At 56.8% G+C, this 70,177-nt stretch overlaps 1 protein-coding gene across 2 annotated transcripts; it reads left to right on the top strand.

Moving 5' to 3' along the window:
* The first annotated feature begins 44,674 nt into the window (after window positions 1-44,674).
* TTC34 (tetratricopeptide repeat domain 34) lies at window positions 44,675-69,948 on the top strand. 2 transcript variants are annotated; one of them, XM_033113393.1, is made up of 9 exons: window positions 44,675-44,768; window positions 48,904-49,729; window positions 55,941-56,775; window positions 57,972-58,197; window positions 59,415-59,619; window positions 60,878-61,044; window positions 64,921-65,191; window positions 66,014-66,228; window positions 68,699-69,948. In XM_033113393.1, the coding sequence occupies exons 2-9, from the start codon at window positions 48,949-48,951 to the stop codon at window positions 69,224-69,226; spliced, it is 3,228 nt and encodes a 1,075-aa protein (XP_032969284.1). In that variant the 5' UTR covers window positions 44,675-44,768; window positions 48,904-48,948; the 3' UTR covers window positions 69,227-69,948. The 2 variants fall into 2 exon arrangements, with proteins under 2 accessions (XP_032969284.1, XP_032969283.1); XM_033113392.1 differs by lacking the exon at window positions 44,675-44,768 and adding an exon at window positions 47,979-48,119.
* Window positions 69,949-70,177: the final 229 nt, after the last annotated feature.

Genomic DNA, 70,177 nt, shown 5'->3' with positions numbered 1-70,177 from the left:
TCTGAGTGACTCAAGCACACTCATTGGTGGGCCCCAACTTTGTTTTCACTTTCTGTGCATTTTGCGGGGGTCCCCTCTGCCCCACAGCCATCCCTGTGGACTGTGGCATCTGCATCCCGGATGACTCTCCAGAGTCAGGGGGTGCAGAGAAAGGCTCACCTTTGGTGCCAAGCGGCCAGACCCGAACAAAGGCTCCCTCCTCCCTCCTTGGACCTTCCGGGCCTTGGTCGGCAGCACGGCCTCCCATCACAGGCCCTTGGGGATTAACGGGCAGGAAGCACGCACTCACGGCTAACTGCCATCTGCACGGCTGGTGGCGGTGGCAGTGACAGCCCGTGGATATCACAAGCTTCCATCCCCCCACGAGCCCCCACACAAGTACCCAAGTCCCCACTCTGTCCTCTGGGCGGGCGAGGACAGCCTGGGAGGGACGTGGAGCGGGCTGACCCTCACACAGGGGCTCAGAGAGGAGGGGCTGGTCCATCCGGGGGGCACCTGGAAACACCAAGGGGCAGCCCCTGGCGCCTGGGAGGGCACAGAAACCCTCCCAAAGCAAATGCAACCAGGGTGGGGCTTGACCTTGACCTCTCCCCACTGTCCAGGTTGCTCTTCCTCAGCCCCACTGTGACCCTCCCCACCAGGAGGCATGTGCTTCAACTGGGAAATGGGAAGCAGTGGCTGCCAACAGGCCTGGGCTGCCCAGAGGCCCCTCCCCAGAGGAGCAGGGCCTGGGGCGAGGCTCACCTGTGCCCCAGTGCCAGGAGCAGGCTGGGTAGTGGGAGATGGCAGTGCCGTGTAAGCGTCACTCCCCTCCCAGCGTGGCCTCCCTGGAAGAACCCACCAGGGAGGGCTTGCCATCACCCCACCTCTGCTTGTCTGCCCCTCCCCAGACAGGCCCTGTGACATGCAAAGGAGAAAGAGAGGGCTCCCGCCCTGCGGCCGTGGCAAGCCCCCCGACTCCGCCCAGCCTCTTGTAAGAGCCCCAGGTAGTGACCAGACCACCGGTGTCTCCCAGAAAAGCATGTCCAGGATTGGGGAATTGTCAGAGGGGAAGGCATGTCCTCGAGGTGCTGCAGGACTAAGTCGGCCTTGCAGAATCAGAAACGGCTTCCTGGAGGAAGAGGCAGAAGAGCAGGCTGCGTGCGCAGGGCTCAGGGGACGTCAGGAGAGGACACTCAGCATGCAGAGGACCCAGGAGGCAGTTGGTCGGGTGGGGCAGGAGGGGTCCCCACCAGGCCCACTGCCTTCCAGCACGAGGGGGCCAGAGCCTCACTTCCTCCGTAAAGGGGCCGTAAGGACACCCCAAGTTGGGGCGGAGCCAGAGCCCAGCACCTAGTGGACAGCAGAGCCCCTCTGGGGTGAGAGCTCGAAACTTGGCACACGCAGAGGCACTGGGCCCCCACCCACTGGCCTTGCTCCCGAGGCCCTTTGTGCCCCACGTCCCCCGCCCCCCGCCCCGGGGGTGCACTCGCTCCTGAAGGCAGAGGCCAGCCCTGAATGGTGCCGGTGAGAAGGGACTGCGAGAGTTCCCTCAGTTTCTGAGGGTGGAGCCCCCCCAGCTGCCCTTGTAGCCCAGGCCTTGGACACAGTTCTCTGCAGCCAGGAGAGGACCCATCCCCTCAGAGCCGCCAGCCTGAGGCCCCTCTGGCCTTTCCCTCCCCAGGAGAGGGTTGCGCCTGAGGGCTGATGTGGCCTTTTGGGGAGGGTCTTGACCACCGCTCTGGGGAGGGCAAGGGGGCCAGCTTCCTGCCCATAACCCTCTGAGCCAGGAGACAGGCCCTGCGTCCACTGGGCCTGTGGGAGCCCCAGGAGCCTGGGATCCAGGGTGGGCAGGTTTGGGGCCAGAGCAGGGACTATGGGCTCCAGGGGCCACGGAAACCCAGCAGGACTCTCGCCACCTACCACGGCCAGGCCTGGTTCTGGGTGCAGAAGAAAAGCAATGTCTGGGCAAGGAGAGGACTTGGGGGTTTGGGGGTCCTTCACGTGCCCCAGCTCAGGCCTCGTGGCCTCGCCTGAACCATCCCAACCACTGTTCTTCCAGTGCCTCGTCCTGGCTCGTCCATCAGCTCTCCTCCACAACCTCCAACGGCCCCTTTGGGCCCAGGCTAGAGCCGAGACCCGCCTGCATCCAGGTCGCCCCACGCCCCCTCACCCCCAGGTTCCCCCGAGCCCCCTGATTCTTGACTCCGAGCCTTTGCACATGCTTGCCTCCAGCCTGGGATACCCTCCCTTTCTCAGTCACCGGGGAGAAGCATTCTCCTCCAGGCAGGAGGCCCCCACCAAGCCTCCACTCCTGGCCCATAGAAGGGGAGCAGGCCAGGACCACCAGTCAGGGGGTGGCAGCACCAGCTCCCCCCACATCCACGCAAAGACCAACACAACAGCGTCCACCATGGGCACGACTGCATTCCCCCGACTTCTCCCAGGGAATGGCCACTACCAGCTCCAACCCACCGAGCAATGCCTCTCCCTGGGGCTACCCCAGGTCTGCGCCTCCCCCACCACGCCCCAGTGCTGGCCGCTGGCTGGGGTCTGGGCTTTGTTGATGAGCCACCCTGCAAACTCGGCAAGCTCTGTCAAAATATTTTTAGCATTTGTTCTGTTTTAAAAACCCTGAGGTATTAGAGTGCACTAATCTTTAAAAAGGTTAATTTATTCATAGAGATTTTGACAGAGATGTATGGCACCGTGCAGCCGTGGCCCCTTCCCGGGGGGAGTGAGCTCTCGCACAGAGGGGGGGCAGTCACACAGGCCGGACGCAGGCCACCCAGGGGCCAGGCCCCTGCCCACCCCACCCAGCCCTCCCCTCCAGCTGGCCCCCAACACTGGCTGGACCTCCCCCCATTCACTCGTTGACCTCTGCCCACCGGGCTGGGGAGGGGCTCCATCAAGAGCTCTCAGTATAAAAGGCAGGGCCCAGCTGAACCCCAGACCGGGGGGGGGGGGAGGGGGGACGGACACGTATGTGCCACGATGGCCCTGTGGCCACAGGAAGAGCCATTGAGGAGCCCCCTTCTCCAAAGCAGCCCCTACTAGCCCCCCGGGGCCTGGATTTGTATGCCTAGGTCCTGCCTGGGTGAGCATTGCCTCCTGGGCTCTATTAGGATGGCACATGGGACGGAGGGTGGCTGGCTTCCTCCCTGACCAGACCTCCAGGTCGCAGGGCACTAGGGGCCCAAAGGAGGCCACAGGGATCCCAAGGGTGAGCTGTGCCCCATCACTCAGTGGTGACAAACCCAGGCAGAGCACCCACCCTGTCAGGACCACACATTCAGGGACAGAGGGAGCAGGCAGCTCTGGGGTTTGTGTTTTTAATACTTCGGGGGGAAAAAACTCTGTTCCCCAACACCAAGATCGGTCTCACCCCAGGGCCTTTGCACCAACCAGCTCCTCTCTGTGCCCTGACTCCTGCCTAGACCTTCCCATGGTGGCATAAAGGCCTCCTCCTCCAAGAAGCTCTCCCTGACTACCTGTGGATCACCTCCAACCCTTGACCCCCTTCCACTACCCTCTGAAAGGTGTGTGTCCATCTACCATTTGCATGTTTGTTGTTTGCCTGGTCCTGGCAACGCCCCCCCACCTGAGAGTGAACACAGGCAGGGGGTCTCATTGGCTGCTGCATCCCAATCCAGAGCCTATTCTCAGAGGCATTTGTTGAAGCCACAAACAGGCGTCCGCATTGCTGCCCCTCTAGTGACTGCCTGGGCCGGGGTCTGGCTGCCCCAAGGGTGGTGACAAACCCAGGCAGAGCACTGCCCCTTAGTAACCACTGCCCCTTAGATGCACATGCCGTTGTTTCCTCTTCTTTGCTATGGAAGTAACAGCAAAAAACCTCTGTGCAGGCCACCTCTGCACCTGTGGTGCCCTGAATTGGAGCTCCCAGGCCTGAGGGCACGGCCTTCTCCCCCTGGGTTGTTGCTGCACCTGCTGTTACTGCCTCCAGCAGCTCCTAGCCCATCCCTGGGGAGATCTCGCCAGCCCGTGCGCCTCATGCCCTGAACCTGGGTGGTGTGTCTCCGTGAGCCAACCAGCCTGGGCCGCAACCCAACCCTGACACTGGCTTGTGCGTGACTCTCAGGAAGCGTCTTTCCTTTCTGCAAAATGGGCTAACAGGCATGTGCCAGCTAATGCACCTGAAGCCGGAAAGTTCAGCCCAGGGAGGAGCTCAGTAAATGACAGTGACACTCCTGGGGGCGGCTGTCAGCCCCCTTACTGGACCCCCTCCCCCCCCCCCCGTGAGGCCAGACCAGCAGGCAGGTGAAAAGACCCATCCCCCCGCTCATGGGGCACCCTGAGGCCTGGCTGCACCCCGAATCCCAGAGGCACACAGCACTTCCCTGCTGCCATGGGGGCCGAGATTGCCCCCACCCCCCGCCACCCCCGCCCCAGCCCTGTGTGGAAGCCTCTGTGCGTCCTTGAAAGGAAGGGCCCTGCAGAGCGATGTGGGAGACAGATGCGCTCCGGCCGGGTAAACAAGGGAGGCGAGGGCGGGGATTGGGTTACGCCGGTGAAACATTGTAAAATAAATACAAGGACGGTTGGTATACTTCAGGTAAATTAGCCTGATTCGAGCTGTCAGCTTTAGGAAAAGTCTAAATAAACAGAGCTTGCCGTCTTCCCGGCGTAGGAAGGGGCGAGGACGCAGAGCCGGGCCAGGCAGCCCAGCTAATCCGTCAACCTGCGGGCGGCCGGACGGCCTTGGGCCCAGAGGGTGGTGGGCGCCCGCCACTGAGGCGTCTGCCCATGGGAAGCAGCCTGGGGTGCATGGCTGCAGCCCAAGCACCGCTCAGTATCTGTCCTGAGCCTCTGCCTTCCCCTCTAGAGGGTGGGGGCCATGGGGCCACCTGCCGCCCCCTCAGGGTGCTGGAATACGGGTGGCACTGCGGTGTGGCCGTGCTGGCCCAGGAGTAGGTCCGGCCAGCGCGCATGTCACCTTGGGTGGGTGGGGTCTGGTACACCTGGTCCAGCTGGCCTACGGGGGTGGGTCTCACTCCCCAGCCTCCCCCAGCCTCAGATTCTGGGATTTGCCTTCCAGCAGCAGCCATCACTCTAGGAGGCCTGTTCAGCGGCCCCGCCCCAGACCGAGAAGGGTCAGGAGAGCCCAGGGGCTGGGTCCACCGTGAGGGAGGGTCCGAGAACCACCTCCGTGGGCAGCATCCCTCCCTTCCTTTTGTCTCTGTCTCCCGCCCCCACCACACCCCCCTCACTCTCATCCTCAAACCACAGCCGTGCCTCCATTTCTCCAGCTCCATCGGGGTGGGCACACCGGGGTTGAAGCCAGCCTGGCACCCCCACCCACGTGGTGTTGGGACAGTCGCCTGTTTCGCATGGAGAACGTGTGAGCCGGGAGAAAGACCCCTGGGAACTCTGTGTGGTCATGGCGTCCTCCCAGGTCCGGTCAGAGAGGGACCCACGGTGCCCCCGCTCCGAGGTGCGCAGTCAGTGACCGCGCGCCCCTCCTCACCGCAGCCTGTCCAGGGCCCCTCAGGTGGGAGATGAGAGGCCTCCCCCTGAGGACACACCTTTGCACCCTGCCCAGAACCCAAACCCCCGAAGGGGTCGGGCCTCACGATGCCCCTGCCGTCCTGGAGCTCCACCTGCAGAGAGCAGACCCATATTTGCCAAACCCAACACGGCCCAGGAGGAGCCCCGCCGAGGGTGTGGGCAGGGACACGGACCAAGGAGACCTGTGTCTGGGCCCGGGCCACTCTCGTGGTCATCGTGGCCATCACTCAGGAGTCTTCCCGGGAGGTGTGCCCAGGCGCTGGGCCCCTCTTCAGGTGACCTTTGCCAGGGGGAGGGTGTGAGACTGGGTGGCGAGGCTCAAGCCAGCAAAGTTGCAGCACCCCAATATTTCTGGATCACCCCCAACCCAACTTGAGTGGGAGAGGCCCTGAGCCCTGCACAGGGGCCCTTAACTCCTGGGAAGTGGGTGTTAAGGCTCGCAGGTGGAAGCCCTTCCACACTCGCTGGCTCTCTAAACAAGCCAAGACGGGAGATGCTAAATGTTCTGCCCCCAAAGGAGAGATGCCACATCACCCTATGGAGCAGGGGTGAATACACTAAGACACCCATAGGGACCGCACTGCCACGTCTCGGAAGACAACGTCACAGCGTCAGTGCCAACCTGTCGTGCGGGGTGTCAGGCGGGGTCTCTGGTCCCACTCCCCACATAAGAACGCAGGACATGGCTAGGCCAAAAAGGAACACCCACGGAGCCATAGGTAGGGGAGTCACACCACCATATTCTCACTGGCGGCTGGATCCACACTGTCCGCAACCCACCATCCTAACTGCAATCCGCGTTTGCCAGCTCAGCCACCATCTTCTTTCTAGCCCCCACTTTCCTGCTAGCGTAGCCACGGCAGTTATATTCATGGCTAATGGCTCACTGGTTACAGCTGACGGCCAACTAGCCACAGCTGATGGCCATTTGATCACAGTCGATGGCCATTTACTACCTGAGCCAGCACCTTTCTATGTGAGGCCGAGAGTCTGGAAACTGCTTTTTGGGGCTCTGTCCTCACACTCCACCCCTACAGGCTCTCGCCTCACAATCTACGCGACAAGCGTCTTCCGCGAGGGGCCCTGTGCGAGGAGCCTGGAGGTGAATGCTATTTCCTGGACACAGCCAAGCTCTCTGGTCACAGCCAGGGTTTCTCAGGGCACCACCTGTACTTCTGGGCACAGCCAGACTTCCTGGACTTCTTAGGGTACCACTAGTCTCCCCGGGCACGGCCAGGGTTTCTCAGGACACCACCAGTACTTCTGGCCACAGCCAGACTTCCTGGACTCAGCCAGGGCTCTCAGGGCACTGCCAGTCTCTCTGGCCTCTCAGGGTACCGTGCTGGAACAACAGCGGCTCACAGTCAAGGTGCTTACGTATTCTCGATGGCGGCCGGTCAAGACACAAAAGCAAACATCCACCAGTTCCACTACATGGTGGTATGTTCCCAAACAGTCAAGTGGTCCATTAAATTAGGGATGGAAGGCAATTCCCCATAGTCCATAGTCATTCGCCAGGGCTGTCCTGGGGGTGAGGGATGACCTTGACCTCACCCTCAGCTCCCACGGAGGACTCAGCAAGCCATTCCTCCTGGGACTACAAGTCCTGCATCCGGGCTGTCTCAGCAAGCACTTCCCAGCCCACCGGGCTGCAAGGACCTTCTCTTTCTCCGGCTTTGCTGGTTGGGGAACCGTCCATGTCTTCCCACCCCTCCACGGGGTTCCAGCTCTCCGGCAGCCACTCCTCCTGGTCTTCCTGAGACTGAGTGTTCGTACGCACAAACTGCTCCACCACCCTTCGGAGGGCTTTGGCCGGCACCATACCTTGCTCGCTGCGCCATTTGTCATGCAGGAGACCCTGCTTGCTGCGCCATTTGTCGTGCAGGGTGTCAGGCGGGGTCTCTGGTCCCACTCCCCACATAAGAACGCAGGACACGGCTAGGCCAAAAAGGAACACCCACGGAGCCATAGGTAGGGGAGTCACACCACCATACTCTCATTGGCGGCACTATACTCTCACTGGAGGCTGGATCCACACTGTCCGCAACCCACCATCCTAACTGCAATCCGCGCTTGCCAGCTCAGCCACCATCTTCTTTCTAGCCCCCACTTTCCTGCTAGCTTAGCCACGGCAGTTATATTCATGGCTAATGGCTCACTGGTTACAGCTGATGGCCAACTAGCCACAGCTGCTGGCCATTTGATCACAGTCGATGGCCATTTACTACCTGAGCCAGCACCTTTCTATGTGAGGCCAAGAGCCTGGAAACTGCTTTTTGGGGCTCTGTCCCCACACAACCCCACAAGGCCATCTGGTCCCGAAGACAGGAAGGTGGAATTTCAGCCCCGCTTGGCCAGGCGTTTCCTGTGGCAGGGTGTTCAGAGTCCCTGGATGGACATGGCCCTGACTTCAGTGTGCCGTGACCTCTCAGGGTCTCCTCACCCAGACCCCACAGACTCTGACTGTATTTGAAATTTAGGGCAGAACTGTCGGCAGCCCCCCTCCTGTGCCAGCTCCCCACACCACACCGACCACGCTCCTGCCGCCTGAGCTCCACAGGCAGGCCTGGGAGGTCAGCGGGATGTGGGCTGGGGGCAGGGCGCTGGGTCCTTGGGGCAGGAGGGAGGAAGCGGTTTGATCTTCAGATGGAAGTTTGTTGATATCCATTTCCCTTCCTGAAGAAACTGTGTGTGTAGGGAAACAGGCTGGAGTCAGCAGCCCAGTGCCCAGAGCCCCCGCCCCACCACGTGGTTCAAAGCCAAGTCGGTGGTGGGGCATCGGGAGAGGAGCAGGAGGGCCCCGCCGCGAGACCCCGGGCTTTGGCCACCTGAATAAAGCCCAGGGAAGCCTCAGCCAGGCCCCACCCTGGCACCAGGCCTGGCTCCACCTGTGCTCGGCTGAGCGCAGCACCTTGGGGAGCCCAGTCCCCGGGAATGGGGTTCGTCCACCAACACTGTTGCCCTTTAGAGTCAGCATTTTATTTTCAAACCCGTCAGGGCCAAGGGCCTCCTGGTGCCCCCAAGACGCAGATCCTGCTGTGTTCCAGTCCCATCGGCCTGAGGGGGACCGGCTTCCTCACATGCCCTCCCTGCAGGCTGCACGCCTGAAAAAAGTGGGGTCCTGGTGCAGGAGCTCCCACAGTGGACCCTTGCAGGATGTGGGACTCGGGATTCGGGACCAGGCAGGGTGGCCTGGCTGAGGGACAGAGCTCTTCCCAGGGCCAAACCCCATCCGCAGTGTGCTGTCCTGTTTCCAGGGCGTTACCCCTCCCAGTTGCAGACGCCCTCGGGCTTCCTGCTCTTCTTGTTTGCCACCTCTTCCTTGCTTTTGAGGGTTCATTTCTCAGTGACACCTCGGGCCACAGGAGAGAAGGGGAGGGCACAGCTGCCCACTTGCAGCACATCTGGGCTGGCCTCTCTGCCCTGGCCTCCCCGCTTCACTCCCTCCTGCCATCTGTGCAAGTCACAAACCATCAAAACTTCGGGGAGCTGGGGGACGCAATGGGGACAGTGGGTAAGTGGAGACCCTGCTGGCTTTGCGGTCAGCACTGGGCACCAGAGGGAAGGACACGCCTGGGACCAGAGCCCCAAGCATGTCCTCATGGGGCCACCAGGTGGCCTGTGTCACAGACGGGAGGCCTGCCTGCTGACCCCTTCCTGGGACCCCCGCCAAACACTCACTCCACAGAAAGAAGGTTTAAGAGGGGCGCCATCTGTCTGAGCTGCCCTCCTGCAAAGGGTCTGGACCTCAGCCTGACCGGAAACCGCCTTCCCAAAGCCCCCACAGCCGCGTCTTCCTGGGCTCTGAGAAGTGTTTTGTGGGGCCACGGTGCAGTCCCCAGCTCAATCACTCACCCTAAGTTCTCGAGAGGCAGGAGGCCCTGGGCCCAGGGAGCCAGGACTGCCGGCCACACCCCCCAGGGCCATGGTTCCTTCACCAGCCCGGGGCCTTCTCGCTAGAGGGAGAATCGGGACAGACAAATTGATCATCACTGCCTTTACTTTTAAGAATTTTCAACTCAAACCTGTCACACTGTTGTTTCAGCACCAAATGAGCAGAACCTTTCATATAAGATCCCTGGTCTTTCGGGCCTGAAAGTTCACACTAAATTTAACAAATGAACTCTGCTCAAGGTCTAATGCACTGAATGCAGGGGCCGCAGCCCCGATACCAGATGCCGGTCGGGTGCTGGGGATGGGCCCAGAGCTGGGCCTGGGTCAGCGGACTGTGAATTGCGATGGCAGGGGACACTGGCACCGCATTCCTTCCTGGTAAAGAAAGTCAGTGTCTCTCCCTGGGAGACGCAGCCCGGCCCCAGCCTCTCATGGGCACACGCCACTTCACGGAGAGGAAAGGACGTGTGGTTTTGCCCCAGAAAGCATCTGTCCCACGGGCTGGTCCGCCCACAGTCCCTGACCCTGTGCACAGACCCGGGTCTCCCTGCGCGGCCGAGCTCCACGTAGGTGGGGGGCCGGGGGCCCTGTCCTCTGAGCTCCCTGGGTGAGAGCGTTAGCGCATTTTCATCTGGGGTCACCCCTCCTCCAGCACCCCAGATCCAACAAGAGGGACCCTAGATGGCCCTGGAATGGGGGCGCGGTGAGTGAAGGGTGACCAAGTGGGTCAGGGGTCAGGCCTGCCTGCTGGGCAGTGACGAGACAGGGGAGCCAGGTGGCCTCTGTGGGCAGGACCACCGAGACCCTCCTCTCGAAAGCGCCTCTGTCCCCAAGGGGTTCCTTCCGATAGCCCCCTGGCAGGCTGGGGAGCTTCGGACACCACTGGTCTCTGGCAGCACCGACTCTAAGAAGCAGAGGATGTCCTTGGCCCAAGGAGGCCTCTTGGGAGCCAGAGGCCCTGAGCGACGCTGCCTGGACTAGTGTGTGACCCCAGAAGAAAGGGCCACTGTCACTAAACGCCCAGGCTCCGGACCAAGCAGTGCCTGTCTCCGGAAGCCTCTAAGCTCCCTCCAGGGAGACCTTGGCCAGGACCGGGGACCTCACCTCGGGACCCCTTGTCGCCCCAGCTGGCCCCTCACTCAGCCCCACCTGCCAGAGCATGAGCTTCCTCCCTGGGCTCCTGGGCCCACTGTCCATCCCCCGAGCCAACCCCAAAAGGCCCCGCTGGACAGCGACACTGGACACCGAGCCTCTAAATTAGGCCACTTCTGACTCTTCTGGGGAAAAGCCCCTGAGCCAGAATGCCTCCCGGGAGTGGGGAGGCGGCGGGGAGACACATACATGGAGAGGAACAGTGTTTTCTGACACCCAGCACGGTGGGACGGCAGCTGCCATCTGTGTCCCCAACACAGGGAAGATCTCTGAGGAGGAAGCAAAGCTCTGGGAAAACACTTCACTTCTGGGACAGGGGAGATGCTTTCCCGTGGACGTCCCCAGGGTCGTGGGTCACCGGCACAGGGTCGTATGTCCGGGGTTTGCACAGACCGGAGCCCAGCGCCGGGACCTCAACGCCACGCGAGAGGCACACTGGGACATGGATGGGAAAGCGCCCCCACCTCCTCCTCCTCCAGACTGTCCTGGCCTCGTCGGCCCAGAGGAGCAGCCCTGAGACAGCCGAGACGTCCTTGCTGGGTTGGGGCAGAAGACGTGGTTCTGGTGATTTCCTGAACCCACGAGGAAGCCTGCGAAGCTCCCTCCAGTCCTGACTAACACTGGGGGAGGGGCCGCTCACGGTGGGGGTGCCAGCGTGAGGCACTGATGCCCCACCCCACCTGTGTGGCTGCCTCTCCCAGGGCTGGACCACGGGGATGGCGGGAACCGGCCTCGTGGGGGCCCTGTCACAGCGCCCACCCTCTCCTCCCTCCTCAGACACACAAAGGTGGGAAACACCTTCACTCCCATTGCAAAACAGCCGTTGGTTTGGTCATGATACAACATGTGTACTATCACCCGCTTTTCAATGGCAAGTTACCCCAGGTTTTGCTGGAGAAACAGCCAGAGTCCTGTGGCCAGTGGCAGGACAGGGGCAGGGGAACAGCCAGACTTCCTGCTGTGTGGCCTCAGGGCTCCGCAGTCATCCCATCTCTGACTCAGTAGCAGTGACAACACCTGTCACACGAGCTGGTCCTGGTGGGAGCCAGCACTGAGGCAGCGGCAGGCAGGGTGAAGGGCAGAGGCCGAGCTGCTCCTGAGGGGCCAGCCGCCAGCAGAAGTGGAGGCTGCTAGCCCCTGAGCCTGTGCCAGACCCAGGGACGGGGCTCTGGGCTGCTGGAGGCAGGTAACACCAGTGCAGAAAGAGAACGCACAGCCAAGCCAAGCTAGGGCTGTGTCCTGGATCCTAGTGGCCGGTCGCTGGTGACCAGGCCCCCGCCTGTGGGCTGCATGTGATGCCTGCACCTCTGTCGGAGGCCTGGTTCTTCCTCCTCTCCTCCTGTAAGGCAGGTGAGGAGCGGACAGCCTCCGCCCGGGCCAGGGGCAGCCTCGCATGGGACGTGCTTAGGAGGACACAGGACACAGGACCCTCCAAGAGCCCTGTGTGCTCACCCTCCCCGCCCCCCAAGCCCACCTGCTCTAGTTCACCTCCTAGACAGGTGCACTCACTGACCCCCAATGAATAGCTAGGTGTGTGCACACATGGGTGAGTGTGCCACGTGTGGAATGTGAATTAGTGCACACATAGGTACACAGTTCCTGCATGCATGTAGACATGGGTTAGTGGACACACGTGTACATATGGATCACTACACACATGCCAAGTTCATGAAAAACAAGGGAACACAGAGGCTGTCTGTGGGGACAGAGCCCCAAAAAGCAGTTTCCAGGCTCTCGGCCTCACATCGAAAGGTGCTGGCTCAGGTAGTAAATGGCCATCGACCCATCGACTGTGATCAAATGGCCATCAGCTGTGGCTAGTTGGCCGTCAGCTGTAACCAGTGAGCCATTGGCCACGAATATAACTGCCGTGGCTACGCTAGCAGCAAATGGGGGGCTAGCAAGGAGATGGTGGCTGAGCCTGCAAGTGGCACCGTGAGGGTTGAGAATTGTGTGGCTCCTGTTTCCTGTGTCTCCAACCCAGCCGCCAGTGAGAGTATAGAGATGTGACTCCCCTACCTATGGCTCCGTGGGTGTTCCTTTTTGGCCTCACTATGTCCTGCGTTCTTATGTGGGGAGCGGGACCAGAGACCCCGCCTGACACCCTGCAGGCCGCCCCGCACGACACTGTCACAGCCCAGAAGAGACCAAGAGATGTCACACCTGAATGCCATCTGGTCCCTGGCTGGGATCTGAGGACAGAGGGATGCTAACAGCTGCATCTGAACAGTCTGGCGCGTGGTCCCTGAGGTGTGCCCGCCCAGTGTCCATGTGCATGTTCCGAGCGATGTTAACGAAGGGGCATCTGGACACGGGTGTGAGGACAGTCTCAGGAGGCCTGGCCAGAGGCCTGGAGAAGGTCCCCAGTCGGGTTGGCCTGATGCTTCTCCCGAGGTTACACTGAGTTCCGAGACTTTGGAAAGAATCCTGGGAAGAAGAATGTATGGGAATTTTCTATACTCTTTGCAACTTTCCTGTTCATCAAAAATTATTCCAAAATAAAGAGTGTATTTTAAAACTTCAACCCAGCCTGGTGCCCAAATGGAGCCAATGCTCAAAATCTAGAAACTGCCGATGGCCTGACTGTTGCTGACCATTAAGTTTCTGAGCACCTACTGTGTGTGGGATGACCGGCTCCCTGGGGGACAGACGGCAGAGTCCGTCAGGACTGTGAGGCAGGGACCACAAGGATCCACGATGGCCCTGGACTCAGGGGGCACCAAGGCTTCCGCCACACATCTGGTGAGTGGACCAGTGGACATGAGGACAGTGAAGGCCTTGGCTCTGCTGATGGCCTGTCCCCTTCCAGCTGACCAAACCGGCCCACTGCACCCCTGGCTCCTGAGAGAAAGGCAGCCCTCCAGTGTGGGTGGGGCCCTGAAAGCCAGAGGCCTCCACCCAAGCAAAGGGTGGGGGACACAGAGAGCTCAGCCCTCGGACCCAAGTGTCACGGAGCGATGAATGATCAGCCCCATTTCAAACGAACCCCACTAATGACTATTCAGCACGTCCGTAACGTCACCAACAAAATGCAGCCTGCGAATGAATCCCGGTGAGGCTGGATCCTTGATTAATGCTGATGGCTTTTCTCACCAGCTGTGAAAATGCATTTTCCATAATTTGGCTGTCATTACAATGGGAAGTATTTATAAAACACACGTGCACACGACGTGCTTGACGGGGCTGGGGGGAGCAGCCCAAAGAAGTGCCAGGAAGCAGCTGGCCCTGCCCCCACGGACAAGCATGGGCACCATGGCCTCACCTGGGCACCTGCCTCTGGCTCCCAGGCCAGGACGCAGTGCCAGCCTCTGGGCACTGGGCACTGTGTGTATCGCCGAGCATGGAGCCTAAGCCAGGGCCAGGGAGGAAGGCGGAACAGTGACCCCTGGCTGGAACCAGGACGCCCCCTCACGGAAGGAAGGAAAGGAGGGAGGGAGGCGGAAGCAGACCTCGCACTCAGGCCCTGGTGCAGTGTGGCTGCTGCTCAGCACCCCAGCTCAGGGCCCCGGCCTGGGAGGGGAAGAAGCACGCAGGCCTGGCAGGGCCTAACAGCCCCGTGCAGATGCGGGACGAAATCTCTCCGGCCACAGCAGGCAGCCGTGGGAGGACCAGCACAGCAGCCAGCAGTTACCCCAGCACCACGGCTTGGGTCACGGACAAGAGCCCCGCTGACCACTGCCCCACTGGTCTCCCCTAACCTGCCGCCCCCTCCCCAACTGGTTTCAAGCACAAATGAACCTCTGGGAAGGGCAAGGGGGTGGGGGTGAGCCGGGGAAAGGCCGGGAGCCCGGCCAGCATCGAATCGATTCATGCGAGTTCCTCCGAGCGCCGGGCACGCTTTGCCTTCAATTAGCGGAGCTCGCCAGCCGATGGAGTCCCGGCTGCTGCCACGGAAACTTTCTCCTTCTTGTTTTAATCTTTCCCCGAGCCGGCCTTTCGCCTCCAGCCCGTCTAATTGAAACTAATCTTCGCGGGCAAGGCCTGTCTCTTCCCCTAATCCTCCTCCGAGGACCTTCACATGGTCCCAATTACAGCCACACCGGCCCTTTCATTCCCGCCCGCGTCTCCCTCTGCCAGCCTCCTTTTTTGAAAGTCTGCATTATTAACTCCATGCTTGCAAGTTCCTGCCCGTCACGGGGCCGTGAGATGCTATCGCTGGCTGCGATGGATAAGGTTACCACGAAAGCATTTTATGGATTACGTTTCGTACAAAGGCGATAGAGGGCATGATAGCACGAAACCGGTGAGCTCCGTGGGCGGGGGCGGAGGCGCTGGCCTGGGGCCCGGGCTCCTGCTGCAGCCCACAGGCCAGGGAGTCCAGGGGGGTTCTGGAAGCTTCCTGGAGGAGTGGAGAGGAAAAGCGGGGGGAGCAAGGCAACCCCACAGGGCAGGACTCCCTGCTGCTGAAGCGGCGTGGCCCCAGCTGGCCCCCAACATGGGGAGCTGCAAAGCGGGAGATGGGGTCCCCAGAGCTGGCCTCCGTTATTGCCACAAGCCAAACGGAAATCCGACATTTCCAGGCTGTGAAGAGCGTGGTGTGTCTGCGCTCCAGACCGGAGTCCATCCCCGCCATGTGAGCACGCTGGTTATTCCACTGATCAGATCGGTTTGGCAGCTGGGGGAGTCTCTGATTATTTTTTAAAAGAGAAACTGAAATAATCATTACTTAATGAAGGCAGTTGTTTAAATAAAAAAGTCCCCAAGCCCAGGACTGGGGGAGAGAAACAGTGAAATGGGTGGAGACGCTGGTGACCAGGTGGAGGCCCTGCCATCACCACTGACCAGTAAAGCCCCAAGCGAAGCTGCAGACACCAGGCTCTGAGCAGAGTCCCCACCTTCTGCCCACCACCTTCTGGGGCCTGCTGTGCTTGGCCTTGTTTTATGGCCCGTTTATAGAGCTTTGGACTTAAAGCTAGAGATGTGTGAACCACTCATCCATCTCTGTCCCCATCGTGCACACTGGCTGCCATCCTCTGCTTTTCTAGAACAGTCCACAGAGCCGGAAGGAATTCCTTATAGCAAAGTCCCAAACCCCACTGAGTTGGACGCTCCCGGCAGGCTCCCCTGGAAGCCTCTTCACGCCTCTGTCCTTCTGGGGCCAGACACAGAGCCCTGAGATCGCAGGCTGTTGTGAGCTGTTCCCTTGAGCTCTGGCTTCCTGGCCACGCTGTGACGCTGCAGCCCCTGGCTCCATGCTCTCCTCATTCTGTGTCCAGAGGCCGCTGTGCTGCCCTATTAGGCCTGGGCCCCAGACCTGGTGAGCTGGCTCTGCCTGATATGTGCTTCCCCCCTGCCCACAGTCCCCCCACCCCACCCCTCTGCACAGAGGAGCCCGCAGAATCCCAACTTTCTTACCTGGTGCTTGGAGCTGTACCTCCTGGCCCTGGGAATGTAAGGACTCATTAGAGAATGTCCAGCAAGTCACTTCCTGGGCCCCCGGAAGCTCTCCCACCCTCCATGTATGTGAGAATCTTCTGCAGCCTCTGAACTCGGCCAGCCTCATTCCTGCCTCCCCAGGGCCATCCCCTGACGACCTAGCAGGAGCCGGTACTGGTACCAGCCACAGGCCCTGGGGTCACCCTGTGCATGCGAGTCTCCACTCCCAGCAGGACTGGACCCACCTCAGGCTGTGTCTCAGCACCCAGGCCCCTGGGCCAGAACTCACCCACCCGACAACCTGGCGCCTTCCCAGCCTGGAGGAGCAGGGTGCTGGGTACGGAGAAGAGGCCAAGTGAAGGGGGACAGGGAGCCCCACAGATCCTGCACAAAGGCAGAATAGGAAACTAATGGGCACAAAATAAAATGGAACATCAGGATGACTAAAATCAAAAAGACTTCAAATGCCACGTGCTGACGAGGATGTGCAGCCACCGGAACTCAGCACAACATGATATGCTGTCCTGGAAAACAGTTCAGCACGTGCCTTTAAAGCTAAGCCGGAACTTACTAGAGGACCCAGCTAGTCCGCTCCTAGCTGTTTACCCAAGAAGTGAAAACATATGACCCCCAGAGACTTGTAAGTAAATGTTCAAAGCAACTGTGCTCATAGCGACCACGCCACACTGCAACTACCCAGAAGTCCATCAGTGGGAATGAATACACACTGTGCTCCACCCTCATGATGGTTACGAGCGTTACTATATACAAATGCATAAAATGGATACGATATGTTAAAATATATAATATGCATATAACAGATACATAAATGGATGTGAGGTATTGACCTGTACAATATGCATATAATGGATACAATGTAATGGATACAAGTGTATATGATACATACAATGTATCAATGTATGCGATGGATACATGTAACTGGTTAGTACCCGCAGTACAAAGAGTGAAGTGTCAATACGCAGAGCAACACGAGTGAATCACAAAATATATAATTAGGCTGAGAGAAAGGAGCCAGACCGAAAGAGCCCATACTTGTAATCCACTTGTGTCAAACTCTGGAAGAGTCCAAACTAATCTATAGTGATAGAATCCGATCCATGGTTGCCTGGGGTGGAGGGTGAGGGGAGAGAACTTACTGGAGAGATGGCAATTGTGCTTTAATTTGAATGGGACGATGGTTCTACAGCGTAGACATTTGTCAAAACTCATCTGGACGCTTTAACTGGGTGCATTTATGGTAAAATACACATGACATAAAATGTACCATGTTAGCCATTTTTAAGCAAACAGTTCAGAGACATTAAGAACATTCACATTGTTGCACAATGTCACCACCATCGTCTCTCGCTCTCTTTTATCTTCCCAGACTGAAACTCTGTCCCCATTAAGCACCAACTCTTCTTTCTCCCACCTCTCCCCCAGGCCCACCATTCTGTTTTCTGTCTCTATGGGTTTGACACTTTCAAGGACCTCACATGAGTGGAGTCATATAATACAGTCACATGCCCTGTGACAACGTTTCGGTCAATGGGCTGTACAGACGACAGTGGTCCCATCAGATTATAATGGAGCTGAAAATGTCCTTCCCCCAGTGACGTCGTAGCCAGTGTAACGTCATAGCACGACGCGTCCCTCACGTGTGTGTGGTGATGCTGGTGTGAACGCACCGACCACACTGCCCGTCGTAGAACAGTCCAGCCGACGCAATTGCAATAGTAGGCGCTACCATCTGGGTCTGTGTACGGACGGGCCCCTACGATGTTCACACACCAACGACGTCCATGTTCTAACACGTGTTGGAATTTCCTTCCTTTTCGCAGCCGGATCATGTTCCATTGTGTGCATCTGCCGCGTCTCTTCATCCTTCGGTGCATCGATGGTTCACCTCTTGGTGATGGTGACTAATGCTGCTGTGAACATGCGTGTGCGAGGACCTTTTCCGGTCCCTACTTCCAGTTCGCTTGGGTGCACACTCAGAAGAGGGACTGCTAGACCACAGGGTGGCTCCCTGTTTAATTTGTTGAGGAACCTCCATACTGTTTCCCACAGTGGCTGCACCATTTGACATTCCCACCGGCAAAGCAAAAGGGTCCCCATTTCTCCACATCCTCACCAGCATTTGTTTAGTTTCATAATAGCCATCCTACGAAAACGCATTCTAGTGGCTGCCTGTGATCACATGTGAATTGTGCCTCAATAAAGTAATCGAAATTGTTTTAATCAAAGAGATGAAGTGAAACCTCTGGCTCTGTCCCTCCCCGCCCACCAAGTGGAGGGGCCCTAACTCTCCCTCCCGAGCCCTTTGGTCTCTGTATGGGCAGCTCACGCATTAAGTCCCTGAGCCCCTGGATAAAGAAAAGTGCAAACGTCTAGACGTGCACGGGGGCCTCCCCCAGAGACGCTTCCTCCTCTCGAGGCCTTTCTCTGGGCACCGCCTGCCAGTGTTCAGACAAAGCTTTTTAATGGAACCTTCACGGGCAGCTGTTGGGATGAGGATACCATGATACCCGTCCTAGTCCGTGTCAGACCACTCGGCTGTCACCCCGGCAGTCTCGGGCACCTTCTAGGGCAGCTCAGCTCTGCAGAGCGGGCAGGGCTACACAGGGATGCCTCCTGGATGCCTGAGACGTGCGGATGGATTCAGTCAGCAGCCCAGACCCACAGCGCCGTCCGCCCTGGAATCCCGGGCAGTGCGGGCATCTCACTGCCAGCCACAAATAGCACCTGGACCAGGTTGCTTGGGATGTGTGTTTGGCCTGTTACAACCCCCAGCAGCCACCGAGAACCACAACGGGGACACGCTCAGGGGACAGGCATCTGACCAACCCAGCCCTGCACACTTGATACAGAGAATCACAGAGTTTCCAGACACATTTGCTCATAAATGGCCAGTGACGAACACAGACTACGTAAGCCCCACACTGTCTGGAAACAATGCCAGCAGTCAGTGGGTACCCTGAGCCTGGTCCTGAGGAAGCCAAGATGCGCCCAGGGCATGGCTGGGGTGGGCGCCCAGGAGGGGAACAGCGTGGCTGGTGAGACACTGCAGCCGAGCTGGGGGCCATGATCCTCCCTGGGTGAACATGACAACACCTGCGAGTCTGCTTCCTGTTGTAAAACGTAATGAGCAGTCACAACGGTTCGATGAACCAAATGTTTAGGGAGCTCCCGCTCTGGGGATTTAGGACGGCAACATGGGCATTTGGGGAGACACAGCTCAGCCAGAGCGTGGTGGTCGTGGTCTTTCGCCTTATTGGGGAACTAGCTGCCAATGTTGTCTCCGGGAGACGGTGGCGTCAGGCGCCACACCACTCCGCTCCTGGTTTCTCTGTTTTTAAAATGCCCTCCCTAACAAATAGTGTCTAGGTTTTTTTTCAATGGCATGACATATATTTCATAATTTATGCAGCTGACGTCATGCATTTTGACAGTTGTGCCATGTTTCTGGTGTGTATCAGTTTGCTGGAGCTGCCACAGACGGGGTGGGACAGAGCTGAAACAGCAGTTTCTTCTCTCGTAATTCTCAGCCCGAGGGCCAGGTGCCCACAGGCTTGGTCTCTTCTGAGCCCTCTCTCCTTGGTGTGCACACGGCCGTCTTCTCCCCGTGTCCTCACGTGGTCGACCTCACGTGGTGCGTGTGTCTGTGTCCTCCTCTCCTCTTCTTAGAAGGACACCAGTCGCATCAGATGAGGCCCCCCCCCCCGATGACTTCATTTCACCTTCACCATGTCTGTGAAGACCCTTCCTCCTGACACAGTTACATCCTGAGACACTGGGGCTTAGGACTACAACCCAGGCATCTGGGCGGCACAACTCAACCCATAACTTGATGGTGACGGTCTTTCTCCTCATTTGGGAACCTGGAAACAGCCCCCTCCCCCCTCCCTACCCCACACTGAGGTCATCGCAGCCTGCAAAGCAGCACTTTTCATGTTAAAAAGCTCGAAGGAAACAGTGGCAGAAACTGTGAATCCTCACCCAGCTCTAGTGCTGTGCCCTCGGGCCCCCCAGGCCATCCCGTGACTGAGTCCCGCCCATAGAGGTCCGAGTGGCGCGAGGCTGCGAAGACCCCGTGAAGTCTGCAGTCCCAGTTCTGGTCAGTGCAGCTGGAGCAGAGGAAGCAGCCTGGGTGTCTGCAACACCAGCTGGGCGCACCTGTGAAGGAGCCCCGGTCTCGTCAGACTATGACCTGAGCAAGAAACCACCGGTGCTTTGCTAAACCATGAGAGTTTGGGTCCCATCTCTTTATGCCTCAAATAGCCCAGCTGGTCCTCGCTGATACACAAACTTAAACTCTCGACAGTAAAAAGACATTTCAAGTGCTCATTCCCAACCATCTCTAAGGCCAGACCCCAGATGCCTCACTCACCTCACCCCAGCCCCGCACATTTCTGGTGGTGGAGAAGCCAGGCATCCCTGGTTCAGACCTAAAAGAAGGAGACTCACCTGTGTGAACTGAAAACCAAGCCCATCTGGTCTCTGGGGACTGTGTCACCTCTGTTCTCCATGACACAGGTTGCTGGGGGACCCTAACCAAGTCCACCTTAAAGATCTCACATGGTTGAAACTATTGCTAAAGTGAGATGATAGGTGAGGGGTGAAGTGATTGGTGGAGCAGGTGTGGGGGTGGCCAGTCAGGGGCATGTCACCAAAAGCTGCTGGCCTGGGTTGCAGCCAGGTGGGTGGGGAGACTGCTGGCACCTCCCCAGACGGCACACCTGGCTGGTCCTTCTGTTGTTGTTGTCTTTTCCAACTCCTTATTTCCACTCAGTTAGAAACCCATCTCCACACTGTAGCTCACCAGGAGCGGACAGTCAACAAAAAGAGGACCTAGGGTTTTGCAGAAACTGTTGGCTCACTCTTACTTACCGAGCGCTTGCGATGTGTTGAGCCCCTATTCCTCTGACGCCTTCCACACTTTTAATCCCCACAGCAGTCATGTTCTCTTTCCCAGTTAGAGCTGAGGAAACCAAGGCACAGGTCAGTTGTGGGGGTAAAGCCAGGACTTGAACGGAGGCAGCCAGACCCCAGAACCCCTGCTCTTCTTCCACCACGTGTGATGCTGGAAAGACACAGGTGACATGCACGTGAGAGGTGGGGGCCAGAGGGTCCCTAGCACCCTCATCAGTTTCACGAGGGTCTCGTGGTTCTCTGCTCTCTGCTACACTTTTGAAATGCACTCGATGGTTTATCAACTTATTTCTCAAACAAATGGAGAAAAGGGAAAAGATCAGCTTTTGATAGTTGAGTCATTTGCAGCACCGTTCAGTTTTGTAAAGGAATAACTATTTCATACTCAGTATTAAAAGAGTTTTAATTTTATGATATGATACATTTATTGTACATTATGAAACATTTCCCTTTCCGCTAGAGCTTTCAGAAGACCAACCCTCCTGCCAATGTAACTTGAAAGTTGGGAATGTATAATACGTATATTCCAGACACACGGAAGAAGAGAAAGCCATGGGACCATGGAAACAGAGATTGAAGTGGAGTGGCCACAAGCCAAAGAAAGCCTGGGCCACCTGAAGCCGAAAGAGGCAAGAAGTAACATCTCCTCTAGAACCTCCAGGCAGACTGCAGCGCTGTGGACACCTGGATCTTGGACTTTTGGCCTCCAGAACTGTAAGAGAATAAGATTCTGTCGTTTTATGCACCCCCAGTTTGTGGTCATTTGTTACAGCAGGCACAGGAAACTAATACACTCGGCCATCCAGGAAAGCAAAAGTAAAAACAGACAATACAACCAGATATTGGGGTGATCAGAAAAGCATAACAATTGTATGCTTAAGAAAATAGAAAATTTCAGCAGACATTTAGAATCTATGAAAAATAATAAGTAGAAATTCTAGAACTGGAAAAAAAAAAACTCCTTCAAAGGAACAATAAGATTGACAGTGCACTTCTCAACAGAAATGAGAGATCCAAAAGAGAGTGTCGTGATATGTTTAAAGTACTGAAGTAAAACAACGGCCAACTGAGAATTCTAATGCTAGGGGAAACAAGCAAAAATAAATTCCTTAAAATGCTAACCACAAACTATGTATATGACCCAGCAATTCCACTCCTAGGTGTACTAGTATACCCAACAGAAATGACAACATATGTCCACACAAAAACTTGCGTGCAGATATTTATAGGAGCTTTAGACACAAAAGCCAAAAAGAGGAGACAACTCAAATGGCATCACCTGTTGAAGGATAAACGAAAGGATGATATTCCATCCACAGGGGAATGTTATTTAGCCATGAAAATTCTGATTCGCACTATAACAAAGATGAACCTCAGAAACATTGTGCTCGTTGAAAGAAGCCAGACACTGACAAGCACTCATCATATGAATCCACTTACACAAAATGTCCAAAAAAGTGAAATGTATAGAGACACAAAGTCAATTACTGGTGGCCTAAGGCTTGGGAGGGACTGGGAATGACTTTAAATAAATGTGGGTTTTTTTCTTAGGGTGATGGAAATGTTCTAAAATAAGGTTATGGCGACATTTGTACAACTCTGTAAATACACTCAAATTCATTGACTTACATACTTAAAACATTAATTTAATGGTATGTAAATAAAGCTCAATCAAGTTGTTTTTTCAAGGAAAGCCAAAGGGGAAAAAAAATAAAATTTGCAGACAAATAAAACCTGAGAGAGCTGGAGTAGCAGCAACACAAGTACACACGAAAACATTAAAAAGAGTTCTCAGGCAGAAGGAAAATTATCCCAAACTGAAGACATGAAATTCATGAGACAATGAAATGCACAGAAAGGATAACTCGGGGAATAAATATAAATGAATGTTGACTGTGTCTAAAACAGCCACAATGATGTCTTATAGGGTTTTAAATATATGTAGAGTTTATGTGTACGTCACAGTGATGACACAAAATGCAAGAGGGGATAAATGAAATTAACATATTTTAAGGTGCTTGCATAGCCTTAGGAGCAGTGGAAATCCTCAGTCATGGTCGAGTTAATAAACGTCGGTCCCTCCTGCCTCCACGAAGCCCCTGCTGTGGAGTCCCAGCCAGTGTGATACGGCAAGAAAAATAAAAGAAAGGCTTTGATTGAAAAGCAGGAAATAAAACTTTTATTATTTGCAGACAACATGATTTTGTGTGTGAAATATCTTAAAGCATCCACAGATACACCATTCGAATGATTAAGTAAATTCAGTGAGGTCACAGAATACAAGGTCAACACACAAAACTCAAGTGCATTCCTAGATGCTGGTGCTGTGGTTGCCCCACAAGAAACAAGATGGACCACCCACCCCATGAAAAATTGGCTTCAGATGTCAATCCCGATGAACACACACACACACACACACACACACACTCCAAGAGAATGTGAGAAGGTTTACCACCCACAGAACGAGGCTCCCCGGGAAAGCAGGGAGCGTCTGAAAATGGCTTATAAGAGCTGGGAAGGTTGACGGCCCGGGCTTTTATGGTGTTTGGGAGGGGCTGGAGCAGGGCGCCCCCACGCAGGCTGGGGATCACAGGATGACAAGTGATAGGAAAATGAAACAACTCAAAATGAAATGGTACCATTTACAATTGCATTGCAAAAATCAAATCCCCGAGAATCAATTTAAAATGTGCAATACCTCTCTCAGAGAACGACAAAACATTGTTTTGCAAAAGTGATGAAGAACGTAAATAAACACCACGGTCACATATTGAAAAAGCACTGCTGTAAAGAGATCAGTTATCTCTGAGTTAATAGATACGTTCAATCCAACGTTAATTTCTAAATTCCAGCCGGTTTTTATGGGCGGAAGTTGACAAGCCAGCATCAACATGTACATGAAAATGAAAAGGGTCAGGAACAGCCAAGAATCTTACAGGAGAAGAACCACGCGGAAGGACCCACGCGATCAGACACCAGCACTTATTATGAAGCTGCAATTGCTAAGGAATTGTGGCGTTGGTGCAAGGACAGACACAGACCCCACAGAAACCGTCACCGGGCATAGGACAAGGGTGGCACGGCAGTGCAGCAGGAGGAAGATGGGCACTTGTTTATCAATATGGGAAACAGTAAATCTGGACCCTACGTCACACCACTCGTAACTGTCGATTCCTGGGACAACGTGAATTCTAAATAGGAAAGATAAAAAAACAAAGCCCCGAAAGATAACATAGCAGGACTTTGGGGATGGAGCGAGGTTTCTCAAATAGAATACACAAACACTGACCACAAGATGAGAAAGAAAAAAGGAAACCACAGCCTGTCTGGTAAAGGACTCACAGCCAGGATACGTGCTGACCTCCCGGCAAGACAGCCCAATAATAAAAAATGGCTAAAAGACCTGAACGAGCGTTTCACAAAAGTTATCCTATAAGCATTGGGGGGGAGGAGGTAGGGAGTGGGGAGGTGCTCTATGTCATGACTCATCAGGGAAACGCAAGTTAAAACTAGGAGACCCCCCTCCACAGCTACCTGAATGCCAAGATTAAAGACCGAAGGCACCCACTGTGGGTGGGGGAGGGGGCCCTGGGACACACATGGCTCGGGAGAAAGCAAACTGGTGCAGCTCTGGGAAACTGAGCAGTGGCGCTCCCTGGAGGGACCCAGCGACCCACTCCTAGCTGTGTGCTCAGTGGACACGCGTGCACTTGGTCACCTACAGACACGGACACCTACGTCCAAAGCAGCACCGCCAGCCAGAGCCCCAAGGTGGGCACAGCCAAAGTGTCCCTGGGCAGTAGGACCGACAAAGGAACCATGCTTTAGAGGTGATGGAATATTCTATAGCAAGAAAGTTAACCAAATCTCATGGCCCCAACGCCAAGCGAAAGGAGCCAGGCACGAAGTGGCCACGCGTGTCACTCCATGTACGTGACGGTCAGAAAGACGCGAGGCCAGGGTGTGCTGCGGGGAGTCAAGGCGGTGGGTACATTGGGGAGGAACTTGGAAAAGTAACCGGGATGGACATGGTGGGTGGAGGTGCTCAGTCTCCTGAGCTGGGTGGTGGTATTTCAAGTGTGTTCCTTAGGACGGTGCAGTTTTTGGCTTCGGATTTCACTAGCAAAGGTGGAAAAGAAAGCTGGTACATTTTATCCCTCGTGCACTTGGGCAAAGATACTCAGCGTTCCCCCACACGCTGGGAATCATGGAACTCAGATTCATTAATGCGATCCGTGTCATTAAAAATCCTTCCGGCTCATGATTCACTTCGCACGGACTGCGTGATTCCTCTCCGTGTGGAAGAGCCGGGGCTGGGTCCACCTCCCGTGTCCCGGGGTAGCACGTCAAAAAGATACACAGCTCAGGGTCCCATTCAGCTTCCTGGGCTCTGCAGGAAGACCAAGGAGATGCTCGCCTGCCTCCCTCCTCTGTGCATAAGTCACCTCGTTCCCCAGATTACAGGGCGACCTCCCGCCTCTGAGGGGGGACACATAAACCTGGCTGATCCTACAGTGACATTCCCAAAGCAATGAGGACGGAAGGAAATTCCCCTTCTCCTGCTATCACAAGTTGCCGGGACAGAAGGACAAGGGCAGGAAGCACTCCTGCAGCACTTGCGGCCAGGCGCTAACTCATGGCTGCCACCCGCCCCACCTGAGGGCTGCGCCCAGAGCCACTTGGCTTTGTGGTTTGTCCTGCAACCTCCTCAGCCATGGAACAGGGCACTTATTTTATGCCATTCTAGTGGAGTTTTGATTTCTTCTCAGCCGTTAGCAACAAAATTCTTCCACTTAAACCTGAAAAGCATTTTGCAGTTGTTCTGGGGGAAGAAAATGCACACACAATCGCTTTTACCCGGAGGTCCCTGAGCGTTTTTTGGAAAGATGAGAAAGCTTCAAGGGCTCCGAGCCCGTGCGTGACAAAGTGTCACAGCAGACAACGCCCTGGGGGTCGAGAGATGAATCTGGGCGCCTGCAGGCTGCACGGCCCTTCAGAAGAGAATGACGATTTGCTTGCATAATGGGATTTCTGTGGAAATCATAATTCATCTTCAGTCTCGCGGCAGTGGATACAGGAGAACCTTTCTGCTTCCCCACTTTTTCATCCTAAACCATCATGCTGCCTGAAGACCACTAGTGGTGGCTGGGGACTGCCCGGGGCCCCAAGTCTGGGGCCCGGAGTACAGGGGGGAGGCTGGTGGCACCAGGACGGATGCCGTGGCAGTAGACGAGGCTCTGTGGTTTTATGTGCAGGGTCTAGGGTGGCAGAGCTGGGCCAGGGGCTGCTGGGCCGCCCAGGCAGGGAGGCAACAGGCCACCAGGTGTGGTGCCCCAGGGGCAGGGTTCTTGCGAGAGCAAAAGCCTGGATGCCAGAGTGACATTAGGCCTAGGGAGGGAAACCTTCCTCAATGGCCCTCTTGATTTTTCCCAGATGACCTCACAGGGGTCAGGATTTTTTCCTGGGGACTCCAGCTGGGGTTCCAAATGGCTCTCTGAGGGCTGGACTCCCCCTGGCCCATCGCCCTCTCTCCCCACCCACTCAGGCGCCCCAGGGCATGGCCTTGAAACCTGGACTCCAAACCCACAATCCTGGAATTGACAACCTTCGGGGTCCCTGGGGCCTCGCGCCCCAACCACACAGCCTGGCTCCAGCCAGAAGGAGGCTGAGTTTCTGGAAGGCTCCAGGTGGAGGAATGCAGGCGGGGAGCCCCGTGCTGCCAGGCGGGGCGCCCGTGGTCGGGGTGAGGGCAGTGCACACAAAGCCCCCATTCTCCTCTCCTACCGCCCTCCCTCCAGGGAGCTGGATGGCCAGGCCCACATTTTCCATGAAGGTTTTCCCATCGCTGCTCGGGCTGCTCCTCCCAGCAAAGCCTCTTTGTCCCCCACTTCCTGGCTGCCTCCGCCTCTATAAACACCTCAAGCCCCCCAGGCCTGGGGGCTGTGGGGCAGCCGACCTCCATTCCCCCCACCCCACCCACCCCGCCAGCCTGCACATCCCGAGGGCCCTACCTCCCTGCTCCCACTCTTTGTGCCCACGACAGGCTGGCATTTGGAGGAAGCAGAGATGAATCGGGTCAGGGCTGCCTGGAGACTCCAGCCTTCATCCTGGCTGCCCAGGTGCCCGAGGAGAGGAACTCGATGCCCTCATCTCCTCAGAGGCCGGCAAAGGGTCAGTGAGACTGAGAGCGTCTGGGCGTGGTGAGTGTTGATTGACATTGTCCCAGGACAAGAATCGCAGGTGGCAGCCCAGGTCTGGCCTGCGGGGGCCTCTCCATCTCCAGGCATTGGCAGTGTTTGTGGTCAGCCGCACGAGGCTGGCACACAGGCTGGATGGCACCAGCACGACGCTTGAGCCATTTCAAACGGCAAAATCTCCAACGAAAACGTGAGAATCATGGCACTAAATAGACCACAGAAAGGAGCCTTGTGACCTTCTGAGCAGAAACAAGAGGCAGAACGTCGCCTCGTTAACCCTCAGCCGGAAGCACCCGTGGCGGGTGACCCAGAGTTCTCACCACACTGTGGATGAGCAGGAAGGACCACGCACTCTCGCGTTTGGAGCCACAAATGATTGTCAGCAAGTGGGCACAAACCCACGATAAAGGAGGCTCGACTCCACTGAAATTCACCAACTATACACTTGAAAAGAGTGAATTGTGTCACCTGGGACTCATCTCAAAAATAAACTAAATAAAGCCTTGTCTGGGAGACAAGAAGCATCCCAAACAGCACGAATGTCTCTGGGCGCCTGCTGGTCAGCCAGCACCCCCACACCTCCCGGGTCTCAGGGACGCCCGGGGAGCAGGCGGGTCCTCCAGCTGGAGCTGTCCTTCCTCCATCTGACCTGCGTCTGGCCGGGCTGCAGCCAGGCCCCCTGACCTCAGGGCGTCTTCAGGCCACACACGCGATGGGTACAGGCCCAGCAGGGCTGAGAAAGGCTCCAGGGAGCGGGTGGCACTGACGCCTGGCTTGGGGTGGCAGTGAGCAGGCAGGGGGAGTGGGCAGCTCCCTGAACAGAGGCCTAAGAGCGAGAGATAGGGTGAAGAGACGCCCAGTTCCCTAGATGGCATCTAGTTCCCCGGCTGGCACCCGGTTCCACCCCCTGACCTGGCCAACAGTCCGTCTGCACACGCTATTGTGGGTGACCCTGCATCTGGACGGCAGGTCACCGCAGGCGTGGCGACAGCACGTGGGTGGGGGGAGTCAGTGAGCAGGATGGGGCTTGTCTCTCTCCAACGTCTCTGCCTGGAAGATGGGCTCCAGCGGAAACACTGACCCTCCTGCAGGCTGAGGGCCACGCCTGGTCCTCAGAGCCTTGGCCCCTGCCCACCTACTTGGAGAAGCCCCACATTTCTTGTTAAGGAGACAGTGCTGCCAGCGGGAGAAAGGGGTCAGGAGACACCCGTCGGAGCCGCTCCCACCCTCAGCACGGCCCCCTCAGTGCTGCTGTCCCCCCAGCACTCGGACGGCAGGGAGAGACTTAAAGATGATCGCCCAGGGACCTTCCTGGCACTCACTTGCTCCCAGCCTCGCTGGCTCTATTAAGAAGAGTATGTTTTATTAATACTGGATATTAAAGTTTAATACTGTGATTACAGGGGAAAAATGGGACTTCACCTACGAGGAGTATTAGAGGATTCCAAAGTGAGCCTGCGAGTGAGAGGGACATTTGTCACGGCCTTGCAGGACGGTGGCCTCTATTTATCATGCCCTGAGGCGAGCCTCCACAGTGGGTCGGTCAGCCTCACCCCGTAATGGCCCAGGGGGTCTGAGGCCACCAGGGAGGATGCATGGGTGAGGCCGGGGGCACCAAGACCCCTAAGAACCCCAGGCCAGGCTCTGAGGCCAAGCCACAGCTCATACTCGGCACAGCACCCTCCCCACTCAGGCAGCCTGGCCGCCTCCTGCCCCAGGGCTCCGTCCTGCCCCCATGCCCCACCCCACAGCTGGTAGCTCACGGTCCTCTCCACCTGAGACACACATCAGTCCCTCTCCTTGACTCTGGTCACTGCCCCACCCCGACACACGTGCACGCGTGCACACACACACACACACACACACACACTCTCACAGCTTTGTTCTGCACACGTGCTGATCAATACGTGTTGGGGGTCTGTGAAATTTATGAACACTCTGGGAAAGATCCTGCTCGTAATGAAAAGAGCCGGTGACCAGGCTGTCAGGCCCCGGGGTGGGGGGTCCCAGCAGCACCCACCTTCACCAACTCACAGATGGCAAGGACTGGGCAGGATAAGAAATGATTTGGGGACTGACAGCCGGCAGGTACCCGCTGGCACTCACTGCTTCCCTGCACACGTGGCACACAACACCAATCAATCACCACCAATCAATGCACTGATGCTGAGCCCCGAACCAGCCAGAACCTGCCCCACCCGAGGGCCAGGTGACCGGGCCAGCTGGTCAGAGTGGGCGCCTGATGGAATCTGGCCAGGTGTCTGACTTTTATGTGGGAAACACGACCGGGCAGGAGCAGACTGGAGTTTTTCAGTTTCCCTTCAGAAAGGAAGCGTGAATGCAGAGTGCATGCAGCTGTACTCTTGGTGAGCCCGTGCACCACCACCCCCGAGCCCATGTACCCCCTCCAAGCCCGTGCACCCACCCCAAACCCGTGTACCCCCCCATGAGCCTGTGCACCCCTTCCGAGCCCAGGCACCCACCTCTGAGCCTGTGTACCCACCCTGAGCCCGTGCACCCACCTCTGCCACAGGCCCCAGCCCAGGGCCGGGCACACAGCAGGTGCTTAATAAGTGCCTGTGGGTGGCCTTGACAGCTCAGTAAGGAGTCTTTATGAAGTGTCTGCCTCCTGCCTGGGGAGGACCTAGAGGTCCGGCTCTCAGACAGCCCAGAGGCCACTCCCATCCAGGCAGGACCATCACAGGTCTCTCCCTCCGGCAAAGGTCCTGTGAGAGCAGTTGGTGTCTCCCTGGGGGAGTTCAGGCCACTTCAGGGGACAGGGGCTCTAGGGGTCTGATGGACTCAGGCTGGGGGGACTGTGAGCATCCCAGGGAGGTAGGAGCTCCAGTCTGTGGCCATGGGCTGTCCTGTGAAGCAGTGAGTGTGGAGATCCTCCCTGCAAAGTGGCCCCGAGGTGACCACCTGACACAGCATCATGGACAGATGGGGCCCCACCAGGAGGCCCCAGGCCACTGTTAGCCCCCGGCCTGCTCCCAGCACACCCTGGCAGGACCAGTGAGGCCCGAGTGACCTCGGGGACTGTGCGAGGACGGTGCGGGTGCCCAGGGGCCACAGTAGCAGCTCTCCCCTCCAGAGCAGCCCTCGGCCTCAGGCAGCTCAGAGCCCAAACACAATGGGGCCACAGCCAGAAAAGCCAGAGAGACCCCAGGGAGGCCCTTGGTCTGAGCCACCCCTATCTGGGTGTCCCCCGGCAGCTCCAATTTCAAATAGCGCCTTACAGGGGAAGGAGCCTTACTGGGTCATTACCTAGGAAAGCTCAGGGAGGGGAGAAAGCCCCAGTGGAGGTTTGAGTCGGCCGAGATTATCCTGCTGTGGCTGGCATCTCAGTGGCCGGAGTACCAGAGGCACTTGGCCCTCCAAAGACACCTTCACCCCTTTTTGTGACTCGCGTGGATACAGAATCAGATGGGCAGAGACACTCAGACAGGGGTGGCTGGCAACCCGGGTGTGGGGAGGGAGATTCTCCCTGGAGACCGTTGTGCATTCTGAACTTCATATTATGTTTTTAAAAAAACAATTCAATTAAAAATAAATACCCTCATGCTTGTCTGAGCATATATTTCTCTCACCTGAGAAATGCTATCTGCCCTCTGAGTGAGGAAGGAGGGTGTGGGTGCTACAGATATCTGGGACCTCCTCTCCGTGTCAGGAGGTGGTGTCTAATGCATGAGGCTCTCGCCAGAATTTCAGACTACCATGCAATACCGTAACCACCAGCCAGATGTGGCAACTTCCACTTAAATTAATCAGAATAAATAAAATGTAAAATTCAGCTCCTGAGTCGCACTAGCTATATCTCAAATGCTACACAGCCACAAGTGGCCAGCGGCCACCCTCGGACCATGCACATACAGGAGGTCCCCAGCATTGCACAAAGCTCCGACTCACAGCCCTCGTGCAGCACCTCTGCCCTGGGTCTCTGAGGGCTCCCCTGTACACAGTACAAGCTCAGTAAATACTAGAAGAGATGCGTCCTCATTTGCTGCCTGTGGTGGGGGGCACAGCCAGAGCTGGGCACAATGGATGAGTGACGGGGAGGGGCTGGTCAGGGAGGGCTTCCTGGAAGAAGTAGACCGTCCGGCAGCAAGGCAGGCAGTGAGAATGCTGATCAAGGTGTACACAGACCCCTAGGGACATGTGTTGACCGGCAGTCATGATGGCCCCTATCTTCTGGCTGGCAAACTTCTAGACGATTCTAATGAGCAGAAGTACCTTGGGGAGGGAGGTCCAGACCCCAGGGAAGTAGGAGGCGAGGGGGCCCGGGGTGGACTCTGGGCAGTCTGTGCCACATGGGACTGTGGGCAGAAGGTCCCACGGAGGGGAGACGTGGCCCCTCAGAGCCTGGTGGTCTCAGGGTCTCGCTGCTGCCGCGTGCTTCCTCCCCTTCCCCGAAACCCCCAGCAGAACCTCAGGCCTGAGCCTCCCCCCCTTCCTCACCTGAGCCTGGGGACCATCACTTAAAACTTGAAGGAGCTATTAACGCACCTAAAGGAACCCCTTTCCTTGTGTTGTGTTTTTTATTTAATTTTCCAACGAACACACTCTTTTATCATCCAAAACCGTGAAAGTAAATTAAGGAGAAATGGGTTTCTTTCAATTAGGCTCAGCGTTGCTTTGAGTAACTGCCTATAATTCTATTTAATGAAAAAATAAAATCATTATTCCACGTCTCCCCTGCCCTGTCACAAGCCCACAGACGGGCTCCATTAGCGTGCACCGTAGATTTATTTAATTAGAAAAATATTTTGTTTTCTCTGATTCTTTGGGAAAAGGAAAAAAAACCCTCTAGGCACAAAATTAATCAAATCTGTTACCTGGTTAATGGCTCCTACACCGAGGCACCTCTCCGTCCACGCTGTTCCTACCCCTGGTTTTCCACCCAAATTTGGGTGCATGCCCCCAACGGCCACCACTGAGCCACCATGGCTGTGTCTGGCAAACTCAGATGCCAAGACCCTCGCTGCCGGGGTGGAGACCCCGTGGCAGGCACACGGGAGAGGAGCCAAATTCTTCCATCGCCACAAAACAGCGTCCTCTGTGCGCATGGGGAACGCACAGGAAGCCGCGCCCGGACCCACACGTGCTGCGCATTAAACCACAGCCCCTGTGACGGTGCCCACCCTGGGACCTACCCGCCCGGGGGTTCATCTGGTGCCCAGGGATCCAAGTGGGGTCCTTGGGCAGGAGGAGCCTGGAGAGAGACCAGCTGACGCTGACAAGGAATCCCCACCCCCACCCTCCTCAGGGAGACAAGCGGGGACGGGGGTCAGGCCCTGAGGACCTCACGGGGAGACCTCAAGGGCCCCCACCTCTGGCCTTGGGGCCGTCAACTGTCCAGCAGGAGTGTGCCTGTGGAATTCGTCCCCTGCAGGGTCACCCAACGAGATTCTGTGCACTTTGGGCCACCCTGAGTCCTGCTCAAGGGACATCTGGCCGCCCACCCTTAGAGCTTCCAGAGGACAACACACAGATGGACCCACTGGGAAGCCCGTTCGTGGCCCGTGGGGCCCGAGTGTGCTGACACAGAGGCAGGATGTCCTCGGGGTCCCACATGGGGGTCCAGTGGCAAGCAGATGGAGCCCGACTCTCCTGTCCTTCAGGCAGGGGAAGCTGGAGGAACCTGGGTACAACTCAGAAAGGAACTTCCGCTGGGCGGGACTTTGTTCATGCCAGTACCCGACTCTTGGAAGGTGCTACCAATACTGCCGGGCAACTGGACCTAAGGACGCAGTGACATGGTGGGTTGTCAGCCCCAGAGCTCCCCTCCCCCGCCTCGCTCCCCTCCTCTCGTCTCCCCTCCTGTTCTCTTCTCCTCTTTCCTCCTCTCCTCCTCTCCTTCCTTCTCTTGCTTTCAAGACCCCTGTAGGAACCTCAAAGAACCTTCCTCCAAATCGCCCATAATTCCAGTAGAATAGGGTTGGGTAAGCAGGGAACACGTTTAAAAATTCGGGTTATTTAGAGGGCGCCGTGTGACAGCCACCTGGGCTCAAGGAAGCAGCAGCAGGAGCCCAGAGAGAATCAGAGAGAAGCCTGCCTGCCTGCTCCCCGGGAGCAGTCCCCCGTTCCAGTGCGGCCCCCACACACTCGGCTGTGTGGACTGGCACCGCAGCTCCGTCAAACCCCGATATATCCCTTAAACAGCCCTGAGGGCTCCAAAGCGAGTTTTGTTTCTTTTTGTTATCACCTTTGGGTGTTTTTCCAACAAGCAGCAGCCAGGCTGCTGGTCTGTCTTGAGTCTTCTCCAGAACTACGGGCAGCAGTCAGGGCCATTTGCAGCGTGTACCTCAGGTTGAGTCGGACCCCACTGCCGTGGGGTCTGCACTTGATAAAACTGCTGGACACACAGGCACGCCCTCAGCTCGAGGACAGCCTGCCTGCCTGGCTCCCACCCAAACGCAGCCTGTGACACCGCCCGAGAGAACGTCCAGGACCCAAGGCCACAGGAGGGGACCTCCATCCTCCGCAGCGCTCGGCCCTGGAAGTGCAGGACGCTGACAGCAGAGGCTGTTCTCTCTTGACCAACCACCTTAGCCAAGGTCTGATATCAGAGCCTGGAGCCCCCTTGTCCTGGGCTACGAGAACTCGGGGGGGAGAGACAGCCATCTCACGCTCCTCTGCCCTAACAGAGTGCCAGCTTCTCTGGCAGACGTGCCAGGTGCACTGTCCACTCCGAGTCCCCAGCCAGGGGAGGCAGCTCCTCGCAGACCCTGTCACATGTGGAGGCCGGCACCCCACCCCAGGCGTGTTCCGCCAACATTGGTTCCCATGGAGCAGAGACTGCGTGACCAGAACAAGATGGTGTATAAAACCCTCTTCTGTGGGTGTCAATAGTCGGGACCCCTCCCCCATCCCCAGACCCTCCCATGAGTAGAACCCGGACAGGGGCTGCCCAGGTGGTCTCCAGTCCAGGGCCCATGGGAGCTGCAGGTGTGTGGCCCTGAGAAAGCCCCTGGCCCCACCTGCCTCAGTCCCACCCACCACCACCCCGCATGCCCTGGAGCAGCCTGGGGTGGCCTGCGTGCCTCCTGTGCAGTGGCCCCCGGCCCAAGCTTCGTCGGGCCATGTGTGGACATTCGGAGGGCAGGCCCAGCCAAGAGTGGACGGTCTCTCACCGCTGTTCATGGCAACATCTCGGAGACCAGTTGTCTCCCTTTCCCAGTCCCTGCAGATGGCAGAGCCCCCCAACCCCACCTTTGTGCCGCTGACCTGCCCTCCCTTCCCCCCTCCTTCCCACACACACACCCCCAGGAGCCACTGTGCTCAGACCCCATCTGTGCATGGAGCTCGGGCTCCCTCTGCTGGCGCCTGTGTGCAATGACCACAGGAGGGAATCTGGGTGGTCATGGGGGTGGGGGTGCCGGCTCATACCCAGGCGTTGGACGGTGGGGACTGTGAAAGCTGGCCCCCTCCACCGGGCCAGGACCATAGGCTGGGCCCTGCAAGGCCCAGTGCTGGCCTTGATGGGCGGAGCCAGCATTCACTGCGCACAGGCTATGAGCAGGGCAGGCACAAGGAGTTCTAGAGGACCGGCTGCCTGACCTCCCGGTCCCCTCAGCCTGATTCAGGAAGGAAACAGGAGCAGACGGTGAACTGGAGGTGGAGCTGTGCTCGGGTGGGAGGTCACTGCCTGCCCCTGGACAGGGAGAGCCACACAAGCATCAAAGTTATCAGGGCATCCTCCCCCGTTGCCCAGATGGAGAAACTGAGGCACAGTCACCCACCAGTCTGTCTGGAACTCTTCCCTCTGAAGGCTGCTGATCTGGGGCACCCTGAAGGGAGGTGACAGGGAGGAGGACGAGCGGGAGTGGACCTCTGCTGGTGGGGCCCGGACGCCACCCTCCCACCACACAGGGCTTCTTCCCAAAGCAGCTGTGGGTGGGGCTAGAAGCACAGGACGGAGGTGAGGAGGAGGTGCCAGCTGCAGGCTCCTGGCGTCGGGCCAGGCCCGGTCCTGTCTACATGTTGCTGGGCCTGTCCCTAGAGCCCGGCTCCCCAGCACTGACCACCCAAGGGTCAGCGAACGTGCTCCCAGACGTCCCCTCCCCTGGATGCCTCCCCAGGCACCTCTGCAGCACCCTCACCCTCCCCAATGTGGGCCTCTGTGCTCAAAGCCTGACCCCACACCCTACCAGTGTCCAGTGCCACCCAGGCTCCCAACCTGCTCACCCCACACCCAACTTCCTGCTCCCAGAAGCCACTGGAGGCCCCAGCACCGCCCCCCCCGACCCCCGGGCCTGGCTGTACTGCTCCCCGGAGCCAAATGCCGAGCCTGGCCGCCCAGTTGCCAGCCCCATGAAGAAGCCAGCTGCAGCAGGCAGCCACGGAGCTCACCGCCGGCAGACGAGGGGCTTTTCTCATTGCTCTTAGGCCACCCGATGGCTCGGAGAGGGGCTAGTGGTCCCAGCAGGGATGAACGGCAGGGCCAGCTGCTCATCTGTCCTGACAGCAAACGCTGGGCCTTTCCCGTCCACTGTGCCGTCATCCAGAGTGGGGGCTGCTGCAGAACACCGGCCAGGGTTGGTGGGGCCTGAGCTCGCCTGCACCCCTACCTGAGGCCTGGCTCGCTGGGAGCATGGGATCACCTCCCTATGTCCCCGGGACCCCATGGCCTGGCCCTTGGTCCCCCGTCCCGTCCTGGCCTGCAGACAGCTGGGAACGAAGACAGCACCATCCTTCACTCCCAGGAAAGTCTCCACTCGGTCACTCAGTCATTCATTGAGCGCCCCCACACCAGTGAGTTCAGGGGCACCACTGTGGGGAAAAAATGGAGGCTGCTGAGGTTAAGGCAGGTCACGGAGCTCCTGCAGGTCAGGGGTGAACCAACAAGGGGCAGTCGTCAAACCATCTCATGTACCCTCACGCCCTCCTGGGAGGGGTCACAAGGAGAATCGGGCACAGAGCTAAGGGACACTGGTGTGCCAGGCTATACCCTGGGTGGGACATGGGTGGTGGGGCCGGTGGGGCCGGTGGGCCATTTCCAGGGAGGGCCCAGCATCTCAGCCACTGAGGGAGGGAAGGGCCAGTTGTGGGTGAGAGAAGCCCCCAGGGAGGAGGCCGTGTTGATCCCGGCCTCATGTGGCCCCGGGAAAAGCTGGCCTGGGTGGCAGCAGTGAGCAAGCGTGCTCACCCAGGGAGGGGTGGATGGTTAGAAGCACAGAAGTCTCTAGCCCGCAGCCCCTTCCTAGGCTGGGCTCCTCTGCGCCTCAGTTTCCTCCATTGTAAAATGGGGCTAGAGCCGATCCAGGGTGTGTGGGACTGACACTTTTCAAGTTGGGTCCACTTTAAGAGGAAGAACATAAAATTAAGCGGAGGCCCTTGGCGGGGCCTATGTAGGTGAAGACCCTGGAGCCCACTTTCACGTGAGTCCGCCCCAGTGGGGTGATTATCCCCACTCCAAGGGCCTAAGAACAATGCGAGCGCACGACGGCCTGCACAGGCATCAGCTCTCACTAACACACGGCTCACACACGCATGCACACGTGCACACACTCACACGTGCGGCATGCACACATTCCCACACACACGTGAATACGTGCACGTGTGTGCACACACGCATACCTATGCCCACACTCGAGTGCAAATCATACATGCATATGTGTGTACACACACATGAACGCACACACATGACCACACCTAGCACATGCACACATGTTTGTGCACATGCACACACCATCATGCATGCACGCTTACATGCAGGCATACAGCACACACACTGATGTATGCACATACATGCACACACATGTGTGCAAGGAGCTTTTGTGTTTCTGGTGCTTTCAGAAGCTCAGAGCATCCTGGTGAGAAGGACGTGAAGGGGTGTATAAGGTGTGTGAGCCGTGAAGCCAGAGCCTGATGGAGGCCAGGCCCAAGTCTGGGGTGCCCAGCACAGCAACACCCACTTTCTCCGAGCACCCCGGGGGCAGGGCACCAGAGGGTCTATGAGTGGGCCTGGGTCTCTGCAGTGGTCAGTCCTAAGGGGCCCCGAGAAGCCCCTGGAGCCAACGCCGAGGGATGGTCTGTGCGAGAACACTGCCAGCTCCAGTGCTAAGGGTTTCCATGCATAAGAGGGGTGAGCCATGTACTTCATGGAAAGGGGCTGATACATTTATCATTGTCAGAATCTCCACGCAGACCCCACAAAACCCAAAGAACAAAGACAGACTGGGAACCCTCTCTCTAAACAATGACCACTTGCTACCAGGACAGAAAGGGCCGTCCCTTAAAAATCACCAGAGTGTCTAACGTCCACAAAGTCAAGGCATAGTAGAATGTTGGTCCTCCATCCCCCACACCCCAGTGCTTGCAAGGCTCTGCAGGGACCCCGCAAGAGGCAGAGCCCACCCCAGCCTTGGACTGTGGGCTGACCTGGAACACAACATGCAAGTTCAAAGTGGTCTGGGTGAACTGCGTCCCTCTCTGCCTCTCTCCCGCTCAGCCCTGCTTCTGCCATGAGAACAAGCTGGCCTGGTGGAGGATGAGACACCCCATGCAGAATGGACATGTCCCCATCTAAAAGCCGCCAGCCCCCAAAACACAGAAGGCCCCGCCGGGATCTGCAGTCCCCCTCCCTGAGCCACGTGCACAATACGCAGCGCTGACTGTTTTCAGGCCCTGAGTGTCAGTGTCAGGTGGCTTGTTATGCAGCCATTGCTAACTGACACGGGTGGCATGCCTCAAAGACAAGAGTCAGAGACAAATCTGTGGAGAATGAGACTCTCCCCACTGCTTTCTAAAGTCCTCAGAGTGAGCTGTTCTTCAGATTGTTTTATAAAACACCTTTGCAATTCAGTTATGTGCTAATACTTTATTTCAGAATAATAGTATGTGTTTGATGTTTATCACTGCATGAATTTGTATTTCAGCTCTCCTTTGTAATAGTCATAAGCATTTTTATATCTCAAAGAAATTCATCTCTCTGATTTTTCTAAATGAAATATGGATACCTTTAAAATAATACGCCATTTCGGTACTGTGGGCAATACACCAAGACCACAGAACCGCCCTTTTGCAGTGGCTCGGCAGTCGCTGCTGTCACAGCCCAGACAGCACCCCACACTGAGAACAAACCCCTGGCTGACACTCCACCCGATCCCAGACCCCACACCCCAGGTCCTCCCACCCCACAATGGGGCGCTGGGCTGCACCAGGCCCACTGGGGTCTGAGCTGCTTGGTCAGACCCATTTCTGCTTGACCTCTGGGCAGAAAATACAGAGGATGGGCTGGCAAGGGCAGGGTCAGCCACGTCCCGGGCCAGGGAGCCACAGACCACCTGGGTCAGGCCAAGGCACCTGCTGCCTTCACAGCCTCCGGCCCTCTGCCCGTGGTGCCAGCTGCTTCTGGACAAGTAGTCCCGCCCTTTCTATGTTAGAACCCAGGTCTTCTGCAACCTCTTGGGTGACACAGAAATCTTACTATTTTCTGATTTTAAAATGCAACCACCAGGGCGGCCGGATAGCTCAGCTGGTTAGAGCACGAGTTCTCAACAACAAGGTTGTCGGTTCAATTCCCGCATGGGATGGTGGGCTGCACCCCCTGCATCTAAAGATTGAAAATGGTGACTGCACTTGGAGCTGAGCTGCGCCCTCTACAACTAGACTGAAGAACAACGACTTGACTTGGAGCTGATGGGCCCTGGAGAAAAACACTGTTCCCCAATATTCCCCAATCCAAAAAAAAAAAGCTGTTTAAGAAAAATGCAACCACCACATTTTTAAAGGAGATAGTATAATTAAATTCCTTTAAACATTTTACACATATATAAAGGGATAAATTATATTTCCTTTTTAAATACTTCCGGATTCTGATAAAGCAACCCTCCCCCCACCCCCGAGTACTTGTTAAATAACATAAGTTTGGTGAATTAAACTGATGAATACAGAGAAACCTAAATTCTCTTAAAACTCCATGCTTTCATGAACTTCGCAAAGTTCCCTTATGTCGTTCAAGTTAAAATTACAAATCTGGGTCTATTATTTAAAATGTGAAAGCTTAATAAGACTGGTCTGTCAGACGATCTAATATGCCAGATCCTCAACCATCGAGAGGACGTAAAACACCCAACCTAGAGAGAACATTTCTAAATTTAACAAGTAAGAACATGACAGTTTTGCTGTGTCATCCCTTTGCTTCATTCCCGTTCTCCAAGGGGACAGGGATGGTTACTCTCCAGGGAAATGGTGACTTGCCCACCCCACCCCCTAAACGACCTTTCTCATGATCCCGGGCCGAGCTTTTTATAGCCACCATGCCATGGGCTCCAGACCTAAAAAGGGTTGTTCTCACCGTGCAAGTGTCATCCTTCAGCGACCCGGAAGTCGGCCCCCCTCATGTGAGCTGGCCCCAGTGCCCAGAATCACCTCCACCAGGACCAGCGGAAGTGCTGTCGGCCTACAGTCCTCCCGTCATGTGGCCAAGAAGCACATGGCTGTCGTAAGCCCTGAGATGCTGGGCCTGCTTGTTTCTGCGGCAGAAGCTGCCTGGGGTACGTTCCTTCCAGCCAACGCTGCACACACCTCACCCTCCCCTCTGTAACTCACCCGGCTTCTCCGAACCCGGATTCTTCTCATTTTCCCACAACTCCCACGGGCAACCAAGCAGCACCAGCATCAAATGCTGCCCACCCACCTTGGCTTTCCGTCACGCTGAACACCGCTCTACAAAATATCTAGGCGCCATCACGGTAGTCACCAAGTAGGCAATTCTAACATCGCTCGTCGTATGTGACAACAGCGGCTCCCAGATGGGCCCTGCAGCATGTTAGTAAGTTCTGTGAGTCACGGGGATGGTTTCTGATCAAACGTGCTTGGGAGAGGCTTCCTTCCAGGGCACCCCTCAAGAACATCACAACACATTCAATTATTAAAGGCTTCAAGGCTCTGAGAAGTCCTGCAACTTCTCAGAACAACTGTAAGTGTATTTCACCTTGCATTTTCCCAAACATGTTACATTGTTTTCATGTAACCCCTGTTGAAGATTGTTATTTGTTCACAATTATCTTCCCTCCCCACCCCTGCCAAGCCCCACGTGGGCAGGGCTTTCCATCCTTCTGACCTTGGCTAGGCCACGTTACTCGCTTCAGCTGATGGAAGGGGAGCAATCGCGTTGCTGGCCACGCTCTGGTGTGGGCCAGCTCTGCCCTTCCGTCCCCTGCCCTCCACTACCAGCAGCCAACCTGCAGTCTTCATGTCACATGACCAAGAAACACATGGCTGTTGGAGGCCACCAGATGCTGGGCCTGTCTGTTCCTGCAGCAAAAGCTGACTGATATAGAAATGGTACCAGAAGTGGGTGCTACCCCAACAATGCCAGCATCGTGACATTGGCTTTGGCGGAGAGAAAACTCTCAGGAAGCTGGAAGCATGGAGACCCATGTCACGATGTAGCAAAATATGGGGTGTGGGCACACATGTTCGTTCGTAGCCCCCTATCAGGAGAGCGGCTCTGCCCCTTATCCTTTCCCTCCTCTATCAGCTTCCTGTGGCTGCTGCAAAAACTGTCATGAACGTGGTGGCTTTAAACAACTGAAATTTATTATCTCACAGTTCTGGAGGTCTGAAGTCCAAAATGGCTCTCCCTGAATTAAAATCCAGATGTGGGCAGTCAGGCTCCTTCTGGAGGTTCCGGATAGAATCTGTTCCTGGGCTTTCCAGCTCCTAGAAGCGCCTGCATGCCATGGCTTGTGGCGCCTTCCTCCATCTTCAGAGTCAGCAGGGCAGCCTTTCTCTCCTCTCTGCCGTTGGCATTCACCATAACTTCTCTCTGACTAACCCTGCTGGTCCCTGAGGGCCCTGTGATGACATGGAGCCCACCTGTATAATCCAGGATGACCCCTCTCCCATCTCCAGGGTGGAGCCTGAGCAGTCAGAGAGTGCTGCCAGGAGGTAGGGCCTGACACCCTGAGCCGGGCCCCAAATTATCATGGGTGGGATGAGAGAGGCAGCCGAGGGTCTGCATAGAAGCAAAGGGAAGGTTTTCCAGGTTGGACCTGCCTCTTACAGGACACATGAGACAGAGCCCGGAGCCCCGGAAGGGACGAGGATGAACGGACTGACCAGAGATGGGCCTCAGGTCCCCAAAGCTGGCAGGAGGGTGAAGAGCAAATAAAAGGGTGTTTGGCTGAACACAGGGTACTAATGACCAGGCTGTGGGGGTCCCTGTGAGCTTGTGTTCAGAGAACAGCCCAGGACCACATGCTGCCCACCAGCCGGTCTCAGCCTGGGGGTACGGGGTGCAGCTGGAGGGGGAGGGCTCCCCAGACTGTGCAAGATCTATATGAAAACAGTAAGCCTTCCTCAATGAACAAATAAACATAATAAAATCCCCCTAAAACACGCCATGCATCCTTTCATTGGAGCCCATCAGATGTGAAAGTGCCCAGGAAAAGGAAACAACACAGAACAATGACCGACTCTGACCACCCGCTGCTTTGGAGCAGCCCAGGAGCTAACAATGGTTTATACATTTTTCTAATCATTTCAAGAATTACATTTTGAAAGGGGAAAAGACTAACAACTGGATGGCAGTTAAAGAGACGGTCACCTGCTGCCACAGGTAATCTTCCCAGGTGAGCAGAAGGCAGACGGGCTGGGGTGAGAGCAAACTGGCCCAAGGCGTGAGGGGTGCCGTGCCACGCTGGTCTCTCAATGCATGTTTCTTAACAGTTGGAAAACATCCACAGAAGAGTAATATCCTATGACACATGAAAAGAATGAGACTGACGTAAGTGTCAGCCTCTGGAAATGCAGTTTGGGGGCACACGGCCACGCCCACTTGTTTGCAGGTGTCTGGGCCACTTCTGTGCTGAAACAGCAGCGTTGAGGAGTTGTGACAGAAACTGTCTGGCCCACAAAGCATAAACTATCTACTGTCGGGGCCACCCACCCCCTGCTTTGGAGGAACACAAGGCCAGAGATAACCCCAGTCCCCATGAGTCCCGCATGTGCCAGGCTGTTCAGGTCCTGCTGAGCTGACATTCTGGCCCAGGAGACAGACAATAACATGCATGAAGGGTGGGTTTTGGGTGGGGTAGACAGACAGTCTCTCTGAAGAGGAAGCTCCTTGTAGAGACTTGAGTGGTGAGAGCGAGCTACACCAGCATCTGGAGGACGCGCTTGGAGAGGCAGGACGGCAGGTGCAAGGGTCCTGGGGCAGGAACCTGCGTGGAGGCCAGTGCCATCAGAGAGGCAACCAGGTCTCTCGGGCAGGTTACTCATCTCTCTGTGCTGAAGGGAGATCACAGTCATCCCTTCCCAGGGCTGTTCTGTGGGTGAGAAGCCAGCACAGTAAGGGACACATAATAGGAGCTGGATAAATGTCACCTCGTGTGCGGAGCAAGACCCAGTTTGGCCGAGGAGCTACGGGTCCAGGAGAGGGGAGTGGTGCAAAAGCAGGGAACACAGACATTGTGGTGACAAAGCTCTCTTCTCCACCACACTTTAGACAGGCTCTTTGAGCCCCTTGTCCACTGGGCCCCGTCCTTGGGTCCTGTCCCCAGCATGCTGAGTCCAGTGGCATCAAAACTCCTGCTAAGTCAGTTAGGGGGAAAGCTCCCTCCCCTTGGTAGCGGATCAAATTCCCTGTGCCCACCCTTGATGTCCAATCACCCTGACCTGCCTTCTGCAGGAACCCCCGCACCCTGATGTCATTTTCCACCCGCTGACACCCTCGCACTGCTCCGGGGCTGTAAACCCCTTGTCTGTGCTGTGTTGTGTGGAGCTCACTCTGTCCCCTGCTGCAGTAGTCTTGCATAAAAACTTCCTTCCAGTTTTAGCGTCAGAATGTTTTCTCTCACAGGGACCGCCCACCCACCCTGCTCTCACCCAGCCCAGGCTGGAGTCCTGGCTCCCCCTGTCCATCCTGAGACCACAGCCTGAGCAGGAGGGAGAGGCCCATGCCCTGGGCAATGCCAGGGGCCGCCTGACACTTCAGCCTCGACTACTCTCTCTGGGCCCCGTCCCTACTGCCCGCTGAGCGGCTCTGCATCCAGCCACGACGCCCACCCCTAACAGCACCCAACTTCTGATGCCACCACGGCCAGCGAGGCCACCGAGGCCCCGCACTGAGGGCACCCCACCCCCAGGACGGGCAGTGCCACCTGACTTCATTAATCTAACACTCGCTCACGTGTCAAAGTGCACACAATTTCTTGTAAAAATGATCTGGCTGCTAATTAGGCTGTTTATAACTTGTTTCCCTGGTCGCTAATGATACTTAACATGCAAATGAGCTCTGGGAGGGGAGGCTCTGGGGCCCCCGGTTCATTACCACGTTAATTACTGTTTGCATACTTAAGCATCACAGATACAAATGGCGGCATTCAGTGTAATGGGCAAGAGGATCATTATACCAACGACATTTTGAAAAGTCATTTCGCTGTGTTATTTTTCTGCATGATTGATGATTCCGTGCCTAGTTGATAAACTTCGTTAGTGCAAACCAATCAAGGCTCTGTACACAGGGCGGCCGGCGGTTCGGCCCATTAATCTCCCATCCCCTGTTGGTTACCAAGTTTCAGAGGAAGGAAAAGGCAGAGGAGAAAGTAGGCCGGCTACGGGGGAAAGTGAACTTCCCAAACTTCCTGCCCTTAGGGCTGCTCCAAATCTGCTCTGAGCAACAACAGATGGTGTCTGTTTAAGGCGCTGGAGTTGGGGAGATCTACGATGGGGGCCGACCCCTCTGTAGGAGCCCGAGTCCTCCCTGCGTGGCAGCCCCGAGGTGGCCGTGGCCGAGGCCGAGGCCCGGCTTCATTCCTGCCGTTCCTTCTCTCCCTCCCTCCTCCTTCCTCTCCCACCTGCCAGGTGCCTGCTGGGCAGTGGCAGCGCAACCCCACGCTCCTGGAGCCACCATCCCAACAAGAAAAGCTGACAATAGACACGTGAACGGTGCTGGGTAACGGACGGACGGGCAGAGAGGAATGGGGAGCTCTTTGAAATGAGGGGAGTCAGCAAAGGTCCCTCTAGCAGAGACCTGAAAGAAGTGAGGGAGGAAGTATGGGGGAGGAGGGGCTGGCAGTGCAGAAGCCCTGGGGCAGAAACAGGCTTGCCAGGGAACGGGTGAAGTCAGGCAAGCAAGAGGGCTGGTGTGGCTGGGCTGCGTGACCAGGGTGCTGGGAGATGGGCCGGAGAGGGGAGGGGCAGGTCCCATGAACAGGAGCTGTTAGTTTAGGGGAGCCATAGAAGACTGATAACAACAGAAGGACCATCTCCACGGCATTAGGATGTGATACCTCAAACCTGCGCCCCTAGCCAGGAGGTTTACCCACAACAGCACCCCTAACGCAGAGGTGGCCCTCGGCAAACCGCCACCCCTGTAATTGAGATCAAAACACGCCCAGAGCGACAGGTGGGCAGGTGGGTGAGGGGCTCCTCCCCCACTGCATTATTGATCAGCGATAGAAGGGAGAGCCACCTGTGACAGGTGTGGCCCCGCCCACGCACCTGCTGCCAGGCCAGCAAGCTCAGCAAGGCCAGTGAGGAGGGGGTTCAGGACTGTGGGTGCTCAGGGGCCAGGAGGAAGGGCCCCACAAAAAGAGGCCTCTCCGCCCCGGCTCCCCGCTCCCAAGGATTGAACTCCCCACCACTGGGTCCACTGTCTGGCAGCAGGGACCTGAGGCTGAAATTTCATCTGGTCACGACCAGGTCCCACCCACCCTGGTCCCCTGGATCCCTCCAGGTGTCGGGCCACTGCAGCCACAGGTAAGCGCCCCCCACCCCAGGGCCAAGGGGCTGCTGAGAGCCGTGGGGTGTCCTGAGTCCTGCAGCCAGGGGGCTCTGGCTGAGCTCTCACCCCCTCAGAGAGCACCCTGGGGTGTGCAGGACTGTGTGAGCTGAGCCTAGAGAAATGACCGGAGCTGCACCTGGCTCCCGGTGGGGGAGAGTGAGAAGCACCCCTGAGAGAGCCCAAGGTCATCTTTTTGGGGTGTTGGGTACAGTCATGGGCTATTGCCAAGGGTTCTCCCTTCCAGTTGGGATTGGCTGAGACGAAATGAGTCTGTCTTCGGGGTTGTGTATCTGCAGAAGAGGGGAGGGTGGGGTGTCTCAGGGGAGCCCACAGGGAGGAAGTGTGAGCTCCAGCCTGGGGCTGTGTGGGCCCTGCCCTCCCTCCGGGCCACTGGGGGTGGGTGCAAGGCCTACCCCGCTTGCCTCCCCGGTCATGCAGAGGGCCCCTGCTTGGGAGCCCTGCCCTGGGCACTGGCATTGATGTTGGCTCACGGGTGTCAGGAGAACTCAGACTTCCCTCTGGGAGGAGACACATGGGAACCCCTGGTCCTTCTGGGGCCACAGCAGGGTCTACAGGCAGGGACCTGGGCTGGCACCCACTTCCTGATTTTTGGGCCCAGCGCTGGGCTCCAACCTGACCTTGGGGAGCTCTCAGGTGCCTGGAGGACAGGCAGTGAGTAAGGTGAGGAAAACGCAGCTGCTTATAATAAAGGTGATGGGTAAAGTGGACTTCCCCAACCTGATGGCCTCTAGTCTCTCTCTGGGTACACCTGAGGAGTCGTGAAGATTCAGCATGAGCGCTTCGTCCCAGGAATGGGACCTCACTGCTCTGTGCATCTGCAGACAGGACCTACAAGTGCCTACCCACCCCACCCCGCACAGGGGAAAGCCCCAAAAGCACAAGGTCACCACAAGACATCGCCAACCATCCACTTTCATAAACTACTTCCATTTCCAACTTCCCTGCTGTGCCTCTGCTGGGACCGAAGGAAAGGCGGCAATACTGCTTAGGCCGTCCTTCCGGCCAACTGGTCTTTATCCCAGATTCAGGGGACGATTTCCTAAGCAGGGACCGGGTGCTCCAGCTGAGACCCAACACGGTGGCCATGTGCCTCAGGGCGGCGTGTCGTGTCATGGCCACTTTGGGGAGTGCAGGGTATCCCTGCAGGGGCCAGTGGCCGCAGACTGTCCCTCCCTAAACCCGACCAGGTCTGACCACAGAAACGGGGCCACTGGCAGGCAGAATGAACATTCCTTGGGCCTGTATTCTTGTCGGGCTTGGTGATGACCTTGGCCCTGGGCTGCAGGTGGGCTCTTACTGGGCTCCTGGCACAGCAGGGCATCGATACGTGCATACGTGTGTTCATTTGGAGCCTAATGCTCCCATCACAGTGAAACCCTGTTTGCCCCTAAAGCTGTGTGTGAGCCATGAACCCCCCACAAAGATGCCACCTGTCCTGTCCCATCGAGCTTTTGATGGGCACAGCAGTACAAAGGGAAGTGCTCAGAATCACCGCCACCGGACACACGTCAGAAACGGGGAACCCTCCCACTGCAGCTGAGGAACTCAGCCGCCTTCCAAATTTTACCTGGGGCCTAAAGAAACACACGTCCATCCGTATGCTCCATACCTACTCATGGCCTGGCATCCTGACACCCCCCAGCCCCACCCCTGCCATGGCACAAAGCCCAGAGGTTACCTGCCTTGGGTGTGCTGCTCTCAGATGGGGGCTGCGATCACAGCTTGTGACCTGCCAAGGCCACCAGGCTTATCTGGCCAGCGCCTGCGGGTCCATGGGCACCGTGCAGGGCAGAGACTCGGGGGACCCATCAGGGCTAATGTGAGACGGATGTGGTGCAGCCCGGCTGCCTCCTCGCCCCGGGCCCTTCCCACAGCCCCCGTGACAGCCCTGCTCCATTATGGCTCTCACCTAATTAGGGTAATTAAAATGAAAGTAATCAAAGAAATGGGAAATGTCTTCGTAAACTGTCACCACAGTGCTGCTCTTTGGGTGCTGTGCCTTTGGGAAGGTCAGGGAGCTACAGAGCAGGCCGGGAGCTGGGCAGGAAGACCGGGCCCTGCTGACCACACCTGTCTGCCTGCTGCAGAATTTGACCCAGACTCCCTAACAGCCAGCAGGCCACATCCCAGGAGGCCCAGACCCTGAAAAGGACATCAGAGACACAGCACCCCACACTCTCGGTGCCCCCACCCTCCCTGCCTCACAGGCCCTCCCCCCCCCCACCCAGCAGGCACCCCACCTGGCTCCCTGAGGCAGGCAGAGGACCGGGACTTTGTCTGACATCTGGGCACCTTGCCCAAAGCAGTCCCTTTTCTGCAGGGACCTGCAACTCCCCAACCCTCCCCAGGGCCCCCTCCCCAGGGCAGGGGCCTGTGCCAACCGGACTCAGCATCTCACACCTTTCCTTCTTGCTGCTGGGGGGTGGGGAAGGGATTTCTAAGATATCACCTGGTACTACAGACTCATGTCACAGCTGAGAGCCACCTTCTGGGCCTACATAGGTGCAAAGAGGGGCGGGCCCTCTGCTCAGGACAAGCCCAGCGTCAGAGGGCGGAAGCTGGTGGGAAACGGGATGAGCTTGCAGAGGGTCCCAGTCTGCCTACCGTGCCACGAGCAGCCTGTGGGGAGGGCACCCAAGTCCGGTGGGAAGACCCACAGGAACCCAGGTGCACAGGGTGGCCTGGGGACAGTTTTCCTGGAAGCAAACTGCAGGAGGACGGGGCGGGGGCTGCGCAGGCTGGGTAGAAAGGGGCTGGGGAGCTGCCAGGCAGAGTTCTGGGGATGGAGGGGGCCAGGACGCCCCCTCCGGGAGCTTTCTCCTGGGCTGCGTGTGAGGGCAGGCTCTAGAGTGCCGGCAGCTCCACTCTAGCGCCCAGGGGCTCCGCACCGGAACCCCCCACAGGATGGGTTCCCTGATCCGAAGCTGCACAAATCCGGGCCCTGCAGGGTCGGCTCTCCCCTCCTTGAACTCCCGCCTGTGGGGTGCGGGAAGGGGCGGGGGGGGGGGCGGTGCGGAGAAGGGAGCGGAGCCGGAGGTGACGGGTGGGGAGGGTAAGGTCCGCGACGGGAGCACGCGGCCGCTGGGGGCGCCGCTGAGCAGCGGGCGGTGGGGTGTTGACGCTCTCCCGGGAAACGCGCCCGCCACCCTGGTCCACCCGAGCAGCGGCGGTGGGGCGACAGGGAGCCCAGCCCCGCTGACCGTCGGGAGGAACCGCGCCCACAGCCCCGCCACCCCGCCGCGAGCGAATTTGGGTCTCGTGCGCCTTTTCCTTCCCCGAGCGCTGGACACAACCTCCGAGCACAGGCGAGTGTGAGTGTGTGTGCCTATATGTTTGTATGCCATATGCATGTGTGTGCGCGTGCGTGAGTGCGTGTCTCTGTGTGTCAGAGAGCATTTATTGGGTGGGGGACTTGTCTGCAGGCTCTTGGGGGGCAAGGAGAGAAAGGGCTGTGAGTAGTTAGTTCTTCAGGTAAGGTTTGGGAAGGGGACAGGTGCATGGCAGGGCTGGTCCCCAAACCGACCTCAGAACTGACCCCTGGCCTGGGCCAAATTGCTCTCCACCCAAGAGCCAGGGAGAGCCCCTCACCACTCCAGCACCTGGCCCCCACCCCACATTGCTCAGGTGTGAGAGGTGGGCAGGGGTGTGGAGTCTCAGTGCTGAGATGGCTGGGGGACGCCTGTGTGAACTGGATTGATTGGGGGAGAGGGTATCCGCCTTCCCAGGGGGCACTGTGCTGGGGGAGGCAGGAGGTGAAGCGAGGACTTGGGGTCCCTGACCCCTCAGGCCACCCAACTCCTCCCCACGTGGGTGCTCAGGGGTCAGGTATCCCTAGATGGTGGATTGCTGAGCAGAGTCCCAGTCCCATTCTGCAGAGGGGGAAGCTGAGGCCCAGAGGCAAGCAGCTGGCTGGGAGCCTGGCCGGGCGCCCTGGTGCAGCCCCCAGGCCCACCGAGACGGCCTGCAGAACAAGCACCACCTTACTCTCACTCAGCGGGCAGGCGCAGAGTGGACCCTGAGGTCTCAGTGAGGAGGGGCGGGGCTGTCGGGCTGACAACCGCCTTTGCAGTAACCACGCCCCCCATGCAGGTGCCCGCGAGGACTGGACATGGACCCATCGGGGGCAAGGGCGTGATGTCGGCCCAGGAGCTTGTGGCCAGCCTCTGCCGCGAGGGGGACCAGCACCTGGCCCTGGGGGAGCCCCCACTGGCCACCGCCTTCTACCTGGCCGCCTTCAGCTGCCACGCCCCCTCGGCCGTGCGGAGCGTCCGAGCTGCCCTGGCCACGGCTCGGGGGGCACCCGTGCTGGCCACCCTGGAGGCCTGGTGCCGCGGTGACAGTCAGATCCCGGCCATCCACTGGGACGGCATGGCGGTGGTCTCCCTGACCGGGACCCTGGCCTCTGCCTTCCTGGCCACCCTCTGCCCGGACCACCCGGCCGCGGTCCTGCACTCCTTGGCCGGCCTGCTGGCGCACGGGCACCACGGGGAAGTCGTGCGGCGGTGTGGCGCCCTGCTAGACGCTCACACCCAGCAAAGCCTGGAGCTGCGGCTGACGCGCGCCCTAGCCTGGGTCCTGTCCGGGGCGCAGGTGGACGCTGGCCTGGCCGACTACGTCCAGGCCTTCACCTCGAGCGCCGACAGGACTGTGGCGTTTGTGCGCACCCACCAGCAGCCTTACCTCCCCATGCTTGTCAGCAGCCTCCAGGACCACATCTCAAGGAGCCAGCAGGCTGGGCACAGCAGCTGCCAGCAGGAGACCGACCCCCACAGACTCCTGGCAGCCCTGGACCCCGAAGGCACCTGGAGCGATGCCCTATCACCTGAAGCTCTGCTCCGCGGCGGCAGGTATGAGGACTGCCGGGCGGCATGTAGCCGGGCCCTTGAGTCTGACCCGACGGGCAGCAGACCCCAAGGTAGGAGTGCCAATCACATCCCCCTCAGGGCAATTCCTTCACGGCATGGTTAAGTCCTCGTTATGGTGGGTGTGGGGCTTGTGCTGGGGCCAGGACACCACGGTGACAAGATGGACAGGCCCCTGCCCTTACAAACGGAGCACCCAAAAAAAGAAGCAAACAAAACACGTGCTTTGGGAAATGGAACGTGCAACGTACTCCTTTAGCCAGGTGGTCAGGGAAGGCTTCTCGGAGGTGTCGTCTGAGCTGATACCAGCCAGCAGAAGCAGAATGTGCCAGGCCCCTAAGGCAGAAAGAGCCTGGGGTGTCCGTGCCACTGAATGGAGCTGGGGTGGCTGACAGAAGGGAGGGGACAGAGGGAGACAGAAGGCCCTGCTGGCCTCCAAAGGACTTTGGATTGTCCTCAGAGCAGCAAGAGGCCATGGCGAGTTTTAAACTATGGAGTGAGGTGCTCCGGGTTGCATGTGGAAAGTTTCCTCTGGCTGCTGTGTGCAGAATGTGCTGTGGGAGCCGGGGTGAGAACCAAACCTGCCGGGAGCTGGCAGGAGGACCAGGCCCAGAGGCTAGAAGGCAAGAGATTGTGGCTGCTCAGACCAAACAGGTTGGAGAGAGAGGATGGTTCTGAGATATCACTGAATTAAAAGGGATAAGATCGTGCTTGGTATTAATGGTGGAGAGAGGAGTGTGGAGAAAGGTCAAGAATGATTTTCAGAATTCGCCTTCAGCAATTGGATTGCAGTGGGTAGGGGAGGAGCAGACAAGAAAGGGGGTGTCAGGGGTTTTACACCCACCCCGTTTGAGATAGTGCTCCTGAGGCTCTTTTGTCGGTCCTCCTTCTGTGGGGACTAGGCAGTGGGGTGGGTGTCAGGAGCCACACTGCCACCAGCACGAGGAGTCTGAGCTGCCCCCCAACTGCGTGGCCTCTCTGTGGGGTTTTCCCCGAGGGGATGGTGGCTGCACCCACTTCTGAGGGTTGCTGGGCAGATTCAGTGAAAACAAGTATCAAGGGGGCTTGGTTTGAAGAAGTGATTTTGGATGTGTCCACACAAAGAAGGGATTTAAAGTCAAGGATCCAGATAGGGAGCGAGCAGGGAGGAGGGAGTGGGGCAGCCGGACACCCACAGGTGGGGAACGGCATGTTACTGGCCACCATTGAACACTGAGAGTGAACCCCATTTTAAGGGTTTGATACACATTTTCATTGAATTCGCTCAGTCCCCGTTGGTGATAGGTGCAACCACATCCCCAGTGCCCAAGGGCACTGCCGGGGCTCCCGGAGTGTTTATGGTAGGCTGAAATTTGACCCCTGGGGTGCTCCTAACTACCCACCATACTGCCCCCCAAAATAAGACCCAGCAAAGAGGACAGGAGGACAAGAAGAAGGAGGGAACTGAGAGGCCTGCAGGGTGATGGTGAGGGCCAGACATTGAGGGTGTTTGCAGGACAAAGAGGGGTGCACTGCACTGACAGCTGCTGCTGTGACGTCCACGAAGAGAGGACAGAAAGCATCTGTTAAGTATGCTGCGGGAAGGTTATGGTGACCCCAGTGTGGGAGGGGGACCAGACAGAGAGAACTGAAAAGTGAGCGGGTAAATTTGTTTCTAGAAATATGCTAGACCAGATACCCTGAAATCCTCCCACTGTAAAAGGTATAAAAATGTTCAACAGAATCACAAAGAATCTTGAGCTTATGAGAAAGTAGGGGACCCTCCATGCCCAAAGCACAAACATGCAGTGGCTGGTGAGCAGTGGCCAATGGCACACAGGCTGAAGACATTCAGCAACTCCCAAGGTAGAGGGGGTCTTCCACTTTATGACCAGTAGAGACCCTGCAGAAATCCAGAAACTCCAAATGGCTACAGCCTCGGGGGACAAGTGTGCTAGAAAAACATTGCTTCTCCCCATTCCCACCCCCCTCAGGAAGCTTGGCTCTGTCCAACCTTGGCTCTGAACTGGACAAGAGCCTCTTCCCTAAGAATCACTGTGTCAATTAAACTTAAGTCATCTATGTCACAGGGAGTCACCTTATCACCACCAGCAGCACAGCGTGGCTTATGATGTAAACAAATAAATTTCCTATCACAAACTTTTTATAAATGTAGTTCCCATAACAAATGTATTCTAATCTCAAGGTTATTTATCAAAAGTCCTTGGAAACACTGAGCAACCCTTCTATAATTTGGAAAGTGCTCTGCCCTTTTTAGTAACTAGACACACAGGGACACTCAATGTATGAGGACAATATACAGAATAAGATAGCTTTATTCTGTATAAACCTCCCAATGTGTAAGCATCCACGTGCCATGGTTCCCGGAGCACTTATCCTCCCAAAGCACCCGGGGCAACCATTTCCCACACATTCAAAGTTTTTCATTAAGAACTATGCAGAAAGATAATATCTATCAAAAAACTCACCAAATATATCATACTTGGTGGTGATATTTTAGAAGCCTTCCATTTAAAATAAAAAACGAGGTGGCTGCCCACTTTCCCAGTTATCCATCATTGTACCAGAGATCCTAGCCAATGAGATACAATAAGAAGGGGAAAAACATGTCAGACTAGAAGGGAAGAAGCAAAGTTATCACTGTTCCAGAGAATATAATTAGCTACGGAGAAACTCCCCCCAAAAAAACCCCAAAAATGTGTTAAACATAGGAACAGAATTTAACAGGATATACAAAAAGCATTTATATTTAAAGACACCAGCAACAAATAGAAACTTTATGTTTTAAAAATATACTACTTACTATCGCATCAGAAAATAATTTATTTCAGAGTCATATGACTTTAAGGAGAAAATTGTAAAACTTTATTAAAACCTAATAAAGAATACCTATATGAGCAGAGAGATGCAATGTCGATTGTTAGAAAGTTTTGATAATATGACAGAACAGCAAAAGACCAATAATAGAAAGGCAAGGAAGAAAGAGAAAGAGGAAAAGGAAGAGGAGGGAGAGGAAAGGAGAAGAAGGAGAAGAAGGTGGTGGTGGTGGTGTAAAGATTTGCTCTACCGGTTAATGCAAGGCTGTAGTAACAAATACAGAAGGTTACTGAGCTAAGGGATAGATAGAAAGATGAATAAAACACATTAGGCCAGAAACAGACCCACATATATCTGGAACTTAATCCATAAGAGTGAGCGTGGAAAAGAAGGGGACCACTATCCAGAAGGTGGTACTGATTATCTACTCCAAACCATGCACAAAACTAAAATCCAAGGGGATTATGTCAATCGCTAAGTTTTACAGTTTTTTGAAAGAAAGTATAAGAGGATATCATTAAGACTTCTGTGACCAGCTGGGCTTCTTAAGATACCAAAAGTGGAAAGAATAAAGGATAATTTGATACCTTTGACTAAATTAAAAATTTTAAACTTCTGTTTTGCCTATAACTATAGAAAATGAAAGGACAACCCACAACAGAGAGAGACTGTTTGCAAAATATACAATGAGGAAAAATTAGTGCCCAGAGTATTTGAATAATTCCTACATATCAATAATGAAAAAAATGCAGTACTAGAATTGGCAAAAGCATTTCCCAAAAGAGAAAATACAGATGGCTATAAACATGTGGAAAATGTCCAACATCATAGTAATGATACAAATGTGAATTAAAATGAGATACCCACCAGATTGTGGGGGGGGGGAAGTATTTTTAAATAAATGAGCCTCGTTAGTAATCGGGAAAATTAAAATTAAAATAACAATGGATAGCATTTCATATCCCCCAGATTGCCAAAATTTTTAAGTCTAACAATAGAAGAGTCTGGCTTCCAGGAATGGTGAATTAGTTTGACTAGACTATGTGTCCCACAGATAACAACAATAAAATTGAGACAAAATATAAAATGCAACCATTTGAAGGTACTGAACAGTGAGCAAATGCAGGCAGAAACTGGAAGTGGAAAGGTGAGGACCGTGCAGGATGAGACCGCATGCTTGCAGCTTTTTGCGTAAAGAAACTCCTCAATCCAGGTTTTATCCACGTGAAACAGAAAGCTGCGGTTTTACTGGTTTAAGATGTCATAGGACAGAGTTCAAGGCTGGAAAGAAAAAAGTGACTGGAAGATTAGGAGGGAAGTCCTACAAAGGAGGAAGCCACAGAAGGAGTGAGACCCAAAATCTGTGTATTAAATCTATCAGCTGACCACCAAACTATACATACATGGGAGAGACTGGGTGGCTTGAAAAAGCAGCCATTAGAAGGTCCAAGAACTAAATGGCGATTTCAACTGCTGCCCACCAAAGAGACAAAATGGGAAGTTTGATTCTACCCAATTTAACTGCCTATTAAAATAAAAGTATGTTTTCTTCAGAGGAACTTAACTGAATCCAGAGTCTCTACAAAGCATCAGCCAGATGCCTAGTGCACAATAAAGAGTGACTAGACATGCAAAGAGACCAGAAAATAAAATGTGAGCAACAGCCAACAGAAAAAGGAGTCAATAGAAACTGACCTTGGGATACTCCAGGTGCTGAAATTAGCATTCAAAAGACTTTAAAGGAACTATTAGAAATATACTCAGGACTAAAGGAAAATATGGTCATAATGAATGAATAGATCTGCAATCTCAGGAGATAAATAGAAACCATTAAAATGAAAATTCTAGAATTGAAAATCTGAAATGAAAAATTCATATTGGAGACAGCAGGAGAAGCAATGAACTTCAAGACAGAAGAGAAATTATCCAATGTGAAGAACAGAAGGAAAATGTACCGAGTCTCAGTGCCTTGTGGGACAATCCTAGAAGTCTGACATGAGGAAATGGGGTCTCAGAAGCAGAGCAGAGAACACACTTCCACATGTAAAGAAATAACTCCCTCCCCCCAGATCCCAGGGGTTCCCTGAACTACTGCACAAATTGGGGATAGAGTTGTGTTGTTAGGCCCAAGTAACTGACGGGAAAGGCTCAAAGTTTCTTTTACTTTGGCCACCAGGACTGGACAGGGTGACCCAGCTGCTGGCTGCTTTGTTGGTTGGTTGACCTCAGGGTACAAGATGCTGTTTTTACTTGGCTCTGGGCTGTAATGTGACACTTACCCACAATGGCAGCAGGGCAGGGAAGCGGCAGAAGTGAAGGTGCTTTGCCCTCTCCTGTTTCAATGTAAAAGGTTATTATTGCCGTGGCGACTGCATTAGGTTATAAGGTAAAGCTCCTTGAGAATCCTAAAGGGCTGTGCAAGAAGCACTAAAGTGGAGGTTCAGAGACCTGGGATCAAGACTCGTTGGGGCTCGGAGAATGTCCTCTCCCCACCAACACTTTCTAAACCTGTAATATAAGGGGGGAGGCCCATGACCTGGAGCTCCTGCCAGCACTGAGTTTCCTAGGATTCCCTCAATAGTGTGTGCCTGCCGGGGGCCCAGTGGGGATGGGGCGGCTCAGCTTTCTTCACCAATCAGAAGCCCGAGATCAACTGAGCATGTTTAAGGTGTTCAGACACAAAGTGTGCCGCTGGTGGAGGTGACGCTATCAGTGATGTGAAACCTCACTGAGTAATACTGCCCACCAGACCCTGTTCCAGGCACTGGACATGCATTAATCCATTTAATCCTCACAGCCCTGTGAGTGTAGACCATGTCATCCCATTACAAAGCAAAAGAGGAAACTGAGGCACAGAAAACTCAGTAAGTGGCCCGAGTCCCCCACTCTGTAAGCGGCATTGGGCACATCCTGCCCTCTGTCCTGGACCTGACAGGGGAGATCTCTGTTTCAGAGAAGGGAAGTGTTGAGTCACAACGGAGCCCAAAGAAGGCAAGAAACAAAGATGCTGCGGTGACAACTAGTCCCTACCAAGGTCACAGGGTCAGACCTCAGCTCTGTCCTAGGGCTGATCACAGGAGAAGGAACTCAATCCTGAAATCCATCACTGAAAGGTGGAAGGAGGTGGAAGAGGCATTGTAACTAAATATCTGTGTTGGCTGAACCCTGAGACTGACTTTGAACCGCGCTGAGAGAACGTGCTGTGTAGGCAGCCAGGGCAGCTGCCACGCCTGTTGTCCCACCTGCTTCTGGTCCTGCTCCTGCATCAAAGAGCTTCCCCGCCTCCTGCCTGCTCTCATCCTGGTGCTATGTCCTGGGATAGAGGGAGAATCCCTGAGCGGTAGTGCTCTACAGGGTCCAAAGCATTGGACAGTTGGGGCGCCAGAGGTGGCACGCGGGTAGGACTGGCCCAACAGGCAGGACCAACGCCTCTGTTCTCTCCCCCAGGTGAGCGTCTGGCCGCCCTGCTGGTCACCCGCGCGGCCGCGGCCTTCTTCCTGGACAGCGGGGTCCAGGACCTGCTTGGGGACCTGCACCAGGCCTTCCGTGAAAGCCCCTCAGGGGCGCGAAGGCAATTCGAGGCTGTCCTCTCGACCGAGGACCGGGAGCGGGTGCGGGTGCAGGCACAGGAGGCCGCGGACATGGGTTTTGCCCACTTCCAGGAGGCGGTACGGAGTCGCCCCGAGCTTCGGGAGGACTCAGGCCGCGAGCTGCTGGCCCCGGTGACCCGGGCGCTCCGAGTTCTGCTGCGTGTGGCACCGCCCAGGGAGCGGCCGGCACTGGGCGCCCGCCTGGCCGAGTGCCTGCTGTTGGCCGGGAACGCGGCGGGCGCTCAGGCGCTGTGCGAGCGCCTGCTGCGGCCCTCGAACCCCAGGGACCCTGCGAACGACCGCGCTCCGCTACTGGTGCTTCGCGGCTTCTGCGCGCTGCACGTCGGCGACGCCCTGCGCGCCCGGGAGGATTTCCAGGCGGTGGTGGAGCAGGGGCCGCCGCACCCGAGCGGCTGTGTGCGCGCCCTGTGCGGACGCGGGCTGCTGCGAGTGCTGGCGGGCAGCGCGTTTCTGGGCGCGCTGGACTATGTGACCGCCTGCCGTCTGCGGCCCGACGAGGCTCTGCTCGTCGCCAAGGCCTACGTGCCCTGGAACCAGCGGGGGCTGCTGCTGACGGTGCTGCGGGAGGAGGGCCGCAGGATGCTACAGCGGAAGCCGGACCCGGGACCCATGGGCGCGCAGGGCCGCCGGAGCAAGGCCTCGGAGATGGACAGCCCTGCTGCACAGGAAGGGTAAGAACGCGCCCTGCGCTCGCCGGGGGCTGCTGCATTCTGGGCTCCTGCCAGGCAGCCAGGGTGTGTTTCTTCCAGGCTTACAGATGAGCAAACTGAGGCAGGGAGCAGCTGGGTGATTTCCCTAAATCCTGGGTGGCAGATTTAGGGCAGGGGCCCAGACCTCAGTCCCCAACAGCGAGGCATTAAAGGACCGACTTGCAGAAAATTAGAAACTCAGACACGGAAATGGAAACATGAAACCCCTCATCCCCCGTTAGCAACCCTTTCTAGTTGGTTCTCTTTGTGCATATAAAATACAGTTCACAACCCGAATTGTGCTGTAAACGCAATTTACATCCCCCCTTTTTCACTCAGGAGATGATGAGACTCCTTTGCAGCGAGACATGTTTCCTGCAGCCCAAAAGCACCGTCAGCCAGAGCTGCTCTTAGTTATAACCACCCCGGAGGCGTTGCATAAGATGGAGTGAGAGGAGGCGTCCCTGGTCAGGGAGCACGCCCCCAGTCAGGTCCTTGACTCTGGGTGCTCCCCACGTGGCCCCACACCCAGCCCTGAGGTTCCTTTACAAACGCCTTGCCAGTTCAGTGGCGAGCAGGCAGCTGCTCTCTGATTGCCCAGAGGTGGCAAAGCTCAATCCCTGAGCTGGGGGCTAAGTGGAGGCCATGTGCGATGTCACCACACACACACACACACACACACACACACACACACTTCCTCTGTCCCTGCTTGCTTGGTTTGCCTTGCTTTGATTTGCTGGGGAGGAGGGACTTTCACGTGTGTGGATGGGGCCCCTCGTATTTGTCCTCTCTAGGAGTCGGCCCCTCTCGCAGTGGGAGTTGCCATCCCGAGGCTCCAGCAGCCTAACACGCGGCCGTGTTCCCTCGCTCTGCCTCCAACAGGCCTCTGAAGCCCATATTGTTATCCTGGTTTTGCACAAAAGGGAACTAAGGCGGGGCTGGCTCAGGGTGGGCACACAGCCTCATTCCCCACCTGTAAGATGCCTGTCCCACAGGATGGTAGCAGATAGAAAGGGGGTGAGGGCCGAGGGTCCTTCCATAGCACCCAGGTCTGTGCAGTCCAGCAGGAAGGGAGCTGCCTGGGCCAGGCACACGGACGGGACTTGCCTGTGGCTGGCCGACCTGGGCAGGGGAAGTGCTAGAGGAGGGCCTGTCACTCCCCTGCGCTCTCTCTGCAGGGACGCCCAAGGTGTGTACCAGCTGGCCATGCTCCTGATGGAGCTGGACGCAGAGGATGAGGCTCCGCGCCTCCTGGTGGCAGACGCCCTGTACCGCCTGGGCCGCCTGGACGAGGCCCACAAGGTGCTGCTGGTGGCCCCGCCCCGCAGGCCCCAAGTGGCCCCTGTGCTGGTGCGGCTGGCCCTGCTGCAACTTCGAAGGGGCTTCTTCTACGACGCCAACCAGGTGAGGGCGACGGGCCACAGCAGAGCAGGTGGAAATGGGGCCCCGCTCTGCACAGGGCACCGGGCCTCATGATGCCCCACTCTGCTCCCACACCCGGATGTTGGAGCAGGCACAGCCTGTCCCAGCCCCAGCTCTGCCACCTCTGGCAGGTCCCTCACTTCTCAGGCTCCTCATCTGGGCCTGGTCTTGCCAGTTGGCATAGGAATGAGCTGGAGCAGGTGCCCCAGGGCCCAGCAGGCCCCCAGCAGGCAGTAGGCGCTCCGGATTTGCTTTTGTTATGTTCTGAAGAAAAGGGGCCAAGAGTGGAGTGTAGGCCGAGCTTCATCCTAAATCTCCTATGTAAACTCGGCTTGGACTTACCCTGCCCTGGGAAGAGGGCATGGCAGAGGAGCCCCCAGGCCCTGAGGCCCTGCTTGCCTTGCCTGCTCCAAGATCCCTCTGCTCCCAGGAAAAGCAGAACTTCGCCTTCCTCAGGCGTTATGAGGCTTCCTGTTGGAACAGGGTCAGAAGGTGACACCCCAGGGGGAGATGTGGGGCTGTCTCCTGTCAGAGTCCTCCTTCCCCTCTGGCCTGGTTTGGGTGCCTGGTCTCCCTGCACTGGGCCTTACAGGTGGGAGGGAAGGGTGCTTTGGGACCTGTGTCCTCAGTGAGCGGCCAGCAGGAGCATCAGGGGGTCTCTTTGGGGTGGAGCCCCTCTGAGTGCCAAGGTCATGTCCATTCTGGCGCCCGCTCCACCCAGAGCGGGCACTGGTCCCAGGGCATTCGCTCAGCGCCTTTTGAAGGACTCCCGGTGCCCTCTGTCACTTTATGATTTGAAAGGCCCCTTTCCTCGCACTTCTCATTTGTACCTGCTGGAAGTGGACCCATCAGTCAAGATTTCCACCTCCATGTCACAGAGAAGGAGGCAAGGCTCAGGGACACTAAGGCGTCAATGCCCACGCCACGAAGTAGAGAGGAGCAGGCCAGAGGGGCGCTCACACCTCCTGGACCCCAGTGTTCCCTGTGCTCCACGCTGGGGACACGCAGTTCCTGAGCACCGTCTTCGTGAGCCACGCCCCCAAGAGCCACGCCCCTGTTCACGCCTGCGCGAGCCATAGCCTTCTGAGCCACATCCAGTGAACCACGCCCCTGTGGGCCGTGCCCTGCAAAGAGCATGGGAGTGGAATGGTCTGGAAGTAAAGCACGGGGAGAAACTGGTGACTTTCCTGCCCCTGCAGCTGGTGAAGAAGGTGGTCCAGTCCGGGGATACGGCCTGTCTCCAGCCCACCCTGGATGTCTTCCGCAACGAGGACCGGCAGCTGCTGCGGTGCCACTGCCATACTCGGGCCCTGGCCATCCTGCGGGCGCGGCAAGGCGGGGCCGAGGGCGAGGCCCACACCAGGGAAGCCATCTCCTACCTCTCTCTGGCCATCTTTGCTGCAGGTAGGAGCTGCCCACCCGCCCACAGGGCTCCCATCTTGTGACAGGTACACGGGGTCATGGGGCGCCTCTGCCATGCGGGCGGTGGGGGAGCAGGGCATCTGGGCAGACCCTCAGGTGGAGGGCTCTCGGGTGTGTGCACACCCCGGGAACATCCATTGGGTGGACAGGGCATGGACACTCACTGAGGGCATCTTGCACTCAGGCCCTGGCAGTCCAGGAGAGCATGCTAAAGCCTGGGAGAGGGGCTGGATGCGCTGGGGCTGAGCTAGGCCTTCCCCACACCCTGGGCCCTGAGGGTGGGAGGGACAGCTGAGGCCCTTCGTCCAGCTCAGCTCCTCTCCTTCCAACCGGGGGAAGTGAGGGCCCAGCTCCCAAGCCCTTCCCGGCAAAAGTGAGGGCGTCTCACTATTGTGTGTGTGTGTGTGCCTGGCCTCCCCCTCACCCAGCCAACCCGCTCGCCCCACCCTGGGTGCCAGGCAGAGGCCTGGCCAGAGCCTCGCAAAGTGACTAGAAGGGACATTCCCAAGTATGCATGGCAAGTTCCTGGGGTACGTGGGATTCAAAGTATGGACTTCGGATCGTAAGGCTGATGGACTCCTGGCTCTGCACTTACTGGGCACCCCCTCTCTCCCTCTTCTCCAAGTGGGGTGACAGAGACAGCGTGTGGGGTGGGCAGTGAGGACTAAGGGGGCTAGTTCTCAGCCAGCCGGGTCAGAGTTCGCACCCCGCACACGTCAGCGGGGAAAGGGACAGGACCCAAAGTCCCGCAGAGGCCAAAGCATGGTTCTCTGTGTCCATCACTGGGCATACGCCTGGAAGGAGCATGGTGGTGGCAACCTCTCTGGGGAGAGGCCTCCTGTGCCCAGAATTCGGAGGGTTCCCCTCTGCACTCCCGGGACCTTCATGCTTGCGGCCATTCCATGCCCAGCCCTGACGTCCTCCTCCCAGCCCCTCACCTCAGCTGCACTGCCGCCTCCTTCTGGAAGCCCCCTCTGACTGTCTACCAGCCCTTCCAGATGCCACCCCTCCTGGTCAGGCTGCCAGTGCCCCAGGTCAACCCGGGCTGCCCCCCTTGTATCTTGGTGCCCAGGGGTTTGTGAGCTCCCCAAGCTGACCCCAGAGTCTGAGCTCTGGTTCTCCCCACCACCTGGCACCAGGAAGGGCACAGTAAATGCGGGATGAAGACAGATGCACTGCGCCCACCTGTTCCCATCTGTGGTCAGCAAATGGTCCTGACGCCATACACCTCTTCCTCCAGGGAGTCAGGCAAGTGAGTCGCTGCTCACGCGAGCCCGCTGCTATGGGCTCCTGGGCCAGAAAAAGACTGCCATGTTCGACTTCAACTCTGTGCTGCGGGCCGAGCCGGGGAACGTACAGGCGCTGTGTGGACGGGCACTGCTGCGCCTGGCCCTGGACCAGCAGGAGGTACCAGCCCCACCCTCTTGCCCTGGGACAGGGCAGGTGGGCTGGGGGTGCTTTGGGGCAGGTGCTGCCTTCTCTCTCACCCCCCGAGGACAAAGGGGGCAGGGGCAGAGGCAGGCCATCTTGACTATGAGACGCCCATCAAAACCCCTGGAGCTCATGGGAAACTTTTTGTCACATCCCTGGCTTTGGGGAGTCCTTTCCTTTCCTCTGAAGAGCGTCCATGCCTCCCCGCCTTTGTCAGCTTGGAGGGATGTGAAAACCCTCAGAGCTACCAGGGGCGCCCTGGCTTAAAATAGTGAGAGCCCGGCTGCCATTTTGGGTGCTTCCCTGAGCTGTCTGCACAGGGCCTGTAGATTCAGATGGTCACTGTGCAGGGGCAGGGCAGGAGGGGTCCACTGCCAGGCCCAGGGCAGGTGCTTATCACAGAGAAGACGTGCCCAGAGGCAGCCACAGCTGAATGGCACTGGACAAGGGCACTTCTCAGCCAAGAGCAATGTCACTGACTGAAATTGGCTGTCTGCCTGATGCTTCGCTGGGTAAAAGAGCAGCCCAGAGGCAACCTGCCTGCCAGGTTCCTTAATTTGCTTAAGGTTGGAGTCCTAGGAGGCAAGATAAACAATGCAAGCTGCCACTGACATGACAGCTTCTTGAGATGGTGCTTGCTCCAGCCAGCAGGATGTGCATGTTTCCCCAAGGGCATTGAGAGCCTGATGTCTGTCCCAGTCTGGATGCATTTGTGGTTGGGAGCCCAGCCCTCCCTGCATGCCTCTTCCTGTGCTGGGCAAGCATCTGTGGCTCACAGGGACAAGGCCACTAAACAGACAAGGGATTCGGCCAGGAGGGCCCCTGCTGCAGGGGATTCTTGGAAACCCGGCCCTGGGTGCTCTCAACATGCCAGCAGCTCCTCAGAAATGTCTCCCCTCCCACTCTGTGCAGGGCAACAGGACACGTGGAAGTGAAAGCCAGCCACTTCTCGTGGTTGTCGAGAGTCAGGATGTGGGAGTGAGGGTGGGAGCAGGGCCTGCCCCAACCCCTTCAAGCCCGGGACCATCCTGTTCCTGGTCAGTGTTGCCAGACACTCAGCCTGGTGTCTGGTCTGTAATGTACATGGAAGCTGGGGATTCCAACAAGTCAGCACAGAATGGGCTTTTACCCTGCAAAGGTGACCAGCCAATCAGGGGTTACCAGTGGCCAGCACTACGGACAGGATGGACCCAGGCCATGGTGTGGGAAGGTCGGAGAGGACCGTCCTTCCAGCGGCCCACCTCAGGGCTCTGTGTCTTCAAGACCGGCATCCCCACACACCTGCTCCAGGAGAACTCATACCTGGGCTTGAAACACATCTGGGCATGTCTAGGAGGGAATAACTGGTATTGGCCTGCTGGAAACAAAATAGCTGGATAAAATATGTGACAACTGTCTTCAGGTCTTAGACAGCAGGCAGTGGGACCTATGACCCCCCAAGAGAAGGGAAACCACATGAGGTGAGCCCATGCGAGCCCCACACTAACCTGCCTTTCTGCTTGGGAGCCTTTCCTGGCGCCACTGCTCAAGGAGGTGGGCTTGCTGAGCTGAGGGGGCAGAGACTGGAGTTCCAGGCTGCTGTAGAGGCTGGAATTGCAAGGAAAGACAAAGGACAAGAGGGGACTGCTCAGAGGAGGGACGTCCTCATGGAATTCCCAGTGGATCCTTGTCTGAAGGCTAGGCTGCATGTGAGGGCAAGACACAGGAGACAGCAGAGCTCACCTGTGCTGGGGCTGACAGCTGAATGGCGACCCCAGGGTCAGGCAGGGCTGGAGACTCAGCCAGAGCAGAGATCTTTCTGAACACATTGGGCAGTCAGTGGAGACCACGCTCTAAGTAAAGTAAAGGCCAGACCCTAAACTAAAGATCATCCCTAGGACCAAGTTCAAAACTGAAATGGACCTGCCCCCACAAGGAACAAAACCAAGTCTAGGAGGACCAAAACGATCCACCAGTGATCTAACTGCCCACCAGAACAAAACTCAACACCCTTTACCGGGCAGCAATGTAATCCAGACTCGCTACAACATACCATCCACAAAGTCCAGCACAACTCAAACTGCGAGACGCACAGAGAACCAGGAAAATGTGACCAATAGTCCGGAAAATAAGTACTCCATACAAACAGACCTCGAGGTGGCTCACATATTGGACTTAGAAAAAGGCATTAAAGCAGCGATTATAAACATGCAGAGGACTTAAAGGAAAAACTTGTTATAATGAGTGAACAGATGGTGAATCCTAGCAGAGAAATGGAAACTGTAAAGAAGAATCAAATGGAAATTTTGGAACTGAAAGGTATAATATCTAAAATTTGAAATGTACTGATGGACTAAACAGCTGATTGGAAACTGGCAAAGAAAGGGTCAGTGAAATTAAGGATGGACGAATATAAATTACCCAGTCTGAAGGACAGAGGTGGGGAAAGGGATTTTTTTTTTAATGAGAGCTTCAGTGAACTCTGGGACAACTCCAAGCAGTCCAGCATATGTATAATTGGAGTCCCAGAGGAGAAAGGATGGGAGAAATGGGTATATAACCAACATGCGCCCAGCTGTGGTTCTCTTCGTGTTCGTCATCTTGGGGGTTGCTGTGCTTCTTGGGAAACTCACCACCATTATTTCTTCACATTCATATGTACTGATATGTGATGACCACGAAGAGAACCACCCTAGGCACAGCTTGGTCAAATTTCTGAAAACTGAAGGTAAAGAGAACATCGCAAAGGCAGCTGGCGGGAAAGAGAAATGTCACATCCAGCCTGGCAGAACTGACTTGACTTGTCACGGGAGCCATGGAAGCCAGAAGACTGGGTGGTGTGGTATCTTTAAAGCACTAAAAGAAAAAAAGTTTACCCAGAATTCTCTGTCCAGTTAAATACCTTTCAAAAATAAGAGTGAAATTAAAGATGTTTGCAGAAAAATGAAAGCTGAGGAAATTCATCGCCAGCAGATGAGATGCGAAAGGGGATGAAGTTGAAAAGAATTGACACCCGATGGAAATTCTCTGCTGGAAGAAATAAGGAGCGTATTTAAATACAAAAGAATACATTTATTCCTTGTCTGAATTTCTTTGAACGAAGCTATCTACATCAGAAAGGATGAGGATGAATGAGATGTACTGTGTGGTTCTTACATCCTCCATGAAGTGGTACTTTATTCACTCTGCATGCACTGTGGTAAGTTAAAAGTACATGTAGTAATTTATAGGGCAACTGTTAAAAAAATATTAAAAAGAGGCAGAGTTAAAAGGCCAATGAAGGGATTAAAAGAAAATACTAAAAATACTCAGTTGATCCAAAAGAAAGTAGAAAGGGAGAAACAAAGGCAAACACACAAAAAAAAGACAACTAGAAAAATGAGGAGGATGAATCTGAAGATGGCTCCATGGTTCCCGCCTGCTGGCCAGGTCCAAGGTCAGATACACATGACTCACTGACCGTCAAGGCTGTCTTATGCTTCCCCAGCCGAGTCAGGGCCTCGGGACCCCTCCCGGCCTCCTGTCCCCAAGTTGCATCCTCAGCCTGGCTGTCCCACCCACGTGCTCGCTGCCCTGCAGGTGCGTGCTCAAGCCCTCCTTCTGTGCCATAGCAGGTTCTTTATCAGTGCAAACCTGGTTCCAGACCATCTGTCCCTCCCAGAGTTCTGATACATGTGCCACAGTGTCCCCCTGCTCTGCCCTGTATCGCTCACCAGATGGGCCCTCATTTTGGCTGACCAACCTCCCCCCGCCCCCCATTTGTGGGAGGATAGGGACTAGGCTATCTACTCTTCCCAGACACTGGGGAACAAACAGTTGACAAATATCCAGCTGGGACGACTTCTGCCATCCACCCTGCCCTGCCCCTTACAGGAGGCCGTGGACGACATCTTCTCAGCCCTGAAGCTCGACTCACACGCTGCGGTCCCTGAGATCCGCTCTCTGAAGCCAGAGGCCCAGGCCCTCATCACACAGGGTCTGTCCTCCCGCTGCCGGGCCCTCCTGAGCCAGCTGCCAGACACCGGGGCCCCCCTCAGCGACGGCGACTTCCAGGGCCTCCTTGCTGCGGGGGAGGCGCTGATCCAAATCGATGCCCGGCAGCTGAGCTGGCACATCCTCCTGGCAGATGTGCTCATTGCCATGGGTATGCATGAGCGTGGGCAGCATGGTGTGTGTCCCAGCTCCTCTCACCCCTGGAGTCTCTTCTGTAAAACGAGAGAATGAGGCCCTGGACTCGGTGGCTTCTAAGGTCCCTTCCACCCCGAATCCCGGTTCCTGGGACCTGGTCCCTGTGTGTGTACGTGTCTCTAGCTCTCGGTCACCTATGTTACTTTGCCTGTAGGGAAGAGAAACGAAGGAGTGATTTCAGGCTTCAGACAAGGCTCCAACGCCCAGGCCTCCTCAGTAACTCGTTTATTCAGCAGATGTTGACCAAGACTCAGGCCCCTTCCAGCGGGATTGTCTTATGCTCACGTGTGCCACAATGTCAGCCTTTCCTACAAAATCCTGACCATGTTTCAGCACTAACTTGAAAGGGGCAGACTCTGTGCAGCCTGCATTTCCCTGGCTTGTCATCCTCACCTCCAAGCCTGTGAGGTGTGCCCACCTTCAGGGGGCCCGGGGGTCGCTCCCACCCCATGCTGCCCTGCTCACAGATGCCCGGGGAAAGCAGACCTTTGTGGTAACTACAGTGAGGGGCTCAGACGGTGCTGCCCAGTCTGGGGGTCACGGACTCTAGTGACCAACCCAGGTGGGGGTACTGGTAGCAGGAGAGTCCATGTGATAGGCATGGTGTCACCATGTCCCTCTGCTTCGGGCTCCTCCTCCCGGGGCTGAGCCCTCCATCAGCCTGCTGTTCCCCAAGCCAACACAGAGTAAGAAGGGCTGCTGCAGGCGAATCCCACATCCCTGCCCCCAGCCCCAGCCCCACCCCCACCCTGACTTTTCCTTCCTGAATCTCTGATAGGCCGCTATGAGGAGGCTGGCGCCCGCCTGCAAAAAATCCTGCACCCCACACCACCGTCAGAGGCAGTCCAGGCCAGGCGGGGCCTGCTCAGGCTCAAGAAGGGAGATGTGCCAGCCGCGGCGCGGGACCTGCAGTGCCTGGCAGAGACGGATACCAGGGACCTCAGCTTCCTGCTGCGTCCCCTGGAGACCTCGGAGCGGCAGAGCCTCGCCCAGGTGTGCACAGCACCCCTCGGAGCCCCACTCCAGCCCCCCCCAACCCCAGCACCCAGTGCTTGGGGCAGCTCTGCACTCCCTGTGTGCTGATTCCCCGCGGGTGTGGAATGGGTGGGGGTGCAAGCAGGAGGCACCCAGGTCTGGCCATCTCAAGCCCTGACAACCCCAGTGACCTTCCAGCTTCTTTGCCTGAGACAAATGAGCCTCAGCTGACTTGGGAGGGGGAGAAGGAGGAAACCCCGTCCTCAGAGCCAGGCCAAGCCGTCCAGGAGCACCTGGCCCTCCCAGGAAGCCAGCCCAAGCCCAGGTCAGGCCAGGAGAGGCGTGTCCCTCCCTGTGAGAGCACGAGGGGGAGGTGGGTTCCTGCAGGTGGTGAGCCGAGGGGCCCTGAAGGAAGGGGCTGGCTGATACTTCCTTCCGCTGTTTATTCGACAAGAACATATGAGCACCTGGCATCAGGTACTGGGTAGGGCCCCAGCCCCGCCCTGTAGCCCTGGAATCTCAGGGAAGACAGTGGGGGATTCACTTCCGAAAGTGTGTCAGGAAGACCCTAGAACAGAGCAGTGGGTAGTGAGGTGGCACTGGAGGTGAGACCCTCATGGTGACAGGCCAAGGCAAGGACAGCTCAGAATGTTCAAGAAAGGGGCTGACATGGTTCCGCTGACGTGAAGAGGGTTGCCGTTGGGGGGAAGGTTTCTGGCCCACGCTGTAACAGAAGCCAATCTGACAGGAGCCTGTGGGGCCGGGGACCCGGGGCGGGCAGAGGGCAGGCTGTCCTGGATTCTGGGCTGACCGCCTTGCCCCCTTCACTGGCTGGAGGCAGGACCCTCCAGGTGGGTCGGAGGGCAGGGCTGGGGAACTAAAGCTGCAGTGGACTCCCCCTGCCTTGGCTGAATTTAGCCTTTTGAGGGGAGGGAGGTGAAGGGACGACCAGCAGGGGCGCCGGGAGCCTAGGAGGCTGAAGTCAGGGAGCCTCGGACTGGAACCCAGTGCTGCCCGGGCAACTCTCACCTCCCTGTGCTGCCTTTTGCCCACGGCTCTAGTGGGCTGTGTCACTCGCGGCCCACCAGGGAAAGAAACCACACCAGGTGCTTCAGCGAGGGCAGTTAATAGAGGAACGGCCACGCGGGCGTTAGGGACAGAAAGAGCAAAGAGCAATTGGAAATGCAGAGGGAACAGCTGCCCCCGGGGCTGAGGGAGCCAACCAGTGAGACAGTGTCATCAGTACCAAGAGCTCAGGAGGGGCCGCAGAGCCCGGGGATCCCAGAGGAGTGGCCTGCCGGGGGTCTCGGGCACAGAAGGGGCTGCTCCCGGCCGCCTGAAGGCTGGTTTCGGCTTCCGGGAGAGTAGGCGAGACGCGCGGCCGTTGCCCGGCAACGCAGGGAACCGGAAGTGGTCGGGCCCCGCTTCCGGCGGCCTCTCCCCTGAATCGGTATCCCGCGGAGCCGGTCGGGACGGCGCTGCCTCTGCGAGGCGGTTCGGCACAGAGAGGTCGTGCCGCTGGTCAGTGTCACACAGCAGGGAAGCGAGATGGGCTCCACCCGGTCCCCGGCGCCCCGCTCTCCCTGTGCGCTGTCCGTCTGGTGCGAGAAGAGAACCACGAACCCCGGGAGGCAACCCCAACAGCAAGGCCACGAGCACTGGACACTGATCCTGGCCGCGCCTCCGTCCCCTTCCCAGCGCACATATCTGCACCCAAACCTGGCGTTTGCACCCCCACACAGCGTCCCTGCTGAGTGCTGGGGTGCCCAGTGCCTAAGTCACATGGCGGGGAGGGGTCGTTGGTACAAGCCGGCTGGCTGCGGAGAAAAGAGGGAGGGACAGTGGGGAAGGCAGGCTTCTGTGTGCCTTATCCTTCAGAGGGAGTCACAGTGGGACCTTGGGAAGAGGAGCCATATGAGGCCAGTGGACTTAGCCACAAGGTGGTTGGAGAGGGGTGGTTTAGAGGGTGGGCTTTAGCCACGCTCAGAAAAGGAAGGTGAGCCTGAGGGGCAATCGGGGAGCCTTAGCACCCGGGGTCGTGCTGGCAGATGCTGGAGCAAAATGCCGTGGACACAGGGTGAAGGGAGCGGGCAGGACCGTATTTTCTCCCCAACTCTGACACTCTGTGGGAAGATAGTGAGAAACCCACCAGTGCTCAGAAGGCCCCTCCTGACCTTGGACTCAAGGACCAGGCTGGCAGAGCCGGCTTTGCTACTTTTCCCCAGGGTGGGGCAACTTTGGGAGGGCAGGCAGGGTGGGAGGTCGGCCCGGACAGTGGCCCATCAGAAGGACCTGTGGAGAGGTGACTGCAGAGAGTAGCAGGAGGAGGAGGTCACCCGAGTGAGAGGAGCAGTAGGGCTGTGAAAAGGGGGAGGACCAGGGAGGTGAGGAGGGGAGCCTAGCAGACTGGAGAGCTTCAGGGTGGTGGGATTGCAGGGAGGGGCTGCAGTGTTCTGGGCTGAGCCACACTCCTGTCTCCCTTCTGCAGACAGCAGCCCAGGAAGCCAGCACCCTCCTGAACTCAGGGCAGCCCTGCCAGGCACTGGGCTACTGCTCACTGGCCGTCCTGGCTAGTGGTGGCAGGACCCGTCACCTGCGCCTGAGGGTCACGTGCCTGACCGAGCTGCAGGAGTTTGGCCGGGCACTTGGGGACCTGGACCGCGTGCTCCAGGAGGGTACAGGGGACTGTGACGTCCGGATGAGGGCTGAGGACTTGTGCTCCAGGGGCCGCCTTCTCCTAAGCCTGGGGGATGAGGCCAGGGCCGCACGGTCCTTCGCACAGGCCCTCAAGCTGTCACCCACCCCAGCCCAGAGCAGCCTGTGGGAGCGGCCAGGCCGGGGCCCCACCACCTGCGTGTTCCTGTGTCATGGGCAGCGCTGCCTGGAGGAGCAGCGCTACACAGAGGCCTGGACGGCAGCAGAGAGCGGCCTCCTCGTGGACCCCGAGCACAGCGGCCTGAAGAGGCTGAAGGCAAGAATCCGGAGGGAGGCAACCTCAGGCTGCCGGCTCCACTGACCCCACCCTCCCCAGGCCCAGTCACAGGGCCACCCTGTCATTCTCATCCGATATCCAGACCTCAAATCAGGGAGGTGCTCACCCCACCCTCCCAGCCTGCCCAGGAAACCCTTCCCTGTGAGGTTTGACACCAGGCTCCTGCAGCACTCGGGGGCACCAAGCCCCCCAAGGACCGAACTCCTCAGCCAGGCCACCCAGCTGAGACCCATGCTTTCATCAAATTCTCCTGGGGAGCCCAGTTCCGAAGCCCACCACCCACGGCCTTGGGGACCATGCCAAACAGAAAGTGATTGCTTTCTCTTTCTACCTGGAAACCCTGTGAAGTAGCCTCGTCCCGTTTGCGAAGCTGAGGTTGGAAAGTTCCAGCAATTCGTACAGTCACAGTCAAGCTAGTGGGCTGTCGAGTAACACGCTTGGGGCGGGTTCCTCAGCAGAAGACAACCTGGGACCCTCCAGAGGGACTCACCCTCCCCAGCTCCCCAGGCAAAGTCTATCCTGCCCCATGCCCTCCCCTCCAGCCCCAGCCTGCCTCAGGGGACTGTCCCACATCCACTGTCTGCAGGTACATGTGACAGCTGACGGTTACCCCAACATCACACCATGGCACTCAAGTGGACAAAACTAGCAGGCCCCGGACAGCCTCTGTAGCAAAACGCTAAGGTGGGACAGACTGATGGAACTCGAACTCTTATCTGAGAAGAGAGGCTGCACCTGCTTTTCACAAAGTCACCACATACTAGGTTTCTGAGAAAATAGTCATGATTTGGTATAGGCTGCATCTCCAATCTCAACAATTAAAGCTATAAGTTAATTTTTAAAAATTCCCTGCACGTGAAACAACTCTTGTGTCCAAAGGGAATCAAATCTGGAATTGCAGAATGTCTGAAAAATACGCATAGTAACAAAAACAGTTGGAAGCACACAAGGGTATAGCTACAGCAGTGCCAGAGT

This window comes from Rhinolophus ferrumequinum, chromosome 9, assembly GCF_004115265.2.
Source record: "Rhinolophus ferrumequinum isolate MPI-CBG mRhiFer1 chromosome 9, mRhiFer1_v1.p, whole genome shotgun sequence".
Taxonomy (NCBI): domain Eukaryota; kingdom Metazoa; phylum Chordata; class Mammalia; order Chiroptera; family Rhinolophidae; genus Rhinolophus; species Rhinolophus ferrumequinum.
The sequence above is the reverse complement of the archived record's forward strand: the minus strand, read 5'-3'. Positions and strand labels throughout refer to the sequence as shown.

What these genes read in the sequence shown, in the direction of transcription:
- TTC34 (XM_033113393.1), top strand. Translation starts at nt 48,949, where the DNA reads ATGTCGGCCCAGGAGCTTGTGGCCAGCCTCTGCCGCGAGGGGGACCAG. An exon ending in GACGGGCAGCAGACCCCAAG is followed by an intron (nt 49,730 to 55,940) that starts GTAGGAGTGCCA and finishes TCTCTCCCCCAG; the next exon opens with GTGAGCGTCTGGCCGCCCTG. An exon ending in AGATGTGCTCATTGCCATGG is followed by an intron (nt 65,192 to 66,013) that starts GTATGCATGAGC and finishes AATCTCTGATAG; the next exon opens with GCCGCTATGAGGAGGCTGGC.